At 47.3% G+C, this 66,268-nt stretch overlaps 1 protein-coding gene across 1 annotated transcript; it reads left to right on the top strand.

Annotated features, from left to right (window-relative positions):
* The first annotated feature begins 20,537 nt into the window (after nucleotides 1-20,537).
* On the top strand, nucleotides 20,538-42,625 carry LOC149338753 (glutamate-gated chloride channel-like). Its single transcript, XM_089547764.1, has 9 exons — nucleotides 20,538-20,706; nucleotides 22,088-22,189; nucleotides 22,783-22,883; nucleotides 23,989-24,053; nucleotides 25,337-25,560; nucleotides 29,389-29,471; nucleotides 31,899-32,033; nucleotides 39,127-39,500; nucleotides 40,523-42,625. The coding sequence occupies exons 2-9, from the start codon at nucleotides 22,104-22,106 to the stop codon at nucleotides 40,718-40,720; spliced, it is 1,266 nt and encodes a 421-aa protein (XP_089403890.1). The 5' UTR covers nucleotides 20,538-20,706; nucleotides 22,088-22,103; the 3' UTR covers nucleotides 40,721-42,625.
* Nucleotides 42,626-66,268: the final 23,643 nt, after the last annotated feature.

The following is a 66,268-nucleotide window of genomic DNA, read 5'->3' as shown; positions in this document are numbered from 1 at the left end:
CCGACGAGTGAGGCGTAGAACCGAATGGGCAATGGCATACTATGGACTCCCTGGCAGCGTTGCAAGATGCTGTCGCGTTCCACTCTTAGAGGCGAAGCTTAACATCTTAACCACACATCAGTGACCACACTTTAGGTAAAAAAAGTGCCCCCCTGAATTTTGACGGGTGTTCACCGAGATATCTGAGACTGTTACTGCGTAATTTCCTTTCCTCAAATACAATTTTCATTTTCTTCATTAAGGGCCTTCTTTGTCTTCTTTCACTCCCACTTCCTCCCTTCCTCTACGGTGCGGTTGAGGTGTACACCGAGATGACAGAGAGTTACTGCGGCATTTCCTTTCCTCAAAAAGCGTTGCGTTCAACGGGCAGGGCATCGCGCCGAACGGGTGGTGGCGTTCCGTGGACTCCCTGGCAGCGCTACAACTCGCTGTCGCGTTCCACTCCTAAAGACGAAGCTTAAGCGTCATTAATTAGCAGTTGATTAGTATTCTGGCATTAATCAGTAATTAACAATTACTTAGTAATTTGTGATCACTTAGTAATTAGTACTCAATTATATGTGACGCCACCAGTGCCACAGAAGCAGCGAAAGTGGTTCGGAAAACGCTTTCGCCTCTACGCACTTTATACTTCGTCTCACAAGATGTTTGCAGCACTACGGAAGGTAGAGCTCTCTCGTCCAATCAGGGCTGCAGAAACGCAGAAAATAGTCGCTCGAATATTTGAGGAGTGTATGATTATTAATCAAAACAATAAGCATTGCAACTAAAAACATGATTTGGACAGGTATATTTAAATGGTAGGGAGTGTTTTAATCACTGGTGAAATTACCAGACAAAGCCCGTACGGACACATCTCTGCGGAGGCCTGCTGCGAGGTAGTGATGCGTCGCCACTTTCCAACATGGCGTCGGTCGAGTCTGTTGTGTCTCCTGTGTGTTCTACACCGACAGTGCGCTGTTTCCCCAAGCAGGCGAAGCAGGTGGCTTTAAATATTCTTGAAGCGCTTCGCGTCGAGTGCGGAGGCAGTTGGAGTACAAATGCGCTCATCAAGAGGACGGCAAAACTCACGCAGGTGAGCGAGCGAACGCTTTACAAGTGGACAACGGAGACGTTGAACGCGGGCCGAGTGTTGTTGAACGCGGGCCGTTTAACGTGCGTTGCCTCTCGTGCAGCACATGGGCTTGTTTTGCATTTCGCCACCATCGACACTCGGCTGCCTCGGCACGCTGGAGTAAATAAATTTATATGCATATGACACGATTACTGAAATTTACTGCGACGCGACAACAGAGGAACTGATGAGAACAGGTTGCGACAAAAAAAAAAAAGTGGGGCTAGTCCCTTTGGAACGGGCGTCCGCCTGTCCAAAAACAAACCAAAAAAAGAATAAAAAGACATCAAGCGCCACCTGCTATAGGTAGAAAGAAGCCACCTGGACATCAGGTGGATCGAACCACAGGCGCGTAGGAACACACTAATGTAGTGCGCGCCATCCTGATTGGACGAGAGAGCTGTACCTTTCGTAGTGCTGCAAACAGCTTGTGAGACGGAGTATAGACAAAGTGCCCCCTGAATTTTTTCCTAGATAAGTTCGGCAACGCATGCCACGCTTTACTAGCTTGGAATTAGCACTCTTGTTTTATCTTGGGCTATACAATCAGGAAACGTGGGCATCGGTTAAGTGCAAATTTAGGTCTAAAAACTGAATGTGGTTGTCCCCTGTCAGTTCATGGGTAGATGCAAACCTTTCCCCTCAGGGGTGGAGCTGTTAAGAATGTTAGTGAGAGCACTGTCAATGTCAAAGTTTAAATAATTGTCTAAAATCACCACAAAGTTTTAATCAGCGCGCTCTGGAGCACAGGCGATCCCTACGGACCGGCATAGGCAGTAATCTACCCCTGCACTCCAAGACCTGCGACAGCAGAAATTTCTTGCTAAGTCAAAAACAAAAATCGAATTATAGGTTATCGACGCTTACTTCATCTCTAAAAGGGGTGAGAACTGCGTCATCTCGCCTTCCTCAACTCAAGGAACGAGATTGAATTCCTAAATGGCCACATCTGGGCTTCCCATCCGTCCATACCACTCTGTGACATAGTTGATACTATCTTCGCCCTAGGCACGATGTTTTTTTTACGTGTGTACTTTGATTGTCACGTTGATGGCCTTTATAAGCGCCTGGTTTCACAAAAGAAAGTCATTTGGCAGCTCTGCGCTCTGTGTGTGCGTCTTTGTGCCTCTTTTTGTCCCTTCGTCTTTGCGCAGCTCTTTTTTTATGGGGGGGGGGGGGGGGTGGAGGGCATTAATATTAACCGACTAGCCCAACATCCTGTCTTATCTCATTTCATGCCTTTTCGTCTCTATACAGCTAACGAGGAAGTGCATAAGTTATCGCTTTTCTGATATCTTTACAACTGCGCTATAACTCTTCTCTTCAATCTTCCATTTAGTGTCGCATGGGACAAAGGCCCGGGGACAGGTTGACAAGAAGACATTGTGTATGCCACACGCCGTATTTCTCAGTCACTCGTCTGCCGCTCGCACCGGATAGCAAGTCCAAGAAGCTTGTGAAAATATCAGCTGGAAGTAAGTGAATAAAACGTTAGCGAAACGAAGAGTCGTGTTATTATGCCCGAAATGAAAAGTGTCTGTATCAAAATATTTGTAAACTGTGAGGAAGCGCTTCGGTGCTATAGCGTGTGAGGTATGCATATCTCCGTAATTGGACTGCTTGTAGTGGGACTGTGCTTAACTCCGAAACTATTCAGTAATGCATAAATTGGGCTCGGCAGACCAGGCAGAGGTCATCCGCATGTGACCTCACCGGACTTCTCTTTAAACACCCTACCGAAAGCATTAGTGGGCTCTGCAGACCAGGCAGAGGCATGCAGCCTTACGCACCCTTCCTCGGTCTATACCAGGTCAGTACCTACTACTGTACATTTAAAAGTGATGGTCGTGGTTATGCCTTGCTCCCAAGAGTGCACTGGTATTGCATGCGATGTCAAAGTTGATGTTGTGTGGCGACTTCGAGCTATATCCTAGCCCTAGACAGATGCCGACACTGTAAGAACGCAAGAATTTTTAAAGCGACTGATTTGGGGGAAGCAAAAATTGGCACGAATTGGCAGCATTAAGGACGCAAAACGCGAAGATGGAAAAAAATTTTACGAATACACCCAACAGCTCGATCTTTTAAAAGACCTATCAGTGCGCGTTCAATACTTCGAAAGAACACACACCTTCTTGCGTGAAAAAATTGTCGATTTGGAGAACAAAAAAAAGGCGTCATAACTTGGTTGTCTTTGGAGTACAAGAAGACAGCGATGACGCAGAACCTGTCCTTAAAAAGAATGTTATTTATGATCTTTTTCAAGAGAAGTTTTGGTGTGAAATACAACTGAGTCGCCAGAATCCACCGCATCTGTCATATTTTTCTTAATGGAAAGCAAAACGTCACGAGGAATGTCAGCGAGCTTAAGGCAATGGAATTTCCTGTACAAAATAACTATTCGCCGGACTCTCTCAGAATAAAGAACATTTTATGGGATAGTACGAAATCCGATAGGGATCAAGACATGATGCGCACTCCGCTGCACGATAAACTAAAGATGGGTAGACAGGTTTTTACGGGGGGTGTGGCCTCAATTGCAGAATCAGGAAGCGTAATACGTAATAATAGAGTACTGAGTAACTCGACCACCGCTTATCAAAGAACTCGCTCTTGTAAACATCCCCTGTCATTTTTCCTCGTCGTGATCATCCCTGCAAAGTCAAACGCCCAGCATGCCACTCGGCCCATTACGCACAATCATTCATCCCCAAAACCATAGCTGACTGGAATAACCTACCATCAGATATTGCCACTGAAGTTAACACCGATCAATTTCATCAAATGCTGTGGACTCATATCAGAATTTGCGTCTCTGTGCGTTTTTGTGGTTAGCTGTTTTTTTTTCAGGACTAATTTAATACCTGTGCATCTTGTTCGATACCGTATTGTAGTTTTTTCTTTTTGTGTTATCCTTGACCCCCCGGTGTTTCAATTTTCACACTTTTCTTATCTTTATTCGAACTTTAATCCACTTCTAATATTGGTGTTTGCGTATTTTGTGATTTTCTTGCTATGTTTGCTGAAATTGTTTATTCTTACTATTTTGTTTCTCGCATATTCTTATTAGTGTGTTTCGTGTGCCCCCCCCCTATGTAATACCCTCTTGCAGAGGGCCTTTAGGGTATTTGAATACATAAATAAATAAATAAATGCTCTCAGTGGTGTAAATAAGAGCGGTCATCTTGAATCCATAATTATACGGTATCAGCACACATCATTAAGATCACAGACTTGTTTGCGCAGAAAAATTCACAATAAAGATGTTTTTCCTGCCCTTTATCGCGTGTCCGTTGAGGCTGATCTTCCAGAGGAGGCAGTGTCGCCGTACTGATAAAACGAGGCATTGACGCTCAGATTGAAAACCAAGAAAGCCCTGCAACTAAAGTTTCCTGTTGGGGATGGTTCTAATTGCAGTTTTCAGGGCCCCGGATTCTCCGCCGCGGTTTGTGCGAGAACATTCTGATTTCGGGAATAGTTTTGGTTGGTTGGTTGGCCTCAAGTAGAATGGCACATACCCACTACGGGGGAGTGGCCAAGACACAGGCGGTGAACTGTCGGAATGATTAGCAGTTTTAGAGGAAAAGGAGTATTAATAGAGTATAGGCCGACAGATTGCGTTGCCGTTGCGTTGGACGACGCAACGAAAGTGGTCCTGTTAGCTGGGAGATCGGAGATGGGACGACGGCTTTATGTGCAAATTTGAATGCAACATATAGAATGGTTCAGTTTTGTATTGACTGAAAGAGAGACAGAAATAATAATAATAATAATAATAATAATAATAATAATAATAAATGGACTGTTTGATAGTCAGAAAAATGAAAACAAATTGAAAATAAATAAATAAAATTAATATTAGCATATCATCGTCATCTTCATCAGTCTGACTACGCCCACTGCAGGGCATGGCCCCTCCCATGTCTCTCCAATTAACCCTGTCATTTGCCAGTTGCGGCCACTGTATCCCAGCAAACTTTTTAACCTCATCCACCCACCTAACTTTCTGCCGCCCCCTGCTACGCCTGCTGTCTCTTGGAATCCAATCCGTTATCCTTAAGGACCAACGGTTTTCTTGCCTTCCCATTACATGTCCTGCACAAACTAATTTCTTCCTCTTGATTTGGACTAGGATGTCATTAACCCACGTTTGTTCTCTCACCCCTACTCCACCCGCTTCCGATCTCTTAACGTTACATCGATTTTTATTTCCATAGCTCGCTGCGTTGTCCCTAACTTAAGCTGAACCCTCTTCGTTAGCCTCCACGTTTTTGGTCCATAGGTGAGTACCGGTAAGATGCAGCTGTTGTATACTTTTCTCTTCAGGGATATTGGTAAGCTACCATTCATGATCTGAGAGAACCTGCCATATGCGCTCCACCGCATTCTTTTTCTTCTAGTTATTTCCCTCTCATGATCCGGATCAGCGGTCACTACCCGCCCTAAGTAGACATATCCTCTTACTACTTTCAGCCCCTCGCTACCAATTGCGAACTGTTGTTCTCTTGCTAGACTGCTGAACATTACTTTGTTTTCTACATGTTAATTTTTAACCAACCATTCTGCTCTGCCTGTCTAACTCACTGATCATGCTTTGCAGTTCATGTCCTGAATGACTTAGCAATTCAATGCCTTCAGCGAATGGCAGATTACTTAAGTATTCTTCATTAACTCTTATCCCCAACTGTTCCCAATTCAGGCCTCGGAAATTGCCCCTCTAAAAAGGGGGTGAATAGCATTGGCAAGATTGTGTCTGCCAGCCTAAAACCCTTCTTTATTAGAATTTTATTGCTGACTTTATGGAGGATTACGGTAGCTGTGCAGTCGTTATTGATATCTTCTAATATTTTCACATAACACTCTTCTACACCTTGATTCCGCAATGCCTGCATCACAGCGGAAGTTTCCACTGAGACAAATGCTTTCTCGTAATCAATGAAGGCTATAGATAGGGGTCGGATATATTCCGCGCATTTTTCTATCACGTGATTGATAGTGAGATAATGTTAGCATTCTTCCAAGCTTCTGCTACGCTCGAGGTTTCAGTGCATTGCTCATACAAGGTGGCTAGTTTTTCTAGCCCAATTTTCTCTCTGTCCTTCAACAATTCTGCTGTTACCTGATCCTCACCAGCTGCTTTGCCCCTTTCTGTATCAGTCGAGGTGGCCAGCGAACAAATGCACTTTATTGCTGAACGTACAGTGCTTTTATAGCCGCAAGGGGTGTGGCAACCAAGGCGCATATCTAATCTAGGCGAGCACGATGAATCGCCGCACCAGGCATGGCACGTGCGTCATTCCCCATACATCTTCCCTCCTTGATTATTTAAAACAGCGCAAAAGACAGGGACACAGAAAGAAAAGACACACACAGACATCTTCCCTCCTGTGGAGCATAGATGCCAAGTACTTGGTTGAAATTGCGGTCGTACCGCAGGCGCTGCGGTGGTCTCCTATCTCTTGTAGATCGACGCAATGCAAGAGCCTGCGGAGCCGTTGAGCTCACAGTCGGTCGAGCCGTAGTCACGGGCGGCGGCGCCTGCGGAATGTTCTGGGAGCTCACAGGCGACTCTCCAGTTGCAGCAGGTGCCGTGGGTTGCAGTGCTTCACACGCTCGTTCGCTCTCCCGGTCTTCGCATTCGGGGGCTTCTTGCTGGAACAGCTCACCAGTTGGAAGCAGACGCTGCCGGTTGCGACGTAGCACTCTGTTGTCCTCGGTAACTACTCGATAAGACCTCGGTGCAACTGCTCCGGTAACTTGAGCTCGGCGATTCCATGTCTTTTCCTGTACTCTCACGACATCGCCGGTATTGAGAGGTGGTAACGTTCTTCCCCGAGTGTCTGCCTGGGCTCGCTTGAATACTGGTATGCTTGGCTGCTGCCTGAAGTCTGGGAGTAGAGTGCGAAGCTTCCTGCCCTGCAAGAGTTCACCAGGGGAGCGGCCATCTTCGAGTGGCGTAGATCTGTAGTTGAGCAACCCGAGCCAGAAGTCTTCTTTTGTTTCTTCCTTTTCCTTTAGAATTCTTTTCACAATCTGAACCCCCTTCTCAGCGAGTCCATTCGATCGCGGCTCGACGTGACGTGGAAGAAGTCGTACCTGGATGCAAAGAGAGCAAATTCATAAGATGAAAACTGCGGCCCATTGTCCGTGTGGACTTCCATTGGAATGCCGTGCCTTGAAAAGATGGCGCTCAACTTCTCAATTACGGCACGGGATGTTGTACGAGTCAGCTTCTCCACTTCCGGGAAGTTCTAATGGGCATCAAAAACCGACAGGTACGAGCTCCCTCCGTACTGAAAAATGTCGACGCCTACGCGGTACCATGCATGGGTCGGTGTAGGTCTCATCATAAAAGGCTCACTTTGCTGTTTGTACGTATATTTGCGGCAAACCGCACAACTCTGCAACAAGTTTTTGATATCAGAGTTCAGCCCCGGCCAGAACACTAGGCCCCTGGCTCTTGCTTGGCACTTGTTCAAGCCCATGTGTCCCTCATGAATACCTTCAAGAACTTCCTTTCGCATTGACTTCGGGACTACAACTTTGCTGCCTTTAAATACAATTCCTTTAATCAATGACAGCTCGGACGCGAATGGCTTCATTATCCCCACAATGTCACCTTGGCCATTAATGTAGCGCATCACTGACTGCAAGTCCTGATCATCCGCCGTTGCTTTGGCCAGACGGGCCAGTGTTCTAGCGCTTACCAAGGTTGACATGACTGCAACCGCGTGGACTTCCACATCTTCCGTGTCGTCGGAGTAGTCCTTAGTCGCTGTCCTTGGAGCCCTTGATAGCATGTCTGCGAGAAAGAATTTCTTTCCTGGTACATACTACAGTTCAAAATCATAAGCCATTAGCCTCAAGAAAAAACGTTGAAGCCGGGGTGGCCTATCACTGATTCCTTTCGCTGCAACACCAAGCAGTGGACGGTGGTCAGTCTCGATAACAGTTTTACGTCCGTATACGAAGTGATGAAATTTTTCACAGCCGAACGTTATCCCCAACGCTTCCTTTTCAATTTGCGAGTACCTATGTTCTGGGCTGGCCATTACACGCGAGGCATAAGCGACTGGCCGCCAGTTTTCACCGTGGCGCTGTAAAAGTGCAGCCCCCAAACCATTCTTTGATGCATCTGCCACGATTTTAGTTTCTCTGGCTGGGTTGAAAATAGCTAGGAGAGGCGCACTGGTAAGCATGTCGCAGATCATCCTGCACTCACTAGCGTGGTTTTCGGTCCACTCGAAGACAGAGTCCTTTTTGATGAGGCTGCGAAGAAGCGTAGTACGTTCTGCGAGATTAGGCAAGTACTTGGTGAAATAATTTGCTACTCCTAGCATTCTGTGGACCGCGGCTTTATCCGTTGGGCATGGAGTCTCCCTCAACGACTGTGTCAACGCTGGGTTAGGCTTTATTCCATCGTGGCTAATGACGTCACCCAAGAATTTAATTTCAGTCACTCCAACCTTGCACTTTTCAGCGTTGAAAGTTAAGCCTGCTTTTTCTGCCACTGGCAGCACTTTCCGCAGGCGCGCATCGTGTTCTTCCTTAGACGAGCCCGATATTAGAATGTCATCAATGTACACTCTCACACCTTCACAGCCGTCAAATATTTCGCTCAGGATATTCTGGAAAACTTCCGGGGCTGATGAGATTCCGAACGGGAGTCTCAAAAATCGGTAACGCCCGAACGGAGTACCGAACGTGCATATAGTTGTTGTGGAGTCATCCAAAGGTACCTGATCCAAAGGTACCTGATGAAAACCCGCCCTTGCATCAAGGAGCGTGAAGTACTTAGCGCCGGCGAGCTCAGCTTCTATGTCCTCGCGTCTAGGCATCTGATAATGCTCTCGCTGTATGCACTCGTTGATACTTCTAGGGTCCATGCAAACCCGTATTTTTCCGTCTTTTTTCCGCACGATAACCAAAGGGCTCACCCAGTCTGTCGGTTTCTGGACCCTCTCAATGATGCCACTTCGCTGCATGCGTTCCAGCTCCTCCCTGAGAGGTTCCCTCAGCGCCAAGGGCACCCGCCGAGCTGGCTGCACAACTGGCGTCGCATCCTTGCGTAGGACCATTTTATACTGGCGACTCACGCAGCCGGTTCCCTGAAAAAGCTGGCGGAATTCGGTTAGAACGTCCTCACTGCCGCCGGCTGCGGTGCTTTCTTCTTTTACAGCATCCACTGCACGTGACACCAGACCCAGCGACTCGCATGCTAGTAGTCCCAGTATAGCTTGGTTGCCCTTTTTGACGACATAGAAATTGACGTCCTTCGACCGGCCGTTCACGGTCACTGGTAGCCTTGCCATACCGAAATGTCGAATGACACCACCGCTGTATGATCGAAGCACCGAAGCGCTCGGTTTCAAATCTGCTGCCGTCTTGCATCGTCGGTAGATAGAGTAGGGCAGCAAGTTGGCCTGAGATCCCGTGTCCACTTTGAAGTTAACCATCTGGTCTGCTACTTTCACATGTACTACCCAGTCCGCTCTCGCGTCGATGCTCGAGACTGTTACATCGAGAATGTCGAAGCTGTCTTGCTCCTCGCCAACTTCTCGGATTTGCGGGCCCTTCTTGCAGCAAGCTGCGAAATGGTTAACACCTCGGCATATGAAACACGTTTTGCCGAACGCAGGGCATCTGCCGGGTATGGCGTGTAAACGATTGCATCTGGCGCATTTCCGAGATTGCTGCTTGTCTTGCATCACTTGCTTATCGGGCTGTGCCGACGGTTCTGTTTGCACCGCGTGCTCCGCTTTGCGAACCTGCCCAGACCGCTTCATGACTAGCGCCACGTGCTTATCGGGCTGCGCCCAGGCATCGTTTTGCAGCGATGCTGCTTCCTCCGCTTTGCAAATCTGCTCAGCCTTGGCAAGTGTCAAGTCTTTTTCTTTGAGGAGCTTTTCACGCAGTCGTGGGCTACTGGTGCCAAACACTATTTGGTCGCGGATTAAAGAATCAGCTATTCCCGAAAACTTGCAGCTTCTAGCTTGTTTTCTGAGGTCCCGCAAGAAATGCTCGAATGACTCCCCTTCGCCTTGCACTCTGGATCGGAATATGTACCGCTCATAGACTTCATTCTGTTGTTCTTGGCAGTACTCCTTGAATTTCTTAACAACGGTAGCATAATCTTGCTTGTTCTCGCCCTAGAGAAAAAGGAACTTGTTAAATACCTCCAATGCGTCGTCTCCGGCAGTGCTGAGCAGCAGTGCTGTTTTGGCGGCCGTGGTTCGGGGCTCTTTTGGAGATTCCGATGCTTCCAGAAAAAGCTCGAATTTCTGCTAGAACAATTCCCAGTTCTTGGCGATATTCCCAGACAACAGCAGTGGTTCAGGAAGCTTCAGCAGTTGCTCCATCGTGTTTCGGTCGCTGCAGTCTTATCCTCAAACGGCAGGTCCCCCGACGTGAGCTATCCCACTTCTGACACCATGTATCATTCGAGGTGGCCAGCGAACAAATGCACTTTATTGCTGAACGTACAGTGCTTTTATAGCCGCAAGGGGTGTGGCAACCAAGGCGCATATCTAATCTAGGCGAGCACGATGAATCGCCGCACCAGGCTTGGCACGTGCGTCATTCCCGATACACTTTCCATTGCTCCCAAGACTTTCTTTACTTCCTCTTTCCTTACTGGCGAGACGTCCCTTTGCTGTGCTCTGCTGTCTCTCTCATTAACGTTCTAATTGCATTGGCTACTGTATAAATTTGTGTAGAACTCTTCGGCTATTTGAACTATCTTGTCCATATTGCTAATCACATTGGCCTCTTTGTCTCTTAACGCATACATCTGGTTTTTTCACCTGCCCCTAATTTCCTCTTCACCGCTTTTAGGCTACCTCCGTCCTTTAGAGCACGCTCGCTTCTCTCCATATATAGCTTCCTTATGTCGACTACCTTACGCTCATTTATGAACTTTGATAGCTCTGCTAGTTCTGTCTCTAAAATTAGACGCCCTCATGCTTTCGCGCTCCTTAATTAAATCTTTCGTCTCCTGAGACAGCTTGCCGGAATCCTGTCCAACCATCTTACCGCCTACTTTTACGGCGCAATCCGTAACGATAGCTGTGAGATTATCGTTCTTTGTTTCAACATTACGGTCATCTTCCTCAGTTAAAGCCGAATATCTTTTCTGTAGCGAAATCCTGAATTCCTCTGCTTTTCCGCTTACCGCTAAACCGTTAATGGGCTTCCGCTTTAGTAGTTTCCTCCGTTCCCTCTTCAAATCTAAGCTAATACTGCAACTTACCATTCTGTGGTCGCTACAGCGGACCTTCCGGGGATCTCCACATCCTCTACAATTCCAGAGTGAGCGCATACTATGAAGTCAATTTCCTTTTTAGTCTCACCATCGAAGGTCCTCAACGTCCATTTCCTGTTTTCTCGTTTGCGGAAGAACGTATTAATGATGACAGTCACCTACCGCCTTGTCTCTAGCCTGCTTCCTGCCTACCTTAGCATTGAAGTCGCCCATCAGTATAGTGTACTGTGATTTTACTTTGGTCATTGCCTGATTCCACATCTTTCATAGAAGCTTTCAACGATCTGGTCATCATGGTTTGATAAAGGCGCGTAGGCCTGCACCACCTTCCGCTTGTACTTCTTATTAAGCTTAGTTCCAATAGCTGCCACCCTCTCGTTAATACTGTAAAACTCCTATATGTTGCCAGCTATATTCTGATTGATGATGAATCCCACATGTAGTTCTCGTCTGTCCGCTAATCTAAGATAGCATAGTACATGCCCGCCCTTTAATACTTTATACGCCGTCCCCCGAACTTCACTAAGCCCTATGGCATTCTCATTAACATCCGCTAATTCATCCAACAGCACTGCTAAGCTAGCTTCGCTGGAGAAGGTTCTTGCGTTACACGTCACCAGGTTCAGTTTCTAATGACGCCCTGTCCGGAGCCCGTGATTCTCAGCGCACTCCCTTGCGTCACAGGACTGACCGCCGCCATAGTCAGATGCTCCGCAGCTGCTGGGGACTAAGGGCCGATGGTTAATTGGTTTGTTCGTAGAAGGTTGCGACTAAGTACTACAGCAGGGTGCCCATATCCTTTTCTCATGAGGAAATACGTTGTCGGTTCTCGTCACCGAGATCAGGTCGCAGCCAAGACCTGGATAGGCGATTCCATCCACACGCGGTGATTTTTTTTAAGCCCGGTGGAGAATGGCGTGGCACTGGGATTCGAACCCCAGTTTTCTGGTGGCTCAGTGGCTATGGTGCTCGGCTGCTGGCCCGAAAGACGCGGGTTCGATCCCGGCCGCGGCGGTTGAATTTCTTTGGAGGAGAAATTCCAGAGGCCCGTGTACTGTGCGATGTCAGTGCACGTTAAAGAACCCCAGGTGGTCGAAATTTCCGGAGCCCTCCACTACGGCGTCTCTCATAGCCTTAGTCGCTTTGGGACGTTAAACCCCATAAACCAACCAACCAGTTTTCTTGCACGCGAGGCTGCGGATGCTCTACCTCTACGCTATCGCTGGCATGCACTCTTTACTGAGCTCCGAAAGGAAATTTCTAATGTACAATTGCAAACCTGTGCTCTTTTGGTGGGTGCAGCATGTTCTGCCGCACTGCTACCCCTGAAGCAGTCTTACACTCGAGCTATGTGCAACATTAAGAGCCCGCAATTAGCATTCTGTACCATTGCACACACACAAAAATGTCATCTGTTATGAAACAAAGACTGATATTGTTGAACTGCTCGTAAAAGTGAAAACTAAAGCGTCATCAGGCCCTGATATAATTACAAGCGCTTTCTTGCTTTGATATGCCGAAAAGCTTTTTGAGCTTCTGGTGTCCTTTTTTGCGCATCTCTTTCATCAGCTGTCATTCCTTCAGAGTGGAAAATTGCGCGTGTTGTTCCTGTTCTTAAGAAAGGGGACGCTTCACTGATATCGAATTATCGCCCCATATCTCTCACTTCTGCCTGCTGCAGATTGCTGGAACACATCATCGCCAAGTACATCACCTGTTTTCTTGACAATAAAATCCTTTCTAATGTCCAACACGGGTTTAGGAAGGGCTATTCTACGATAACGCAACTAACATCGGTTGTTCATAGTATCGCATCTGTACTTGATAAATCCTGCCAGGTAGATGTAATTTTTATGCATTTTAGTAAAGCATTTGACCTCGTCTCTCATTCTAAATTAATTGTCAAGCATAAACGAGTCGGTGTTCATAGCTTCATAGATAACTAGTTTCCAGCTTATCTAACCAAGAGCAATTTGTAGTATGCATGACCTTTATTGAAATAGCCTTCCTGCCTCTTCTGGTTTCCCCCAAGGTAGCGTCCTTGGTCCCTGTTATAAGATTGTTAAAGTAGTCACTCATCCCGTTCAAGTATTTGCAGATGACTGTGTTGTGTTTAATGTAATTACTAGTCGAGGAGACCAGGTCTTATTCAAATCAAACCTGAAGTATAGTTTGGATTGTTTTATTCAGTGCGACATGAAGCTTAACCAATAAAAAGAACAGTCCATTATACTCTTATGTTCTTCCATCATTCGCGCTTTCTGAAGTAAGTGAATATAAATATCTTGCCGTGACAATAACCAACAATCTAGGCTCGAATAAACATATAAGTAGCCTATGAGGATCAGGATTCGGTAAACTTTGTGTCCTCAAAGACTAACTGAAGAATTTTCCAGCCGACTTGATATGTTTAGCGTACTGATCAATAATCAGACCCAAGTTAGAATCAGCTTGCGTCGTTTGGGACCCATTTACTAAACTAGCATTCAAACACTTGAAATGATCCCGCGCAAGGCCTTTGGAATATTTTGTTCAAAATACCGTTCAGTCGACTCACAAACTACTACAGTGTGAAAACACCGGATTCAAACATTAGAATTAAGGCTAGCAATTCTCGGAATAAAATTCCTTTTCTTTATCAAACATAACACTTGTTCAGTGTGCCCAGATCCCTGCGTTGAGCCATTTTCCGCTCCACGGCTAACAAGACATGGCTACTCTGGTTCACTAGCTCCATTTACCGCCAGAACTAACATAATTAAATACTTGTTCTTCCCTGCCATTGTAACTGAATGGAATGTTTAGACTTCATTGAAAGCAGAAGATTTACGCCATCAAACTGACTGGATTTGTGTTCGAAAATTTTTTCAGTGTTCCTTCTATTTCTGTTGCATTGTATCCTCCTCCTTCTAGAGTCCAAAAAACCCTGCATTGTTCTGAGAATAAATGAAAAAACAAATCAATTTTTTGTTGATTCAACTAAATCAAATAAATCAAATGCCTGAGCTTTGAACAACAAACGCATTGCCGTCATGGTGTAATGCCCTCTCAAATTAACTTCATGTGGGGCTCGAGCAGCTCAATCAAGAGTTAGTTCTTGCATGCAGGTACCCTCTCCTCAGGCTGTTTGAAATATCAACGAAAGCAAAGAATGTCCTCCAAAGAGAAACTATGTCATCGTAACAACTTTTCCACCCACAAGCGCGGCCATAACAACATTCCGCGAGCTAAAATGCATTCGTTTCGCAAATCAGCGCCAAGTTAAATTGCCCTTTTTCGTGATGTAGCAGGCTGATATCCGAAGCCCATACTGTTCCTCTCGCACAACTACTGTTGGAGAAATCTGTGCACGCCTGAGCGGTGTTCATCAACGAGTCTCTCGAAACGAAATGAAAGCCATCTCTTGTCAAGGCGACCTTTACTCAGCCTTCAAAATGAAGAGCGCGCAGGCCGGCGGCGGCGGTGGCGGCCAGCGGCTCGGATAGCAGGGATGGAGGAATCAATGCGGATGTAGGTCGTAGGTTCTTCGCGGTGTTTCTGCACGCTGACCATTTGCGCCAGCAGCTACGTTTTTTGAACCATCACACTATTAGCATTCCTCCAGCGCCACTTGACTGTATCTTTGAGAAAGTCCTTGCTCCAGTGTATAGCGTTACAAAACATCTTTGGTATAACATCTTTCATCCACGAAGCCCGCCCAGCGAGTGTCTGCACGTTACAAGCCATGACACCTCGCCATGAACAGCACTCCGTGGTCAAGACAGGCGATAACACACAGATTAATAAAATAAACATAATCAACCTCAGATTGATGGCCGCGTTTTCGGACCGCTCAAGTGAATCGAGCTCACACAGCGCTAACACGTAGTTCCGTTTCATTCACGGGCTAAGCGGCATTTCTGGGGGCGCATCCACCTTGCATCCCAAAAACACCAGCACACTGATCGCGAGGATTTGCTTACCATCACGGTTTTCTCACCGATTGCCTTTTCTTCGTGTTAGGAACAAAATAGCGACATCATTACTCCGGAGAGAGAATAGTGGTTTCCGCTGCTTATAACACAACTTACAAAAGTGGATAGGAAGTTTTTCGCCGAGCAAATAATCTGTTCTTCTCACACAGCTCTGCTTACAGTGGTTTAGGAGACCAAATAAATAAAACCTTATCACATTGTCTTACCATAAGTGGGCGGTTAAGTTTGATGTCTTTGGAGACGTAATCCAAGAGAGAGAACGCTGTCGGCACCGACAATTCCGCGCACGCTTTTCCCGTGCAGCCTGATTGCTCTTCCGCCATTTCGGCGTAAATCGGGAAACAAAAACCACTTTCACGGGTGTAGTTTTGCCACTCGCACGCTAGCAGTGTGTAGCTTGTTCTGGTATCCAATACCACAGTGGGAAATTTGTTTATAACCTCGAATTCTCCATTCAAGTTTTAAAAACAGTATTGTTTTGGCGAAAACAAAAACGAAACCTGAATGCTCTTTTTATACGCGCCGTGTCTCCCACCGGATAGTACGTGGCGGATTTTTCGAATAATAATTAAGAAGCTGCATAGCATAAAGTTGTTTTTCCGTGTTTATGTTTATAATACCGGTATGGTCGACATCATTGTGCCATCGGCACCGAAGGAGCGGGTATATAGGGAAGAAGGAAAAAAACAATGGCTTTGCGAACACAAACGACCAAGATACAAAATGGTTAATGTTAATCGCTACTTCAACGGTCTCTTTTAGAGATGAGCACATCCTTGAATTATCACGCCTGTTTTGCCCCATTTATTTTCAGGAATTCTTAGGGGATGGTAGTGGTTACAGTTTTATTGGCACAAAAGGGAAGCGATTAGTTGAGGCCGGGGTCAATCCAGGGTGTCCTCCACTTGCAAACATTTTTCGACACTCTATAGACTTCTGTTTAATAGTCTGTAGAAAAATTCTAGACAACAACAGTCTATGGACAATACAAATGCTATAGACAGTCTGTAGATTTATGGCCATATACTTTTAGTATAATTTTTGCTATAAGCAGTCTGTAGACTACGAATCGGAAAAATGCTATCTGTAGGAAGGCAATAGAGTCTATAGACCACTTCTATCAGAGCCCAGCAGGGGCGACCTCTTGAGCCCGTGTGAAGAGGAAGTTTTAGGGAGAAATGGGCAATCGCTGATGAAGTGTGCTTGAGTTAAGTGCGTTGGACAGAGAGTAGATGTGTTCAATAGAGGACTGCCCACTTCACATAAGTACTGCGGGTAAAGCTCGTTGAACAGTAAAAACCGGAAGATAGAATGGAACTGTTTGGTTTATGGTCTAACGGGGCTAAACGTTAAACTAACGGCTAAACTAAGTTAATCACGCCCGCTAACATACGGTGGATTTCTTATTGCGCATGATACAAAATTGGCTTTTGTATGTACTCCACCACTGCCTGAGCAGTTGCTGAGATTTTAGAAGACATCAAGCCACTTATCGTCCTGCTTACATAGAAGCCAGTGAACGCTACCGTTCCAGGAATAGGAAACCTTTGTCTCAGGTGGATGTGCTACGGTTGCCCGATGCATCTTTAGCGCATTACTCCCAAGAAATCTGGAAGAGACATCACCAGTGATTATGCCAACTGGCCTTGTTATCAACTTGAACCGACATTATGTAGATTCGTCGAACAGACAAAAAGAATTGAAATTGTTATAGACTTTATAGACAAAACGTCTATGGACAAAATGAAATGAAGAGTGTCGTACACTTCAATCTTTAGATAGTCTATCGACTCTTTATGCTAAAAAAAATTAAGGCTGTTAGACTTAGGCTATAGATTGTCTGTCGACTGTCTATAGAGAAAGGAAATGAATCCAGTTATAGACTTCGGTTTATAGACAATGTATAGATGCAAAGAAATTTAGGTTGTCAGGGACTTTTGCCTATAGATTATCTATAGATTTCTGCGCACAACCACCTTTTGCGATCAGCCTCCATCGAAATGCGGCCGCCGCGGTCGGGTTCGAACCCTGGTACTACGGCTCAGTAGACGAGCAAGGTCAAAATTTACAGACCCGTTTACCATGAGAAAGCGCGTCTAGCACGTGGGCCAAGTTTTGTTTTGAATCATTCTGAAGTATTTTTCAGCGATACAGGCGGGTGTCTCTTTATTTACGAAGGGAGCTTTTCATTGCCACAAAAAAAGATTTAGTCGATTACACTCAATCGAATGTCCTTTTACCAACGGATGCTCCTCGTTCCACTGTCACCATGGGCCCACTCCGTTCCCCACATGATCGCTACGGCGTAAAGGGATAGCTTGAACAGCATTTACAGAGATGAGACTGCACCAGTGAAGCCGCAAGCGAGTAATATACAGAGTGCTTCACCTAGAACTTAAAACATTTTTTGAGCTAGAAGAGCGTTCTTTTCGGCATAACACTGTCAGCGGTGCAGTATATCAGACTACAGCTGAGGCGTGCTAACTGGCAGGATGGTTAAATAATATAGAATAGATAACTTTTAGCTATTACATTTAGGCTCCTTAATTATTGTGAGGTGCGCAGCCCACAAGAACAAATATTAATGTTAGTTTTTAGAATTTTTAAAACGCGGTTACCGTCAGCGCTGTGGACCAAGAAATTTTGGCTATTTCGACTAGTTAGGTGCAGTGCAGAGTATGCTCTGTCTGTAAGCTTCTCGAAAGCACAAGCATTAGGACGCGATGTAGCCAAAATTTTTGCGCCGCAGCGTCGGCGGTGGCCTCGTTTTCAACATTCTAAAAACGGTTAGGGACATTACGGTGAGCTACGCGCCTCTCAATAATTAAAGAGTCTAAATGTGATAATAACCTTCCTGGAGTAAGACAACTCCTAAAGCAATAAATTATCAACTTATCAATTTTTATCAATTGTAATTATAGATTACAGCAGCGCAGATGAAAAGAACATAATTATTTGGAGGTGCAGTTTGATACTAACAGTCGTGGCATTGAGCGTTCATGGCAATATTTTCGCGCAGACGCGAAATTATACCCTGTACAATTTGTTCCCACAAAGTAAATCAACAAGCGTCTCCAAAATTGTTGAATCAGTCGAGATATTATCCAGATGAATTTAAAAAATTTGATTTAAGAGGTTCCAAAAGAGCACGAAACTTCTACAGCACAGTTTGGTGATTTACACATAACTGTCTAAGGGAAGTAAAACACGCAAGAAGCAATTTCTTCAACAGAACACTAACAGAGTTTATTGCTAATGGCACCGAAAACTTTTGGCTTCACATAAGCCGAGCTGCAGATACAAGAAATTAATTTTAAGGATCAGATTATAAATAAGCCGGACTAAAACTCTAGAAATTTAGAAATTTAAATCTTTATTTTCGGAATGTATTTCCCTAACCGGATAAGCATGCCTTTCACAGTTTCTTAACGGTCCCAGCTAAGCCCCTAATAAGTACTCGGGAAGATGTGACTGCTATAATACTTATCTGAATACTACGAAGTCCACAGGACATCAAGGCATTGCAAGCGCATTTCGTAGGTGTTATGGCAGGCAGGTTTCGGCCTTCCTGACCGATATCAGCAACTTTTTGAAAGCTACAAGCTAGAAACCAGCTGATCTGCGCTGAATTTTATGAAATTTATTAAAAGGGTGACCGACTTTCTGTAAGCAATTATCATCCTGATTCAATCACGAATGTTTGTTACAAACTGTTAGAGCGTGCTGTTGCATGTTACATTCAAAATTGTTAGCTGAAAATGAGGCGTTGTATCAACAAGGCTTGAAAAAAGCAATGCCTTTGGTTCCACGGATAATATCGCAATACAAAAAGAATTATTAAAGGTCGTAGATCAGTACGCATATCAAGGCTTATTTTTGTTCGGCAGTGCAGATTTTGGACATAAAGGGCAATGCCCGATCATGTAAGCACTATTTTTGCGCCTTAAGTTAAAGGTACGCTGAGTTAGTTCTCGTGTATCACTCTTCATCAAAGAATATCTGCTTTTATTTTACTCCCTGCCTTGTATTTTAAACGGTATACTCGGTGCTGAAACTGCAATGATACTTGTCCTTTGTTGGAAGTCTGTTAACACGGTATTCGGGAATAGTTTGGACTTCGTATTATTGAATACGTTTCACGCAGTGCCAGTGTGCAGAAAATAAGTCAGAAAAAGGACTAACCGGTTTCCTGGCTTCATCTGCCGCTAAACGCTCTAGGGAAGAGGGTGCTTTATATTGAAGGCTGCATTCGCATCACGGAGCAAATTTAGTGCCACGTACGATGGAGTGCAAGGCCAAATGATTTTTTTCTTTTTCTGCGACCACAATTCCACGCTCACTTTCGTAACTAAGTAAAATAATTAAGATATATGGTAGACAGTATACCAAAATCGCAGCTGCACTAAAACGGAAACATCACATGGACGGTCCAGATATAACGAGAAACAGTCGACGGGTACAAACGCATGAAGCTGCTTTGTGTAGCGGTGGTTGTTTTGAGTGCGTCTTTTCGTTTCATTATGTATTAATCAGAGAAGAAACAAAGGTGATCATTGCACGTTGTTCAGACCTTGTTTTCGCATGACTGATACTCTCCTATAGACGCGAACGCGATTTCTTCATTCGCGAAAGCTCGGGCGGTCGCTGTGGGTGTGGATCTTGGAGTCGCAACCAGTTCCCGGGCGCATACACGCATACAGGGGGCAAAAAGTGTAACGGCGACACATCCTTCGACTCTATTTTGGGCCCCTGCCGCCCACATCATCTCGAAAAAGGAGGGAAGGGGGAGAGTAGGGTGGCGTTCATGGCGGAGTGGCAAGATGGCTGCGGCATGAGAGAGGGCGAGTAACAACCGGGGGCAAAAGCCTTGAACTAGGTTACACGCCGTCGCTTGCATTCTTCGGGCGAGGCCATACGCGGGCTCCTGCGACGCAAACAGCAGCCAGGGCGACCCGGCCCCGCTGCGACACGTGGAAAACATGGTTGCACAATCCTCGAGCCCCAAGCGCGGATCATCCCGTCAACTATGGCGTAGTAAGCAGCTCCCCTAAATCGCGCCAACCAACAGGATATTCGAATTATCAACGCTTCCGTTGGCCGCTCCTTGCAACGTACAAGTGCAAAAGCGCTTGAAAGCGCGTCAGAGCCGGGCAAGTAGCCGTGATATCTCGACGCGCTGGGGGCGACTGAACGAAAGCGGGTGAGGGGAGATGGAGGGCTCGAAAGAAGTAAATAGGCAGTGGCCGGGGTTCGCGAGAGACGAAGTAGGCGCGGCACCCGCTCCAAACCACATAGTGAGACGCTGTGGGCGACACCGCTATAGTGCACAGCGCTTCCGCCCCCTCGCGCCCCGTGTGGTGAGCCCATTTTGTGCATGATGTCCGCATGTCCTCTCTCAAAGAACGTGAACAAAAGATAGTCTTAAAGACACGACGTCTTCCTACACTTTGCTCACTTCTTTGATACAGCCGATATTATGGATACTTTACAAGACATGGTGCTGGGAATTCGCAGTTATGGGCGTCTAAAGTTGTAAGCAGTACTTGTGCATTAGTATCGCCAGTGGGTGCTTTATTTTAACATCAGCATATGCGCGTTAGTGAACAAGGTATGACTAATTCATGGACCAAGGACACGCTTTGGATAGGCATTCTGGTCGCTATAAACAAAACATAAATTGTATTGGTTATATGCAATGCACGCATGGCGTAGCTAAGTAGGTTACGAATACTCAGGCGAAATTTAAATTCTTGGTCGACTGTTTAGGGGAATCCCCCAAGGTGGAGCTGACTTGTAATAAGAGAGTAATTACTCATTGACATCTACCTGAGCGCAGTCATACAGCTACGGCTACATACTACTACATCTTGGGCGATTCCCCTAAACATGTGACCAACACAGTTCCCACTTCAAGTTATTGATCAATTCGCTGTCGCCCTACCTTAAGCTTGCCATCCCGGTTTGCTCAATTAGTAGAGCGACTGCTCCGGTGAAGCGGTGGTCCCGAGTTCGAACCCCCGGACCACGACGAATTTTTCTTTAACTACGAAGTTTCTGAGAAAGCGGTATAGCTTTCCTTTGGAGCCGTATGGCTGCGCTCAGGTGGATGTCAATGAGTAATTACTCCCTTATTACAATTTAAATTTTTGCATATATTTCTTTCGGTAAAATTTTTTTCTTCGTCTCGTAGGTTCAGGGAAATTCGAGCAGCACATTTTTAGTTCGGAGCGATCATACTAGAATTATTGTCGCAATATTATTGGGTCTTCTGAAGACAAGAGATCGGTTTTGCACTTTGAATTTTTTACGCCTCTCTTCTTCCTTACGGGCTCCGTTTTGCTAAATAGTTAGACGGGTCTTCGCTGTTTAGGCAGAAATAGCGTTATCGATATCTTCTCCGCGCACCTGCGCTGCATCAGTTGCGCAGGTAGTGGCCCCACTTCTCTAAACCTCAAAATACGGTATATCTTCAAAGGGCTTTCAAAGTGCCATGGCCGACCCTTGCTTCTGCAAAATCAAGTACCCTATTTTTATCCAGCTAACCTGCATTTATGCTCGGTGCAACGCCGGTCTGCGTTCTGTCGAGGCCGGATTCCCGAACAGCGCCCAGATCTCCTCACACGCGCATTCGCGTTTACCATCCAACTTAATGTTGTTAGTCGCATTCTCAAAGTAATGCAAAAAAGCTGAATGCCTGAATTGGTAAAGCGCGTCGGCTGGTTTCTACATTTATTCCAGGGTCCCCAAAGTGACTATGGCTTCCCCAAGGAACGCATCGTACCTGAAACCGGCGGTTGGTGTCGCCATATTCCTCCTGTTGCTTCACGCCGTCAACGCCCAGTAAGACCCCCATATTACTTTCATGTCCCTAAAGAATCTCCTGCCATTGAAATCCGCTGTTACATGTGCCGTTATTTTTTCTCTATCTGCGCGGGTGTTATTATCGAAGCGTTGTCTGATTTGATGTAGCCAGATGGCTTTCTGTGGCAAATGTCTCTAAATTTTCGAACGCATGTCAGAACATCTACCAGTAACCTAACAATCATTTTTTAGTGAGAAAGAAAATTGGATTAGGGTTTTCACGGGCTCATTAATGGTGTTTCAGAGGCCTATTATATACATGCGGCCAAAAACAAAACATTGTTCTGCGCACGACTACTTAGCGTAGATCGCTTGATAGGCCTTGTGCATCATCGTATTCATTAAGGGGCGGAAGTATACAACAATGACCCAAACTTTCTATAAAAGACGCCAGAACTGAAAATCAGTGAAAAGTGTTTTTTTCTTTCTTATTTCACCACATTCGCGCATCGCACCCTGCTGCTTTTGCTGTCCGATCTACTGCTGTTTATTTTTCACCATTTTGCTCTGATAGTGGCAGGTACATGTATTTAATGATACTGACCGCAAACCTGCTCTTTCGTGCTGTCCAGGAGCAACCTCCACTCCTACGTTGGACGAGTGTTGAATGACATACTCAAGGCGGAGAAATACGACAGGCAGGTGCGACCAGCGGGGACGAACGAGTCGACAGGTACGAGGTCACCAGAATATTTTTCTTCAAAGTAATGGTAAACGATTCTTTAAAAAAAATCGCTCCCAGGCGGACATCAGGAGCAGACAGCCTTCCTGGCTACTTCTGATTTAATGGTGCACTTCTTGACTGTTGAACGGCAGAACTTTCGTGGGTTTCAAAACTGACCACTTGTTCTTCATGGCATGCGTGAAAGCTCCCACTAAGTGTTTTCGCTGATACTGGTGCGTCAGCCGTACTACTCGTGAGATAAAACAGACGACCGACTTTTCGTTTACTATACTGATAAAACCTTCCTGACGTAACTTGCCTCTTAACTTCTCTTGTATTTCACGGTGGAAAAAAATCAACAACCGCATTCCCTTTTATATTGTACAAAGGCCTGAGGTGCAAATGAGAATGTCGGTAATGGTCCTTCCTACTTCTTGATTTATGCCGCTCATTATTTCTGGCAAATTCAAGAGCACTCCAGGTGAACAGCATTTCAAATAATGCTAAGAGTCTGAAATGCTAGGAAGTTAAAACTATGCGCCTTGTCGGTTCGCATCCTGCACTAGTTATCTATAGCAACTCTGACGCGATCACGTGTAAAAAGAACATGCTCGTACAATCCTGAACTTGATCCACTGATAAAATTTATGAAGTAACAATTTTCAACCACAATTTATTTCGGCCTGAACAAGCTTCAAATGTGCCCCCTAAACAGTAGGTAAAAAGAAGAAAATCGGAGAGCATATTTGACTATTTAACCTAAAAGCGCAGTTTGCACTTTCTGACTGTGATTGTACCCGCTGTTGTTAAAACAAGTACCGGCCTCAGCGAATAATGTCCTAGCGCCAAGCAGTTGCTCGTATACAAGAGCACAAAATTATTTTAGACTCGTGATGTAACTTCGAGAATTCATAACCTTTATGGCTTGCTGTTTCTGAAGGTTGCTTGACCTAGAGCTAGGTCCATGACCAAGGTTACATGGCCAGCATTCCCTAGCTGGATTAGTGTGCACTGAAGTGGATTTGTGTGCATTATATTTAGGGGCGGCTGCTGACTTTGCACTGACATGGCGCGCGGTTTTGCAAAGCTAAGCCTGCTGTCACTGTCATTCCAGGTCCACTGATAGTGACTACAAACCTGTACGTCCGATCAATAAACGACATCGATGACCACGAAATGGTAAGCGAGAAAAGGTAATAATTAATCGATGACAGCTGCTGACAGTAAAATGTGCAGGTTATTCCTGCAGACTATTAGTGGCCGCAGCTGGCAAAAGACAGGGTGAATTGGAGAGACATGGGAAAGGGCTTTGCCCTGCTGGGGGCGTTGTCAACATGATGGTGATGGTGATGATAATTAGAGTACTCAAAACCTGCTTGCAATATTTTCAGTACGAACGTTATTGCTTAACAAATATAAATGAAGATAATGTTCACGTGGTGTCGAAGGCATAAAGAGAGTTGGAAGGCGATCTCTATGCGCTCTGGAACGCGTAAAACGAATGCTTATTAGGCCTTGTGTCAAACCTCATTGTTAAACGCAAAGCGAAAGCTGCTGGCTAACAAAATGCTTGCCGAAATTTACGTGCTAGCCACAGAAACAGATTTGCCTCCGGTACAGCAAACATGAGCGCTTTAAGTCTATTTTCCTTGTTTTGTTTGAGAGGGAATCCTTTTGGATATTCCAAAAAGAATTCAGAAAAACTTTCATTCCATCCGCAATCATCTGGTACGGCGTGCGTAATGATTGGTCCTGCTCTTTTGCTTGCACAGCACATAATGAATGCAAACTGCGGTGCACAACGCATATATTTGTGCTCGTCCGGTGAGCGAATCATTTCTTTCCTTCATTCCCGTTTACTTACACTGAAAAACAACACAACCGTGGGATGAAGGAGTTCTTACCCTGAATGCTTAGTTGTAAAGCATTGTCAGCCCAAGGTAAGCTCTCTCTGTTCACAACGCGCACTGTGGACGTCTTCGTGTGTAGGTATATTGTGACATGCCAAGAAGAATCAAAAGGTCCCCGCTAAAAAGTGGTGGGCAGAGTTAGATGTAAAATCATCATTTCAGAGCATGGGTCCGAGCTTGCCTGTCACTCCAATTCAACAGTACTGTTGAAATCTTCAAACTTTTCTAGATACAGCTCCTGCTTCTGAATAGTTTGTCTACAACTCTCATGACGTCTCTGTTCCCCCTCATCCTAGTGTGTGTGTGTGTGTGTGTGTTTGTCGTCTTAAGAAATATTTATCACGACTCATGCAAATAGTTTCTGCTCTTAGCTAAGAGAAACCAATTTGTTGAGGGAACAACTTGGTTTTACAGGCGGCTTCACATAACTCGAGAAAACATAACAACCTGTCTCCGTCTTCTATGTTTTCGTCCTTAATTTCCTGCCTTCTTTCATGCCAGCGTCGTCTTCCCTAAAAGACTCTGCCGCTCTGCGCTGGCTTTTATGCGCAGGCCTATAGTGTGCAGCTGACATTTCGCCAGCAGTGGAAGGACGAGCGACTCAAGTACAACGACCTCAACGGTCAGTTGAGGTACCTCAATCTGGACACACCCTCCAGGTTGTGGCTGCCGGACCCATTCTTCTCGAACGAACTTACCGGCAGTTTCCACAACATCATGCAGCCCAACGTCCTGGTCAGGATATACCCCGACGGCACAGTACTTCACAGCACAAGGTATAGGACTGTCCTGCTAGAGACACTAGAGAAGCACATGCACAGCTGTGCTGGTACCGTGAGTGCGAATGAAGCTCGTAGTGTTGAATTTTGTGTTGAAGGCTTTGTAACGAACACCGTAATTATACTGGCTTCTGATTTTTCTTCTCGTCAGCTACAAATCTAACCTCCAGCGACATCTGGTGATGCCCTATTTCGCAAATCTGCCTCGGTGTTTTGAAACGTCAGAACAGGGGAGGAAAGCACTGGGGATGCGGCGCGTAAGCAGAGAGCAAGACACATGGAATCGCGAGCATTTACATTTTTTTTTCGCCGCACCCTAGTGCATCATTCCATGAGACGATGTCAGGCGCTATAAGTAACAAGCCCTTTGACTAATAAACCCATTGAGCCGCTGCTAGGTATTCCAGTCAGAATACCGGCTTCTGTGGACGCACAACCTTTCTGCGGCTACGAGATCGCGAACGGAAGCGCGGAGTCCGCAAAGAGCCAACTCGTCATGCGCTCAGGTAATGCGAAGGCAGGACCTGAATGTGCGAGTTATGAAGCGCGCTGCGCGACAAGAATGCGGCCAGTGTTATAAAATATCACTGGTCAAACTGATTTCAGTGAATCAGCTCTCACTGGAATTCGCAGCACTATGTCTATGAGGGTTTGCAGGAGTCAATATGAGCGCAAGGCGGCATGGATGCAGCCCAGGGGAAGCGTCGTGCTCGGAACGTTGCCCCTAAGCGATGATTACAGACCGGAAGCGCGCGGCGCTACCATGTCCAGCAGCTGCGAAGATCCTAGCATCAGTGCCATCGACATCGACGCAAAGCAGAGTTATCACGAACGTTCAGGACTGATGTGGCAACGAAGCTGTCGTTGAAATTCGGCTTGCACATGGAAATCGTCCCGTCAGTTTTTTGATGCTGTAGAATTACAGTTGTCGTCAAACTAAAACCCCACCGATGAGCAGTGTCACGAAATTCCTTGATAAGTGGAAAGAGGTAACGCGACCGTGTCGAGCGATCTTAGTCTGCCTTCTGTGGCAGGTGCAATTAAACTAATGATCGGTCGATATTGGTCCGGTGACCTTGTAGCATGATTACAACCTGCTCACCGGGTTGTGAGAAATCTAGTTTCTACACAGCAACCTAGACAGATATTCAAGTTAAACATTAGTACAAATGTGATCATGTAAATGTCGATACCTTCAGAACATAGCGGATACCTGCTACTCCAGCCAGCAGTCCGAACATGGCGCTTGAGGCACCAACAATCGCAATGAAACTGCCGCACTCTTAAGGTGGCTTAAGCACCCCATAGTTTCTCTTTAGAGTAAATCACTTATCGATCAGAAATTTTCAACATTCTTTTAACTATGTACATGCTCACGTGATATGGATACTGTCCTTTGAAGGCACGCTGAGGGCCACACGCTTTCTGCGTAAAAACCGATTCTGTAGCTCTTTCTGCTTATAGTAATGTTGGTCCGCCAGCAAAAGACGAATTTATTGCCCAGAAAAAAGGATTAACACTTTATCCGCTACTCGATTAACACACGCGACGTCCATACCGCAAATGACCCCACGAAGTCAAAGGCACTGGTGTCTAGCCTCAGGGATCCGAGACAACTTTTTACATACCCCAGTTTGCTTTCGAAAACGGGTAGGAATGGCGACACCACTATCTCATTTTTGGCCTTATCTGCCTTAATAATAGCAGGCTATATAATGTCTATGTCGTCTTTTTCATTAAAAGGCGGTAGACTATAAGAACAGGTCTACTTCAATCTTTACTTAGTGTCTTCGTATTCCACCGTTATTTCGTGGGCACGCAATGTGGCTGGAATGTAACGTTAGAAATGGAAGCTTTAAAAAGCAAAATCTAGGAGCAAAAATTTAAAGGCTATTGGGAGGACCAAATAGTATTAAACGCAAGGTTTTTGTTTGTGTTTATTGTTTTGTATTTATTATGGGGATACCCGGACCCATTACGCTTCATAACTGCATTCAGTATGTCAGCCGTGACGCCGAAAACATTTTTTGACGGCCTCTTATCCTCTCTTTAAAAATTTAGAATGTGCTTGAACGAATTTAAGAGCAAGTAGGACCAACTTTAAAGCAATCCTCGTTGCTTTAGGCATAACTGGAGCTGAGAGAAGGAATAATGTTGTGAAAAAAAAAATTTTTATATCTGGTTTTAAGCTCATACGAGATGAACGACCGCTCCAGCTCCTCCCCGAAAACTTGATGTGGTGTTGTATCCTTCAAATACTTAAATCCGTTCTACGCAAATTCACAGCCGCAAATACTTCCATCCAGTAAAATCGTTTGTATCGTAGCAGGCGCTAATACACTACCGAAAACTATTATCGCAATTCAAAGCGGATAGCGTCACATAGCACGACACATAGCACACATAGCGTCACATAGCACTTGGGAACATATTGAAGAATTCAGACAACAGCTGACCGTTTTTAGAGGAAACTTTGGCGCTGCACTCGTCTAGCCACCATGAAATCATTTCAAAGGTCTAAAGATCTTTTTGGTCCCATGGTTACTACGAACGCCTTTGCGGTACTTTGTGTTTCTTCGGGCTTTATTCAACGTGTCACAGGTGTATGTCATACCTAGAATCGGAACTGTTTCAAATTGTTATTGTCACAAGCAAGGACTTACATATGTGAACATAGAACTTTAGGACAGAACAAAATTTTTAAGGGTCCCTGAACAATATGAGTTACACAATATATAGAATGGCAACAATCAAGAGGATTTGACATTATTATTCAAGAACGCATTACTTACGCAGACAAAGCACTGTTGTTCGAAACAAGTTATGCATACATGCGATTCAAAAAATATTCAGATCATGTGAACATCAAAATACCCGATTTTTTTAATTATGCATAACATATTGAAGCTTTACAAAGAAAATAATGTGTTATGTTGTGTTGAGCGGTATAGTTTACTCAGTTTGCATTTAGTGGTCCGTGGCAACTAACTAACGGCGGTATTTCGTTTTTATTTTTTTAACCAACACTGCTGGAATGAAGGTTCGATCTGAGAATCTTTCTGTATCTATGGGATGGAGCGTTAGGCGAATGTGCTATTTCGAGACTAGTACATGTTTCTGAACGTATTGAATCGTCGCCCTGCGGTGTCAGATGGGCTAATAGTGTTGTGAAAATGTCGATTTTGGATATTATTAGTACATTTTGCAAAACACAACACTTTGCAAAATAAAGTCCAGTTCATGTTTTCCTTGTAGCCGCTACATAAGAATGTCTAGATGTATAGATACTTCAAAAAATCATGTTTTCGCCACACAAAAGTACTAAATTTTCGTTCTTCCCTTAGGCGCCAATTTTTGAAACATCGAATCAGTTTGCAAAAAAAAAGCTAGATGAGGAATGGAGACGCCGTCACCTCTGACGTGCACAGGATATCGCCTGCAATCCAAATGCTGTGGCTAAATGCACTCCGCTATATGCGAGATTGTCAAAAAAAAAAACGCCATTGCTCCCATTGAAGCGCCGTAGGCGGCCAGGCACGGCCTGTTTAGTGAAGAGATGTCCGATCTTCCTGATAACACCTTTCTGGCTGCTTGTAACTGCATATATTCTGCCAACTCTCATTTACGCTTTAGGCGGCTATAGACATTTTAATAATCAAAATGTCCTGGTATCGAATATCGAAAGACAATTTGGTTTTATCTGACCACATTTCTAGGACTTCTGTTGTCTCTAAATCGAGTATAACGCTCCACGTGAAAGTGGCAGCGAAATACACTTTGTGTGCTGCCCGCAACTTTGAGCGAAACGCCGATTTCTCCACGCAGGATATCAATACGCTTGTCCTGTCCCATGGACCTCAGGAACTTTCCATTCGACCGACAGACTTGCCCAATGACGATAGCAAGTTGTGAGTATGACTGTGCAAATTTCGCTCCCGTTGATCTCGGCGCAAACTGAAAGCCTTGTATACATCGTTCACGAGAGAAGGCTCATTTGCGCAGGCAGCTTTCCCTCATTCAGTTGATATCTCAGCGCAGTTTCTGTCTGAGAGACTGCATTTTACCATCGCGAACAGCCCATGGTTTCGTAATAGATGGCCTGCAGTCGGAATCACGCGTGGTGCGCCTGCTCACAAAACTACAGCGCTCTTAGCAATCGCTTCGTTAACCACCGGGTAAGAAAAGGTTTCTGGGTCTTGACCTGAAAGAGGAAAGATACCGCAAAATTATCGCAGGTACCGAGAAGAGATAGGAGATGAAAGACGCAGAATAAGGGGAAGCTTCGCTCATGAAGCAGAGAGTAGTGGCTCTTAAAGGGACACTGAGGAGAAATTGAAGTTGACTTGCATCGACAGAATACCAGCTCCTGATTACAAAAACGCCATTCATACTGACAACAAAGCTCCTGTAACATAGAAAAGAGCAAGAACCAAAATACAGGTATCGCCGCCACAGGCCAAACTCGCAAGTACAAGCTTCATGGCGTCATAGGACAAAACAGTGTTGCTAGAACCAATAGTTCTAGCAACACTAGGACACGAGAAGCTATGAATCACTGAGGCGCAGCAAATGCATGCGCAAATCTCCTTGACGTCGCCAGATGGCGCCACGTACCCGATAGCTACGCGCGCTCCTGCAGCGCCGGGACCAATCAGCGCTTGCTCTCAGCGGTATGGGGGCTCCCGGTATTCCGCTAACGGTAACAAGGTACACGGTATGCTAAAGGCGTCTATTTGCGAGAACTTCGTTGACGACTTCGAGAACGGGATCCATTGTAACGCTGGCAAAACGCCGGTGCAAATGTAAACGAAGTGACGGCCGCAATAGCCGATAGATGCCTTCAACGTGCGGCCGGCGGTAGCTTTCTTTTCGGCTGCTGCTGGGCCGCACTGCTGGCCGCCAGAAATCACGGAGTCTGCGTTACGTCATGTGAATGTCATGTTTCACGTCACTTAGTTCTGTGTCGTCATAGCAGAATCTCAAGTTTGAATCAGAGCGGCGGGAAAAACTATTTCAACTTCGAATCCAAATTTCTTAGAAATAAATGCATCTTTCGCTGCCGGCCAAGTGGCAACAAAGCCATGAAATGCCGAACTATCGGATTTTGCTACAAAAAAAATATTAATAGAGCTCTCCTCAGTGTCCCTTTAAAGCAATAGAGCCGATACGACAGCAGCACCCCTGCTTGTGGTTTCAGAAACCACTGTGTGAAGGCGATAGAGGACTTAGCCAAACAGCAATAATGTTCACTAGCGACGTCACAGTTATGTTCACTAGCGACATCAACTTAGCCGTTCGTAGAGAGAAAGAGTTAAGTGGAAGTAGCTTCAGGTGGTCTCAGGATTCTGAAGGCCGGCAGCTGAGACTGCTTGCTCCATGCCAGGCGCGATCCATCTCGAGTGCCACAGGACACCATTTCCACTTCGCCCGATATTTCCTACGGAGTTTCATTTCTCCTACCGTTCTGTTTTCGCAAAACTCAGTGCGAGCCACAATGAGTGTCTTAGAGTGCAGTTTTATGGAGTAGAAATTTGGGGAGTCAATGGCCACACTGTCATGGAAAAACATTTTATTGCATAAACCATCATGGGAAAAGCGGCCCTTGAAGGCAGTTCCCTATAGCTATCGCTGTGGAGCATCCTACATGTGACGCAGGGCTTTCTTTATATTTTTCAAGTGAGTATAATATGTATTCCTAAATCAAGGAGGTTGTCCTCTTAATAGTGCATATAAAAATTGCTGCTCGGTTGTGCAGACATCTCCGACTGTAACAGTGTGTGCTATGCTTACAGTGAGAAGTGATTATTTAGAAGGCATATTAGGCATCCCATTTCTTTTCATGAAAAACAATACACCTGACTGAAAACTGCAATGATTCCGAATATTCATATCCATAAAGGGTTATTCACTAGTAATTCATCAAGGATGTGGTATAACATAATTATTTATTCCTTGCGTGCAATACATTTTTCTCTGCCTGTAATATGCGGGCGCCTTTCTGATATTCTCAGCGAAAATTCTTTTTTTTTGCGATGCCGCAGACAAAGACGAATTAATGAAAACTAGAAATAGATAACTATTGACATCTCCTTTGTATCGAGGTGGGGGCAAATTCTGCCTTGCCCAGTAAATTAAAGCAGCTGTTTTTGTTTTATCTGTTTGATATTTCGAACTCTTCTCTTTAAAGCATTAGCTTCGTGACTGCAGGGTCATATAGTGAGGACTTTCGGAATTAAGGGATAGTTCCCGAGTTTTCTGCTTCAGACAGAATGATGACAGGGAATCTAAACGCGACAAAAACTAAACACTGCGTTGTTTCATATGTGCGTTTCTAGATGGCTTCACTACCGATGACTTAGCTTTCGTATGGAAAGAAGGCGATCCTGTGCAAGTGGCAAGGAATCTGCATCTGCCCAAGTTCACTCTGACGAAGTTCACAACAGACTACTGCCCCGCAAGGACAAACACAGGTCAGTATCTTTTCGTCTCATAATTCAGTTCACCTTACATGAGCAGCGTTATCAATTCGCGCTGCACTTTTAAATACTACATCAGGATTTCGCGTGATTTACCCACAGTGTCTACAAACTGCTAGGATTTCTGCCGCCCACCATTGTTTCCAAACAACCAGGCCACTCCTGTCACTTTGTTTGTTTTCAGGCTACGTTGTGTCATTCAGAGGAAGGTAACCACAGTGGAGCTTCACATCATACCTGTTATCTTTGCAGTCAAATGAGCCTAATAACCGCAGTGTCGCCGCGCCGCCACAGGCCGCTCCCAAAGCAAACATGGTGGCCTGGTTACGGCTGAAAAAGGTTGCACGTTTGTTGTGTGAACGTGTGCCCTTGCAAATCTAAAACCTGGTCGTGGTCACGCTTTCTTGAGCATTGAAATCTGAACGTCCACGAAAAGTTACTTCAATGGACGGACGCCTTCAGAACACAACTTACCCTCGCGGGGCGAAAGCACTGTATACAGGAGCACGAAACGCTGGATCTGCGTGTGTAGCAAGCCAACTTGCAACCAAACTAGGCCCTACTATGAACTTCACAGGGTATCAGTGTGTGAGAAGTAAACATTCTGCTTCCGTCGTCATGCGTATTCTGGACGGCACCAGTGATATTACGGGTTTGAGGTCAGGTGAAGAGAAGCGCGCCTAGGCAAGATTTTTCATAAGTAATAATTGCTTGCGCAGGTAGTATCGAGTTTGTTGCAAATAGGGTCTCGTCCCAGATTTCTCACGAAGTCTCAACAGGAAAGTTTGGCCCTGTCCCTGAGGTAATGACTAGCTGGACCCCACTTGCGACCGCTAGAGCAAGTCTGCCGCCCTCTGGATTTGTTTGGCATTCACTAAGAGGAGCCTTGTTCCGGTCTTCAACTCACGTATTTATTAATAGTGTCACTCCTTGCTATTCTCATCAGTTACAGGATTACACTCTGCATCGGCATCCTTCTTTCGGCGTTGTTCAGCCTGCGTTGAGAAAGTATGCGATGAGGCAGCGTTGCCTGCCTGCGTTGAGGCAGTTAACACTCCTCTCTCGTTTTCATTTGCCCTCCCCCCTTCTCGGGGCATACTCCTTGGCAAAAGACATTTATTTATTTATTTTAGTATCGGGATACACAGTACATTACACAAGAGAACGGCATTCACAGCAATATAGAAGACAAGAAAAAAGATAACGGGGCCAAGTACTGATCCCTCAGGAACCGCAGAACAAAGTGGCACAGTAGAAGAATCAGTCAATAATACTGAGAAATTCAACACGAAAAGAACAAAATCCACGGATCAATTTAACAACTGCAGGGTCAATGTTCAGCACACCTAGTTTATTTTATAGCAAGGAATTACAGTCTAGCCCGGTTATAACGAAGTCGGCGGGAATCGGAAATCACTTCGCTATATCCGCTATTTCGTTATATGTGGACTACGTAGGATCTCAGTAGCGTTCGCCGTGCTCCCAACCTGGAACAGTGCGACACTGCGCTCAGTTGTCCGTTCACCAGCTAGATCAAGTCGAATAACTCTGTCTTTATCAACAGCATACAACGATCCGCGATAACGATAAAAATGAGCCACGCTTCCAACATGCACAAAGCTGCCGCGCTTTCTCCCTGCCTTGCGCACCGCGGCACCGACATAAAACAAAGCGCGCGCTGCCACATCTCCTGCAGACTGCAGTCCAGCCGTGGCGCCGACTGCCTGGGAGAAATATAGAACCGCGATTGGCCAAGACGGTCGCTCTCTGCGACGTCATCGAAAAAAAAAAAATCGTCTCTGTTCTTTTTTTACATTTTTCCCCTGCGCGGCGTGCTCTACCGCTCTACGCCGTGACGCCGTTCAAGGACGGCGCAACACGAGACCGGCGTGCCATGCGATGCAGTGAAGCAACCTTTCGCTCCGCAGGAGAGCAGACGACGCCACGAAAGGACGCCGTCAGCCGAATTTTGCTCTTATTTTCGCGGAAAAAATCGCCTCAAGAACGCAAAAATGTGTTGATTGGCAGATTATTTTTCGGTTGGTATTAAATCTCTTCGTTATATCCGCTGACGCGCTCAAATTTACTTCGTTAAAACCGGACCCAAAATGTATTGAAAATGCAAAAATGGGAATGGGAAATTGAAATCCCTTCGTTATAACCGCTATTTCGCTATAAGTGGCTTCGTTATAAACGGGCTAGACTGTATTAACATTATAGAATTCTTTACCAAAGGCAAGAATTATACAGTCAGATCGAAAAGCGGAGCCTAGATATAAGTACAAGTCGTAAGCGAAGGAAAGTAGTTGAATGTCAGGAGAGAAAAACTTTCGCAAGCCATACTTTGTTAAATTGTTATCCTCCAAAAAATGACAAAACGTGTAAATATATGTACCATTATTTTACATGCTTAGTCTTGCACGCTTAGTATTCAGGAAAAAAGGGGGGGGATATTGGGGTGCTAGCCGCCCCGGAAAAAATTTCGGAAAGGGGCAACCCCCCTCGGCCTCGCAGTCAACTTCTATGTTCGGTGGTATCCATATTTCATATGTGCCTTCCTATACTCTCGCCATATTCTCCTCCTTCGACGGCAACCCTCCTCCTTATCCTTCCAGAATAACCACTTTTTGGGTGGTTCCCATGGCAACCATCCTCCACTTGTGCCTTAAGCTTTCGCCATAGCCTCCACCATCCAAGGAAACCAACTTCCGGTTGCACACTGCTCTGCTCTGGCCACACCCTCCTCATTGCACGGCAACTAACTTCCGAACGGCTTCCGTGGTAACCACCCTTCGGTTGCGCCTTCCTCCACTGTCGGCACAACCCCCTCCTTCCACGTTGTCAACCCTCCGAAAGTTTACCATGGCAGCACACCAACCGGTTGCTACGACTACAGAAGCGACGACGCGAGACTCAGCTGCCACGATGGTAAAATATGTCGGATAAGGGGAAGTTTCATAGAACAAGGAAAAGACTTCACTATGAAGATACCGTTACAAAGCTTTCCTATGAGCAGTTTCGATTCGCGCGTTGCAATTTCGATTTCTCTCTTGTTGCATACCTCTGCACTGGCTTCAAAATTTAGGTTACCTTATAGAGATTGTGTATCATCGTTTACTGGTAACATTTTTAAGCATCATGAAGTGACCAGCGCGAACAAAGGCGCACCGCAGAAAGAAGCAATAGACGAACGCAGTCCCACTGTGTCTGCCTTAGTTCGCGCTGTTCTTCTTCATGATACTTCATAACCAGCCAGCCCGCTAAAACAGAACATTTTTTTTAATTCCTTCGTGTACGCAGCAGTCCTAATCACGCCCAAAGTAGCGCGTGCTTCAGGAGCATGGAGGAAGGAAATTCATTCCTTAATTTTCAGGAGTGTTCCGCATTGGTTGTCCAGAATGAAAGATAAACAGCCTTTTCCGGCTCGCGTTTTTGGAGAAGTGAGCTGGATTTGGACTGGTAATAGGCCTGCAGGGAAAAGGGGAAAAGAATCGACCAACGATAGATGACTACGGCCGCCCACAAGTAGGGCGCGCGCAGTGCGCTGTACCTCCCCTCCGGCACAACCGATGCCGAGTTACACGGTAGCTTCCGTGGCGAGTAGGTGGCGCCACCCGTTAACTCATGAAAAGACTCGAAAAGGATTTCCTCGGGGAAAAAGGATGATAGAAAACGCGACGTGAGATCGACGAACGTCGGCCAAGTATAAGTCTAGAGGCGTTTGTTTTTTGTATTTTTCGATAATTGCGAGAGAAGTGCTTGCCTTTTCGAGGCTTGAGCACCGTGTCGTGGTTCGAAGTGCGAGCAGCATAAAAATTCGCCCACTTACTGACTGCAGGACAGCGAAGAATAGGACGTGTAATTCTATCCCGTGAGGACCTCCAGCCCCTTTCCTTGATGGCCCACCAGAGATCCGATGTACGCTGGGAGTTTTGGGCGTTGTCCATTTTTGAGAAGTGTAAAGAGAGGATTGGTACAGGAAAGCGAGATAGTAGTTCGGCCTAGCAGAAGGGACTTTCTCAATGTACTCAAATGAAGCAACTTGGGAACCAGCAGGCAGGTGACAATCATTACTGCCCCAATATAAAAAGATGTTATCATATTTGTACCTTTCTATCTTCTCCGCTTCTTCCTATGTAATTATCTTCCTCAGACGATAGCCGTTTCTCGCTGATTCCGGTTAAAGCTGGCAGAAGCCGTTCTCAAAAATTTTTAAGCAATACAGATCATAATGGGAGACTATGCGCGATATTTGCAAACGAATATGAAATAGTTTGCGCGAAGACATCTTTTGTTTAATTTTCAGACAAGGATGCGACGCCCGGTACGCAGTCAGACTGCAAAATGAAAGAAAGGAACTGAAGGCGAGGCGTCAGTCAGTCACTTCGTTAGTTTGTGGTCTACAGAAAGGCTGCAGACAGCATTTGAAACACGCGCACAAGATGAGATGCTCGCACACGTTTTACACGTTACACGTCATCTTTCAGTGCAGTCATTCGTATCCATCTGCTCTGTGTTTCCCTATTTCAAGCGCGCTTAATTTCCCGTCTGTATGCAAATAGAAAAAAGAACATGGGGTAAATTTTCATCTCAGTGACCGCCAACCGTGGTTCTAATTTCAGTGCTCTAAGATCTCCTTCAGATTTGTGACCTAATCGTCCAATTCCTGGCCGCTCGTTCACAGTTACACGGCATTCGCGTCGGATTAAGTAACGACCGTAATGAAAATGACTGCATAAACACTGCTCGCGCGGTCCCTCGCGACCATATACAAGCCTTCTTTTGCCTTTTTCTTCTCTAAACCAACAGGCCACGTTTCATGGGATGCTAACTATTTTCGAAAGCAATTAATAAAGCAAACATATGTATGTGACATTTTGCAACTATTGTTTCTTTCGAGTCACACGATGACGTCAAATGCTGCGCACTTTTACGCCGTGTAAAGGTAATGATAGAAACTGAAACATACAGGGTGTCCCAGCTAAAAGTAACCAAGCTTTTAAAAAAGACGAAGTGTCCTAGCCCCGTGAGACCAACTGAGGGTTGTTGCCAGTCGCGTGTCCTAGTCTGCGGTATTTTTTTTATTGTGCAAACGTAATTAATTAGCAGAGGCTGATTAGCTAACTTTTTAATTATTGCCTTTAGGAAGAAAGTGTCAATGCAGGAATTGTAGATTCCATAGAAAAATAACCGGTTGCGGTGTTTCCAACCAAGTACCACTCATACAGCTTCTTTTATTTGCCTTAAAAGAAAGCCCGCGAAATACAAAAAGAACCACGTGATAAGGAAGCAGTTTCAGCGCTCCCAAACGACCGGTCAAGCAACGACATCTGCTTATGTTTGCAACGCTGCCCCGAACAGGGTTCGGCGTTTTGAGGTGGTGGCGAGATATGCGTCATGAAAAGTAAGCGGGCGCTGCTTTTCAAGGAAGTGAAGCGCTGCTCGCATGGAGCGCTTTTTCACGCGAAACCTCGCCATACCGCCGAAGTTGCACCGTCACGCGCTCAAGGAGTGGTCGCCCTAGCGTCCATGCGAGAGTTGCTGGCGTATATCTCGCAACCATCGCAAAACGCCGAACTCCGTTCGGGACAGCGTCGCAAAGATAAGCGAATGTCGTTGTTTGATCGGTCGTCTGGGAGCGCTGAAACTGCTTCCCTATCACGTGGTTCTTTTTGTATTTCGCGGGCTTTCTTTTAAGGCAAATAAAAGAAGCTGTATCAGTGGTACTTGGTTGGAAACACCGCAACCGGTTATTTCTCTATGGGATCTACAATTCCTGCATTGACACTTTCTTCTTAAAGGCACTAATTAAAAAGTTAGCTAATCAGTCTCTGCTAATTAATTACGTTTGCACAATAAAAAATATACCGCAGACTAGGACACGTGACTGGCAACAACCCTCAGTTGGTCTCACAGGGCTAGGACACTTCGTCTTTTTTAAAAGCTTGGTTACTTTTAGCTGGGACACCCTGTTTATTTTGACATGGTTGCGACTACAGGTATGCACTCAGTTGCAGACGCTGTGAAATGCGGCTGAGGAACTAAAACTCTTTGCAGAGAGAAGTTCGGCCTTTAAGCCAAACAACTCGGCAGTGAGGATGCCCATATGTTAGTCGCTCTCCCCCATGCTCAGTTTTCTATAGCTATCGAGCATTCCAGTCTTCATTTAACCTAATGCAGGCTGATGATGCACGAGGCATAATCATCGGTGGGCGCCTGTGGTCCTACGGTCGTTCAGTGCTCCAATTAGCGCGCACTCCCTGCTGACTGCGCATTTTATTTTTTGTTTTTTGTTTTTTTATGGGGGGGGGAGCAACTTCCAGGTTAGGCGATTTGCCCGAAACGAAAGGAACGCATGTGTGTTTTTCCTTTTTTTGTGGGGGGTGGGGGGGAAGCTATTTTTAGATGTTTTGCGACGAACCATTAAAGAAGTTTCCCGCTTCATTCGTACGGCATCAGATATTTGTCCATTAAAAATGAGGATGAATTCCCGTTTGACCAAATAGTGCTCTGGGGACTCCGTATTATTTGGAGCTCCAAAATGGCGGGTTACTAGTGCAATCCTCACAAGCGACCAGCTCGCTTGCATTTTCGGGAAAATGTGCATAGATTTTTGGAAGTGCTGAAATAACAATCATGTGTACCCGATTGGTTACCCAATCTAGAAAATTTGATCCTGTTGAGAGAATTTTAAACCTGACAAGGCCTGCCAGGAAGAAGAAGGTGAATATCCCTGTAGTTTTTGTAACGCTTTAACAGCAATGCTGTTTAAGCCGGAGGAAGTTCCGTTGGTCGTGCGCAGCGCCATGATCGTCGTGCGCAGCGGTGGCTGTGTTCGCTGCAATGAGGTCATCCACAGAAGCCTGACGCCCCCTGTAGGAGCGGACGACAACTATTGTATTAGTTGTCGTCTGTTCCGACAAGCGGCGTAAACTTAGTCGTACCGAACTGAAACAGCATCGCTGTGTCATCAGTCTTACACGAAAGTGTAATCTGCTCTGGAATTTTTTTCTAAGCATGGCGCTAAAGAAACTTGAAGGACTGCGCACTTTTTGTGCAATTCATTCCAAGCGTAATTTTTTCGCAGGCGAATATTCCTGCCTGAAGTTGGACCTCGTATTCGAGCGCGAGAGGAGCGTGTACATGTTGAACGTGTACATCCCGTGCGTCATGCTTGTTCTGCTGTCCTGGGTCACCCTGTGGGTGAGCAACAAGAACACGGTGGTGCGCATCTTCGTGCCCCTCATCGTGCTGCTGGTGGCGGCCACCTTTGTGAGCAAGCAGAACGGGGAGCTGCTCCCGCATACGTCCTACACCAAGGCGGTGGACACGTGGACCGGCGTCTGCCTCGCCTTCCTCTTCGTCATGGTCCTCTACGTGGCCACCGTCGACTACACCGCCCGTGCTTTGAAGAGCGGCGGCCTTCAAGCGTCTCCTGCTTCGGCGAAGGACGAGACAAAGGCAAGTCATCTGTTAGTGCATTGCCATTAGACCCTCCCTAGCGATAAAGCCGTCCTGTCTGCGGACCAAGCCTACACCTGCCAGTTCCACGTGCCACGGTTGGCAGGTGCAGTGCACTAGCACTAGGTGGATCAATTGCGAAAAGCCGGTATGTGCCTTGGTGATGCCTCCACCTGAATGCTGGTAGGTTGAACGGTTCGAACTGTTGTGTTGACGAGCGAGTGATTTGTTCCTCCTTCAACCCACCCTAAACCCATCTCGTGTGGCAAAAGCACACTTCTGGCCCTTTTTTCTTCTACTCAAGGTGGGGTTAAAGACTCGTTTCCCAAGCATTTTACCCTCAAGAAGCCGAGCACCAGGCTGGGGAAAGCTTGCGCCTATTGTATTGCCGGCGCATACCCGGCAGTACAGGGGATCGAACCCCGCACCTCCAGCATACGAGTCGTACGCTCAAACGACTAGGCCACCGCTACCGTGGTTGGCTGGTGGAGCGCACTATCCCTACGTGGGTCATTATCGAAAAAGCTGTTATGCGTCCAGGTTAAGCCTATGCCTCCCCTGACCTTCCGCGCACCCCTTCACGGTAGTCTCCAAAAATTTTCGGGCCACCGATTATGTTATCTTTCCCCGCAAACATCGCACGACACGAGCGCTCGTGTATTCGTGTTCTTTTCCTCCTGCGTGTTTTTTCTGCGCTGCTTCGTCCCGATGAATTACCAACACGCTTGCTCTTCCGTCTTAGCTAAAACGACGCTTTTCTATTAGCGTAAGCACCTGGACAACCGCCAGTGTTGCGGCTCAGAGTGAGCCATCCATTTCGGAAATTCGCGTAGCCTGACGCAGTGCTGCAAATATAATCACAATTGCGCATCAAAATATTCGCACTAACGAAATCTAATCAAAAGCCGTGTATTCCTGTAACGTTCCATATGCTCCAGGGATGATGCAGGGACGGCAGGCGTAAGGCACAAGTTGAAAGTGCTGGACTAAACATCTATATCCTTTATTTATTCTTCCTTCAGCTGGAAGAAGACACCGGCAAAGCCCCACCAGGATCATCCCAGCCGACATCGTTTAGACAAGTCGTGAGGGCGTGGATCCAGCGTCCGAAATCTTTGCCGGAGAAGATGGACGTCGTTGCCCGAATCGCGTTTCCCCTCTGCTTCTGCCTTTTCCTCATCATTTACTTCAGCGTACACTCCGGCTCCAGCACAGATTAGCCTGCGAAAGTTCCCTCTCTCCTGATGTTTCACGCTGGTGTTGCTATCTGGAGCATTTTCTCGTGACTGCCATCGCTTCTCGCTCTCGCTTGTGCCCTCTGCTGCCTCGTTAAAAAGAAAGGCGCGGGGAGATTGAGGATGCAAAAACAAAATGGCTCTTTATATTGCCTGATGCCATCTCAAGGCCGCCTATAGAGCACTCTTTTGCATGAGCTGTGTATGTCCTCAGCCAATGCGCACGCACATCTTTCTTCGGAAGCGGCGACAAGAGGATAAAAAAAGGGAGGGAACTTAAGACTACTTACACCCTCTGAATGCGGACGCATTTGTGTTTCAGTTTGGGCTACTAATTAACTATATTTTTTAGTGTGCGCCAATAGTACCTAGTAGTAATGTCTGAAGGGTCTTTAGGATGACGCCCTCTAGGCGAAGGCCTTAAGGTCAGATGAATATCCGGTGATGGCATTTGCGTCAAGAGCGTTTACCCTAAAGTTATACATACTCCAAATGCCTTTGACTTAAAGGCCCTCACCCTATACTTCACAGACCTGAAAGCCATTGGGTGTCTTTATAGAATGGGTGCCCGGTTGACTCTGTTATGCTTGCTATAGCGGCTGTGCTGATGACGTCTTTGGAGTTTTCGGATCCTTTTGTCAGGACAAAATGGCTGTGGCTCAGCTTGGTTAAGCCTGGTAATTGCGAAAGCAATATCCGTAGCTACGCCATGGTTCAGCTGGTAGTGTAGCTGGTGGTGGTGCTTGTGGTTAGACTTGCGGTGATGCATCGGTTATACAATCCAATCCAATGTATTCCTATGCAATCCAATCCAATCGAATGCAATCCAATGCAATGCAATCCAATCTATTCCAATCCAATCCACCCACACCGCTAGGCGCGCCGCACGCGGCGGGCGCAGGAGTTGGGCAGCAGCCACCACGCGCGGCATCGCCTCGCGACGGCACAAGTTGGAGCCCTGCTCTTGCAGCTGAGACGTCACACCACTAGGCGCGCCGCGCGCGGCGGTAGAGATGGGCAAAACGGCTCACTTCAGTGAGCGGCTCAGAACGGCTCCGCTCACTGAAGTGAGCCGGCTCATTTGAGCGGCTCACCGGCTCACTTAAATCTGCAACAGTGAGCCGGATGTTTTGAGTGAGCCGTGCTTCTTTTGGAGAGAGGAAGCCGGCTCTCTCTCTCGTTCACACTGAGCCGTGCCCGCGGACGTCCCGAACCGTTCCATCGGAGCCGGGTCTTCTGGTGGTAGTGGTTTATTTTTTAAAATAAAAATAAAAAGTGAAGCAAAAAAGAGTTGCCGGCCGCGGTAATTGCTATCTAATATCTTAAGCACCCGAGCTGGAGCCGGCGGAAATGGAAGAGAAAGGGAGAGGATAGTGAGGAGAGGGGAGCGACAGCGAGAAAGGACAGGGGCATAGAGTCGTTAATATAACGACAGGGGAGAGCTTTGTACACTATTTGCGATTCCGCGCCATGGTGCGAGAAGGCAACTGCTCTCCTGCCCTTCCTGGCAAGAGTGGCATCCAACGCCTCACCTTCGGCTGTCTTTTGAACCGCTCTTTTTAGAGAACGAGTGAGCCGTGGCGCCGTACGTGGTTCAGTTAGTGAGCGGCGGTTCTTCTGGAGAGCCGGCTCTCTCTCGTTCAGTTCAGTTAGTGAGTGGCGGTTCTTCTGGAAAGCCGGCTCTCTCTCGTTCAGTGAGCCGTAGCCAAAAGAGGTTTTCGCCTTAAAAACGCGGGTGCCAGCGGCAGGGCACACGCGGAAACAGCTGAAGGCGAGGAGTTGGTTGCGAAGGAAGGGAATGCAGTTGATTTCTCGCACTGCTCAATAGATGGCGCGCAAATCGCACCCTGGAGCAGACCCGGCTCTGACGGAACGGTTAGGCACGGTCAGCATGGCTCACTGAACGAGAGAGAACCGGCTTTCCAGAAGAACCGCCGCTCACTTTACTGAGCCACGGCTCACTCGCTCTCTAAAAAAGGGCGGCTCAAAAGATCCGGCTCGCTCCTGAGCGACGCGGGCGCAGGAGTTAGTTAGCAGCTACCAAGCGCGGCCTCGCCTCGCGACGGCACAAGTTGGAGCCCTGCTCTTGCAGCTGTGACGTCACACCGCTAGGCGCGCCACGCGCGGCGGGCGCAGGAGTTAGGCAGCAGCTACCAAGCGCGGCCTCGCCTCGCGACGACGGCACAAGTTGGGCCCCTGGTTTTTGCGTCAGATGGTATGACGTCATAGCAGAGGTTAAGCTAAAGGTCAATGGTAGCTACCGCGGCCTCGCCACGCGAGGAGCTGAAAGTGAAAGTAGTATTACTTTCGCAATAACAACGCTAGGTTTCGTTACCGATGAGCCGTATAATACTTTCGCATCAATAATCTGAAGGCAAGGGCAGGAATGCTTCGGCTGCGAAGCACTCATGGCACGCAACCTCACATAGTAGTAGTCTCCTGCTCAGGTGACTGTCACTTGGTCTAATGTCTGTTGCAATAGCGAGTGCCTTCGTACTGCGTCAAAGTATGCGTAAGATCACCGGACCACGGTGGAAGAATATAGTCTGTTTCTTCCACCGTGCACCGGACTCTAATCACGCGAAGTCTTGAAACATTTGTGACCTTAAGTTAGACACGTTCTCGTCGCAAGTGGCGTCATTATTAAGCAGTAAATAGTTCTCATATCAACTCTTGTCATGAGAGGTTGAGGATTTCAAGCGGTATGAGACACCATGAGCATGCTAAAGCCACAGGTGGGCACCAATATACTCTTCCCTCTAGTCCTTAATGTGTCAGGCGTCTCTACATTAAGAGCGGGGAACAAGTCTCGGTTTACTTTTGACTCGGGTGGTAAGCGCCTGCACATCTTGCAGCTTGCTGTAAGGAAGATTAATTGCTCTTTTTAGCAATATGTCTTGAAAAGTAGCCCAGCAGCTACTTCGCTTTCAGTTCCTCCTTTCGCGTACTTTGTTTTTTTCATCCTGTCGTGTCTTCTGTGCCTTACGATCTCTGAATTTGCAGAAATGTAGCACTCGTCTCGTGAGATGGTGCTGGCGATTCCTCAAGTGTGGTCTGCTTGTGGCGCGCGTTTGTTCATGTGCTCCAAATTATTTCATTCCTCGGTATTGCTGCGATTTATTGAACGCCGCCACATACTTCTTTTTTTGCAGTTTGATGAAAGAAAAGTTTTTGATTTCGTTTGTTCACTTTGCTAGTGTGTCAAAACTGCTTGGTTGCCTACGTTTAAGCAAATGAAAGGAGGAACGCTCCGTTGGAAACTATTCATAGCCGTATCTTTTATACGGTACCAGTTGCACAATTCCTTGCGAGTAGAAAAAACGAAAAAGTAAAAAGCCATTGGCAGAATGAGCACTAAATATGAGCTCAATAAGTGTCTCTTCACCAGTTGGCTTACACATGTGCTATCTGATATCGGCGGTTGTGTTGCTAGTTTCAAGGACTAAGCTGTACTTTGCTGGAGGGTAACCAATATGTCACATGGCAGTGATTTGTTGTTCGAGCCGAACTTTTCCAACGGATGCCACTATAGTCTCATTTGTACTGATGTTGTTAAGAGTGTTATATTTTGTTTCTGTGGTTGACGTAAAACAATAAAGAGAAACAAAGAAATGTGATCCTGTTATCAATATTCATGTATCTCGGAGCCACTTTTTGACATTATGCACGCATATGAATGATGCAGCCAATGCCGCTTGATGTTTTCTTTCTGAAGGGAAGAAAATTAGGTGCGTTCGCGCGGATCCACGACGCTAGAAAAGTCAATGTGTATTTGTCACTATAGGAAGAACCAATTCGCGCATTGCTTTCAGAACTGCGCGATCCGAAAGACACATGTTTTAATGGTAGACGGAGAAAGAACCATGAAAACTAAACTTTTCTAACCAACTGCCCACCCGCGCTAGCTGCGGACTTAGCGAGCACACAAGAATTCAGTCTTGCCGACGTTTTTTCTTAGAGGCTGCCACACATGCAGAATAACATCCATTTATTTTCGACACGCATAACTATCCAGAATACACACATTCGGAGGTCAGGTCTAGCGAGGATTTTGCACAGCCATCATTTTGCCTACCAATACTGAAAATGCACCTTTAAGGTGTGGTGGGTGATCCAGTAGATCGCGTTTTAAGTATTTTCTTTTTGTTTGACGAGCTACCCATATTAACGCCTCTTTCCGACTGTTTGCGGTTCAAAACGTAACTCTACACCACTTTATTTCTTTGATTGATTGAAGCAATCATTCATATCAAGTTCTCCTCAGACGCTAGGAGCCTCTGGGTAAAAGTAGTTTAGGACTCAATAATTCGATCTTCATAATACTGCACTTGGAACTGCATTTGAAACATTTGCTGTGATGTTATCTTTCTTTGTTATGACAAACTGAGAGGAATCCTCCTCAAGAAAACTGATGAAGCGGGAGCCAACGGAGGACCTGCCGGTGGGATTGGACTTCACGAGGAAGTGTGCATCTTCTAACTACGCTCCAAGTTTTAAGGCGAAAGCCTTTAATGCCTCATACTGTCGTTAGCAGCCGTGTCGGCCGCCGTGTCGGTCACCGGGTCGGCCGCCGTGTCGACAGCCGTGTCGGCAGCCGTGTCGGCAGCCGTGTCGGCAGCCGTGTCGGCAGCCGTGTCGGCGGCCGTGTCGGCAGATGTGTCCGCGTTTTGACGGGTGTCCACCGAGATATGTGAGATAGTTACTCCTGTCCTCAAATACGATTTTCAGTTTCTTCATTACGGCCCCTCTTTCTCTTTCTTCTTTCACTCCCACTTCCTCCCTTCCTGTACGGTGCGGTTAAGCTGTCCACAGAGATTGCAGAGAATTTCTGCGCCATTTCCTTTCCTCAAAAAGCGTTGCGTTCAAAGGGCAAGGCATCGCGCCGAACGGGTGGTGGCGTTCCGTGGACTCCCTGGCAGCGCTACAACACGCTGTCGCGTTCCACTCCTGAAGGCGAAGCTTAAGCGCCATTAATTAGCAGTGAATTAGTGCCGAGTGATTAAAATAGTAATTAGTCATTAATTAGTCATTTGTCATTACTTCGTCATCAGTTATGTGTGACGTCATCCAGTGGTGACGTCACCAGTGCCACACAGGGGTTAAAGTGGTGCGGAAGACGCTTTTGCCTCTACGTACTTGAGCAGTCAAAGTGACCCTGAATTTGTGAGGAGAATAATACTCAGCTTTTGTGTAATTTCATCTTGCAATTGCGCGTCTAAACGAACGGTGGTAATAGCTATAACCCTTCCGTGCAACATGCCAACTCGAGGCGATTGTAAATACACAGAACACATTTTTAAACCGACAACATTCTTTTAACACACATTAAAAGGTCCATTTGCAGACATATGATCTGCCAGTTTAATGGTTATGGAGAGTCCGCTAAGGTAAGTGATATTCAAATAATGCAATAGGTTTCAACTCCACGGAGTTACCTCAAGCCGAAGCAGCTCTGTGGAAACCATTGGATCGACCAACTGATCCAAGATACCTACTTAAAGAGTTTCGGGTTTGCGCTTGACAAGCCCTATTAATACTTAATTTTCACCACCCACTTGAACAGCAAATTTATTGTAAAGTCTCAAATTAAGTAAGCATACATATCTTGCCTAACCATGGCAGAACTTTAAATATATTTGCACTTAAACTTATGAAGACTGTATCGCTGGCTGAATCAACCCCGGAAACCTATTTTCGTGAAGAAAGATGTCTTTTCTGAAAGTGAAAGTCACAGCTTTTCTGTTTATACCTGGCAAAAGGACGAAAGCCTTTAGAACTGTATTAAACATACTTAGAGTTTGCAGAAAGACATTTATTATGCGTGATCAGGTTGAGTTTCCTCAAGCTTATCACTCAAAATGAATTAATATACGACACCGTAAAGGAAAAATTAATATAATCTCGAATGGTTTGGTTTGGTTTGGTTTATTGGGGTTTAACGTCCCAAAGCAACTCAGGCTATCAGGGGCGCCGTAGTGAAGGGCTCTGGAAATTTCGACTACCTGGGGCTCTTGAACGTGCACTGACATCGCACAGTACACGGGCCTCTAGAATTTCGCCTTCATCGAAATTCAGCCGCCTCGGCCGGGATCGAACCCGCGTCTATCGGGTCAGCAGCCGAGCGCCGTAACCACTGAGCCACCGCGGCGGGGCTATAATCTCAAATGATCCCAGTTGGCAGGGGAGTACCTGTAGCGAGAAACTTTGTGTTGGCCTAAGTCTGGCATCACCATACCAGTCACAAAAGTGCGAATCTAAATCCAAGCTTCTGATGGGTTTCTGAAGATTAAGAAACTAATGCGCAGCCGCAGTGGCTGCCCTGCGTTGCTGGTCGCGTTCTGCAATTGGCATTCCAACCAGCACGCCTCTAAGAGCCTGATAAATCGGATTTCCCGATTTCGGCCACACTCAATGGGCATTTATAGCATAGTGCGATCCGCGCGCCACTGACCTTGCGAAGATCGTCTTCAGGGCGGCAGATGGCGTCACGTACCCGTCAGCAGCGCGCACGCCTGCTGCGTCGGGACCAATCACAGCGTGCGCAGTGGTGCTCCGCGGTAGCGATTCACGGTAGTTGTTCAGGATCGAGCTATGCATAACTCCCTAAGAGTTCTGTGAGGATTTCGTCTTTGCCGCGGTCAGAGCTCTGGTTCACACTGTTGCCTCTGTGACCTTTGCTATTAAAGCAGTTTGTTCCTATCGGGCTTACTGTACAGACTACCAACCAGAGACAGAGTTCGACCTAGGTCCTACATCTAGCTCTTCAAGCATCCAAGATATGAGGGAAAGCCGCACTTTTTCTCTCTTTGTTCAACGGCTAGAGCGGGTTACTGCTCAATCCGCTTGATTTTGGCTGTCGAACTCGTTTTATTCTAGAGAACGTACCCTCGCCGTGAGTGGCACAAATGTTTAGTGCATTGGCAGCTTCAGCAACACCCTTCTAAACGAGTTGCGAACAATGTACTCGCCACGTTCATCGTTGATGTCAGGTCCGTAAACGACACAAGTCACAAATGTTTTCTTTTCTAAAAAAAGGTAGTTATAAAATCGTCTTGTAATGCAAAAATAATTTGCAGCGAAGTGGCTGCGCTGAGCTGGACCAAACAGCGGTTGAAAGAGACCGCAGACAGCCAGGTCGGGCACTCCGTCGCTCTGAGTGATGGCAATGCAACTAAGAGAACGCGCACCTTTCAAATATATTCGTGGAAAATGTGAACTCGGGAAAATGAAAGAACGCGAAGCATAACAAAAGTAGTGGAACCGTTGTACTCCTACCAGCAGACGATTGCTTAAATGTGCAGAGGTTTTGGCTTCACTGCAATTCGTGAATACTTTCCAACCATGTGATTGCGTTTGTTCCGTAGAGGCGTAAGCGACGCATGGTAAACAAAGTTGACACCCTTGATCCTGTTAGGAGGACGTATATTAGTATGGGCACATAAAAAGAAAGAAAAATGACAGAGAGAAAAAGCGTGACACTTCTACCGACAAGCTTCTGCTGACAACCTTCTGTCGACAACAGTGAGGCATTAAAGGCTTTCGCCTTTAAAAAAAAAAACGTTTAATGCGAAAAATGGTTGGATGGTCCCACAGGAAGCTTTGCACTCTCGCTATTGTTAGCAGACGACAGCGCCACCTTCCCGTGGGCCGAGGAAAACTTGGCAAACATATTTAGGAGACCATTGAGAGATGGCGCCTGCAGCTCTACCGCTTCTAGCAGCCGGTTGCAAGCGCGAGTTTCGAGTCTCAACTTTAGCTCGTGGCATTCTCTTCATTACGGCAATTTTTTTCGTTATTAAGTGATCTAATATTATTATGATCCCGGACTACGCTAGTAGATCACTTCTAGTCACATAACTTTCCTAGCACTTGTAGTGGTTATCTCTTTTCCACTTTGCTTTAATTAAAGCTTCAGGCTGATTCACAGCCCACCGAGAAGTTGAAAATAAAGCAAATTGTGACAAATCGATGTCCGCATTGCATGACACGCACTAGGCGGATGAAGCTTTGTGAACAACGCAGCCCAACCTGCTGCCTATGTGGCTCATCAGTGGCTATGGTGCCTGGCTGCTGGCCCGAAAAAACGAGGGTATCATCCCAGCCGCGGTGGTCGCATTTCGACGAGGGCGTAATTCTAGAGGCCCGTCTACTGTGCGATGTCAACGCTCGTTACAGAACTCCAGGTGGCAGAAAATCGCGGAGCCCTTCACAACGGCGTCCCTCATAGCCTGAGTCGCTTTGGGACGTTGGACCCCCATTAACAATAAAAACACAGCACCATTTTGTAGCCAATATAGGTAGATTTTTTTAGCACGATAGCCAATATAGGTAAATTTTTAGCCCGATTAGGAAGTTACTTTGCGTATTGGGAACAAAGCGGGGAGTCAGTAAGAAAAAAATTCTGCATTTCATAAGTTGAATTATACAGTGTGGTTGAAAGGAATAATCGTTTCCCATGAAAAGGAGAAAGAGGCGTGGCGGCATGCATTCCAAAACTAACGAACATTTCGACCAATGAAGTCACATGAAATAAAAACAAAGGTGAGCCCAACCATTAACATATCAATGTTTATTCCAGCATTCTTTGGCAAACACTGAAGCCAGCAGAAAGAAAAGCAGCAGTCTTAGTAGCTTATTGACCTAACCCCGTTATACTCAGTGGCACGGGCAGGGACACTTTATTTTTCGTTCTTTTACAGTCCCACAATATTTTATGTCTTATTGACCTGGGAAGAGCTAAACCGATGGCGTAGCGAGGAGAGGTGAGCGCAGCAAAGAGGCAAGCGGTATGACGTCATACCAAACAGTGGCGGCGGCTCCGCGGCGATTCGCGCGGTGTGACGTCATGCCAGATGGCGCGGCCAGCGCGCGGCGTCTGCCAGCTGCGGCGTCTGCTGGGCAACGGCTCAAGGTCGGTCTCTGTGCCTCCTCGGGGCACCGCCACAGCGAAATCGCAAGTTCCTGGCTAATGTAGCCCTCGCTACAAAATAGATACACAGCGTGCCATCGGCATGTCGCGAATACGTGACGTTGCACGCTTAGGTATTAAAGCAGAGCAATCCTTGGAAGAGCTTCGACAGCCGTACAATTTTCGACGCCAGCAGCGTCGCACGAACCAGAAAAAACAGCTCACGAAACTGATATCAACGCGATAACGTCTAGGGTCCCGTTCAGCGGAAACCCAGGCATCGTCGTTGTCGGCGGCGACGTAAGCGAAAAATTCTCAGAGAAGCAGGCATTCCTCCTGCCACTTAGGTCACGTGACCATGTGATATCATCATAACCTACCCGCTGGATTGTCAGTAAACTGCCCACAGTGACAGCTGGCAGTTAAATTAATTATTCGTCGCCTCAGGTTTCTTTGGAAGGGCAACCTGAGTTTCACAGGCTCCACCGGTTTCTGCATTGGAACATCGACTTGCTTGGGCAGTGTCCCATTGCGTAACTAGTGCACCACTACGGCAACGATGGTATGAGCGCTCCCAGTGACTTATCAATCTAAAGTATATAAGGACCAATTCCGCATATATGGTCATTTATCTATTAACACTATGGCGTCGTACCCTTAACTGCGAGCTTATGTGTCCCTGCCACTTTTTTAAACTCAGGGTACACCTTCTTCCAACAAGTTACACACGCAAATTTGATGCGGCCTAATGCGGTTCTAGGTGAATCGTGCCAGGTAGTTTTGCGCTAGCATCTAAAATGTTTACCTCATAGAAGATTAAAAGCAGGACAATCTTTATGCTTTTCCTCACTGCGCCGGAGAAATGCGGAGAAAGTCCGAAATTTTAGCTCTCCAAACAACGCTTCGTGTGCTGTATACCTTAGGTAGCGTCGGTTTTCTTTGTCCAAAACCGTTTCTTCATTGTACACGTACAGCCAACGTATATGGCGTCATAAGTGCGGCCCCTGCCCGGGGCTGTGCACTGCTGAGAAGTTCTAAGCTTTATTCAGCGATTACGACACCATATCAAATCACCACACAAAAATAATTCGCATGCCCTACTTTCAAGTTTCACACATTCGACCCCTTTAAGCTCGTCGTAGTCTAAGACCGCTTCAGTTACCCTTTAAAGGGACTATGAAATAAATTTATCGAGATTACGTAAAGATAGGCAATCCATCACTCGTCACCCCAGCGCAAGAATTTTTGAGCTAGCATCAATAACAACGAAGTTATAGACCAGATTTTTTTACCCTCGCACGCAGGCTGCGGACGCGCGCCTACTCTCGACGCCAGTCGCCATCTGTCGGCGCACGCGGCCCGAGGGACTGCGGGTCGCGCCGGCGCCGCGCATAGAACGCATGTTTACGTGTTCGCTTCTGCCGTTTTGTGCTCCATCAGCTAACGTATGAGGGTGTGTGCTGTGCGTCACTACTCACATTTGCCCTCTTCCAGACAGTGCTGCGGTTATCTTGTGCGCAGTTACTCGTTAACGTGACATCCGAGAGTAGTCGACCAGGTAGTGTACGGACTGGAAACCGGCACTTCGAAGCAGATTTCTGCGCTGTCGTGTCGTTTGTTGTCGCCTTTTACGTGCGATATCATCTATGATAATATTATGCATTAGAATGTAGATCTATTGACTTGACTCAGTGGAGTAGTAACTGGATAGGCGAGCTGCAGACTGAAGGTTGTCCCGACGGAGCGCGTGTTTTCGATCACCAGTACGTGTTCAGCATCCTTGCGCTGAGCTTGCTCTTGTTCCCATTCAGAACATTTCATGCACAGGATTGTAAGCACGACCGCTACCGATTTCAGCTGCTTTTTCCGCACGCATATGTCAGAGGTATCTGGGGGGTAAAGGTTTATCTATAGTATCTTTTTGCTGTTGGTATCTACCTTAGCTTGGTTTGGTTTATTAAGGTTTTACGTTCCAAAGCGACTCAGGCTATGAGGGACGCCGTAGTGAAGGGCTCCGGAAATTTCGACCACCTGGGGTTCTTTAACGTGCACTGACATCGCACAGTACACGGGCCTCTAGAATTTCGCCTCCTTCGAAATTCGGCCGCCGCGGCCGGGATCGAACCCGCGTCTTTTGGGCCAGAGCAGAGAGCCGTAACCACTGAGCCACCGCAGCGGTGCGGTATATACATTATTCATAGGAAAATATGCGCGATTTCATTACATTTTCCACACTTAGGCAAACGCCCTACGCGACGCTCTCACACGCGGCGAGAGCTCCTGAATAACATAACGCGACTTCGGACCTCAGAATTAGTGAAAGCTGGATTAGCTGCTCATATCTATTCAAGCTTTTATAAATTAAGCGAAAGTACGTTTTTATGCACCAGGTTGCATAAACCATGACAAAATTTGTTTTCTGTTGGCGCTGGGACTCAGTTGAGCTCACAGCGGTAATTTGTTGATAAACTGGCGCGGCGACAAGAAAGCCGTTTGTGGAAGGGGGGGGGGGGGGGGGGGCTTTATGGCCGGCAGGAAGGAATAAGAGTGCATGGGAATTGGAACTGCATACTAGCCGCACACCTAATTCTTGATATTGAATAAAAAGTTTCTTTGCGGTGGAGCACCAAGACGGAATTCGATATAAGCACGAGCGCGTTCTAAGCGCTGGCACAATTAACCTGAATGTCAAACTAAATGTCATTAAAACGCGTCAATGTTATCGCTTTGATAACGTAAATACTTCCTGCAACACAGCCACGCAGCGGAAGTATGCTCGACAATGTTTTTTTAGCGCCCGAAGCGCGGCTATATGCAGGCGCGGCCGCGGAACTGCCGCAGCCCCGCAGTCCCCAAAGAAACGCCCGCACCGCGGCGCGCCAGTCGGTGCAAAATGGCCGCGCCCAGGAGAGGCTCAAAAATCTGGTCTATAGACGATTAAAAATCACGCTCCTCCTCTCCCCCCTCAACTCGTACGCGCGGGGCACCATAAAAAAAAAATAAAGAAAACAGCTCCGGGACTGGGCACCGCCCATGAATACGTCATTCGCTGACGTTCGGTTTACGACTTCCGGTTGTCCCACTCCCGAGGAGCAGCGTGCGTCGGCACCGTCTCTCCGGTCTCTGCGCTTTCTTGGCTCCCGAACTCGCGACAGAAAGAGGCGGCAGAGGTAAATTGAAAACATATGCGCGAAGGCAATGCCCTGGCTCGCGCTTGCCCGAGGGGGGCGCACGGCGGCTCGAGCAGACGATTTTCACCGCTACCGGAAGTGTGCCCGTGACGTCGAAGCTGCCGCGGCTCGAGCGAATGACAGCGTGTGGTGGCCTGCCGACGTCATGGGACTAGTGACGTCTGTTTTCCCGATTTTTGTTCCAAAATGGCTCCCTACGAAGACACCAAACGGCCCACGAATTTTAAAAAACACGATTTTTAAAAATTCATAATAAATTGCCGGCTCAGTTCCGAAGACTCATACTTGTTGTGAATGCTTCTGAGCATCACTTGTAACATTTACAAGCGGCTTTTAATTCTTTGCATGGTCCCTTTAATGAAGACATCTCAAGGCTGTCAGAACAGCAGCGGGTTCTGGTCGCCTTCTGGTTACGGTGCAATTTACCACCGGAAGGCTGCAGTTCTAAACAAAGGGCCCGCAAGCATTTTTTTCGCGCTGAGGCACGCCGGGATTGCTCTGCGTTAATACCTCAGCACTTAACGTAATGTATTCGCGACATGCTGATGGCATGCTCCGTACTCAATTTTACATGGAGCTTACACACAGTGTGTTTCACAATTTTTAAAATATTCTTTAAAGTTTCAAGAGCGCTTGTTTCAGTATAGCATTGTCAGTGATGTGGTACATCAGAACACAGCGAAGACGTGCTAACTAGCAGGCTGGTTAAATAATGTTTAATAGTTAACTGTTTAACTATTTCTATTAGGCTCTTTCAATTTTAGAGGCATGTAGCCCACCGGAAGTAATATCCGTATCAGTTTTTATAATTTCGAAAACGCCGTTACCTTCGGCGCATTGGCCTAACAAATTTTGGGTATTTCGACGAGTTACATGCACTGGAGAGGTTGCTTTGCCTGCAAGCTTTCCGAAAGTCGATGTTTCTTGGCGTGATGTAGCCAAAATTTGTTGGGCCATAGCGCAGGGGGTAACCGCGTTTTAGAAATTCTAAAAACCTATATGGATACTACTTACAGTGAGCTACATGCCTCTCAGTAATTAAGGAGCCTCACAACAATGGCTAAAAAGTTGATTATTCAATATTAGTTATGCAGTCTGCCAGTCAATTCGTCTTAGGTTTTTTTCTGATGCGCTACACAGCGTTCACATTGCTATGGCGAAAAAAAGCGCTCTTCTGACTCAAAAGGCCTATTTTTAAAAATAGTGTAAAGTCTTAGGTGAAACACCTTGTATCACGTTTGACGTCAATACGTTTCCAGTAGGCACTCTTTCTGATCAAAATGTTCGTGGTCATTCTAAGAAAACTATGGAAAACTAAATTGAGCCGATTATACAACTTGTTATCTGCCTTCACCGGCTCTTCATCTTGTATTTTTGTTTGAACAGTTGTGGGCATGAGTGCAAAAAAACATTTGCTGGAAAAATTGTTTGCTCTCGTTGACCGCTTGAGTAAAGGCTTCTTTTTATAGAACTATTCGTTCGTTTCTGTTTTAGAGCAAATTCGCGACATAGGGTGTATGGCAGCTTAGCATCTGCTATACGAAATGCGAGACGCTGTAGTGGAGGGCTCCGGAGACTTGGCGTAGCGAAAACGTATACCGGATTGCCGGATGCTGGGCGCGCAGTAGGTACACCTTGCCGGCCTCTGCTACTGGGCGTGAGCAGGGGGCACTCGGTAAACCGGTATAGTAGAGTTTCTTTATAAACACATAGAGTGACGCATCGATCTAGCGAATTGCCTCAGAAGTATCCAAGTTATGCGGCAAAGCCGTATGGCCAGGCAGCTTTCCGAGCCGTTTACTCGGTATAATCGCACAAAATCAACTTCGCCCACGGTAAAATATGGGGTAATGGGTACGTCAAATTAAACGCTCGATGCTTTCCTCGTCCGAAGTGCGCCTTATAACATCTCCTCTACGCTAGTACATCCTATGCATGTACGCTGTTACATCTCCGCCATTCCAAATCTATCTAATTTCCACGACCTGGGGTTCTTTAATGTGCACTGGTACCGCACAATACAGAGACCTTTTTGACTCCTTTTCGGCTCCGTGGTCAAGATCGAATGCCTGTTTTAAGATTCAGCAGCCATGAACTGTAACCACGGAGCCACTGCGGCGGCCTGACGTTTAATGTGTCACACAGGCTGCCAAGAGTCCTGAAGGGTAAAAGGCATGTGTTTTTGACTCAGAATTTTGTGACAGGGGCCGTACGAAGCACGAAGATGAAGAAGGGGAGAAAAAAGCAAACGACATTCCGCTGACTAATAATGCCCTCCAGATTTTACTTGGAAACGAAAATAAGCTTTTAAAGGCAAGGTACGCTGCCCTTTTAACCCCTTTCTTCTTCTTTCAACTTCCCGCAGCACCGTCTTCCTTCTTCTCATCCACTCATCCAATGGGTGAAGCCGGTGCATGAAGAGACACCTTCGTTGACTTTTTCTACTATGAGCTGCAGCACGACTGACCCTAATAATAATGGCAGAGGCTCTATGTCCGTTTAACGTATTTGTCCGTAGTAACGACGGGAAGGACTGTGCCTGAAGAAAGCGACAGTCAGAGTTTCCAAAAAAGAAAGAACATCTCCGCGACAGTTTGAAGAACGCACACAAGACACCTATGACTGGACAAGCACTGACTCCAACTGTGCTTAGTGAAGGGTTCAGCTCTTTCTTTAAAAATAGAATTTTTTTTTCTTTGAAAACCATTGTGAACCAAATTGCCGAGCGAGCATGCAGTATTAATGCGGTCTGAGTTTATTCGTCTCAAAATTAACAAAAACAGCCCAATGTCAAGTTATCTAGAGAAAACAAATGTACTGCTGTATACAGATAGATTTCTCTGTCTACAAGTGCAATCCGCACATCTGTCTGAGAGACACTCATTACGGGTAAAAGCCGACACAACTAAACCCAGCACAACTCGGACTAGTTTTCTATACTGGTTCAAAGGCCCATTGTCGCGAATTGCCGACGTAGCCTTTTCTCGAATTTCCGCGCCGCTAATAAAAAGTTCTCATATTAGCGTTTGAATGCGCGAACGGTACTGGGCAGAATGTATTGGTTATTTTTCTGCTTTTTTCGTTCACAAATTGGGCAGTCAAGAGTTAAAGGCTTTTAAATTCCTAAAAAAATGCATCATTTTGAAATTTTTGCCTTTCGTTTCTTATTTATTACCGTTAAAAGTAGATTTAACGAAGTGGAGAGCCGCCGGGAATTACTTCATTCAATCGGGAAGTTCGTGCAGTCGAGAAAGCTATTTTGCAGCCCTTCAAAGGCCGAGACTTTAACGTACTGTCACCCAATGAAATGTCCCCGAAAGCGACCCGTGAAAGCACTCTTGTCCGTGAAAGCAGCGCCATCTGTATGAGAGTTTCTAAGCCAAGGTGGGAGGCACCGCCTACTGCAGGCTCCATTGCTCCGTGCAGAGTGCAGCCTCTTTGAAACAAAGCTAGGCCCGTGACTTTGGCGCCTAGGTGTTACCGCCGACACGTTGCCGACCAAATGCAAGACACTGTGGGCACGGTAAATAAGAAATAACCTATTTTTTTACTCATTTCTTCCAGGAAAAACTTCTTCAGACCAGGTTTGGTTGTCACCATTCTTTCGTTATTTCTTGTTGATGGCAGCATTGAGTGCTATAAATACTGGCCGGGGATCAAAACTTATTCTTACCACCAAGAACTTCGTAAAGTCGGGTTTCGTTAGGTCGAGGTTTAATGCATTCAAGTTAGCACACAACATCTTATTACCGACGTAGTTCTTGTTTTCACCGCAGACGGCGAGTTGTAGCTTTTTATGACACTTCGAATATCAGAATTTAATTTCGCTGATAAAGATTTTTTGTGTTATTAAATTTAAGTACTTCTTGGCTTTTAAATACAGTAAATTTCTCGCATCGAAGACCAGTAGTTTCAACTTTAACAAAAAATGTTATATAATGAACGTGACGCCTTCTTTCTATAGCTGGAACTTGCCGATCTGTTGCGACAGTTAATACCAACTATTTTATAACGAGAGGACCCTTGTTCTGTGCAAGCATTCCATTTTAAGCCATCTAAAATGTTGTACCTGCTTTTAGGGTACTCGTTTCTTTCTAAAACTTCATATTAGGCTAGTTGGTACATTTTGAACCTAAGAAAAAGAGCAGCGCCAAAGCATGCAACCACAGACGAAGACTGTGGTTGCTTGTGTCTCCAGCTCCCGCGCTTGTGTCTTCTCCTTTCTTCTTCTGTGGTTGCATGCTTTGACGCTGCTCCTTTTCTTAGGTTCGTTTCTTTCTCCCATAAGCAAATCAAGCGAATAAATCAGCATATTTCTAACAGTATGAAAAATGCTCCTATTCCTTTCCTTTTGGTTTATTTATAAGTATGCTCACAAAGACGATTCAGGAACTCCTTGCCAACGAAATATTAGCTGTATTGAATTGCTTCAAAACTACTGGGAAAAGAAGGCTGACCGGTGTCATAAAAGTAAACAATAAATATTTCTCTGCTTATAGCAGTCGGAACAGCCATTCATATTGTAGCGTGCAACGCCAAAAATAACACCCGCGCAGAGACGAAAAACCTGCGGCGGTCCCCTAGTGGTTCGAGCGCGCGCGAGAGAGCCAACTAACTTCTTCCTCTTCTAGCGCATGCGCTACTTCTGTCTCTTCTTCGAATGCATGTATCACTGCCCCCCTCTCCTGCAGCATCGACACGATGCGGCTGGGAGTGAAAAGTCAGCGAAAGGGTAGAACACAGCTGCAGTGGACCGCAGTTCAGTCAGGTAGCCGGTCGTGGTAAGGCTTCATGCGAACAACGTGTACGACTTCAGTTCGGTGCGACCGGCGCGATGAACAAGCTGTCGGGGCGGGAGCAACTGCATAAGTCACATCACTGATGCGGCGCACTACTTCGTAAGGGCCGAAGTAACGGCGCAGCAGCTTTTCAGAGAGCCCGCGGCGACGAACAGGTATCCAAATCCACACAAGGTCGCCGGGAGCATAACTGACGAAACGGCGTCCACAGTTGTACTTAGTGGCGTCAGCCTCCTGTTGACGGTGGATGCGCAGGCGGGCCAGTTGACGCGCTTCCTCAGCACGCTGAACGAAGGTATCTACGTCGATGTCAGCGTCAGAGTCGCAGTAAGGGTTGACGGGCAACATAGCATCCAACGGAGTGGTCACCTGGCGACCGAAGACAAGCTGAAAGGGGGTCAGTCGGGCTGTTTCCTGCAGGGCGGTGTTGTATGCAAACGTTACGTACGGCAGAATGGCGTCCCAAGTTCGATGCTCGACGTCAACGTACATTGATAGCATGTCGGCTAGTGTGCGGTTGAGTCGCTCTACCAACCCGTTTGTCTGCGGGTGATACGCCGTAGCACGTCGGTGGCTCGTGTGCGTCAGAGTCATCACGGACTGGGTTAAGCGGGCCGTGAAAGCAGTTCCCCGGTCAGTAACAACAACGGCGGGTGCTCCATGACGCAAGACAATGTTGTGGACGAAGAACTGCGCCACTTCAGCAGCAGTGCCTTTGGCAAGAGACGTGGTCTCAGCGTACCGTGTGAGGTAGTCAGTCGCAACGACTATCCAACGCTTTCCAGACGAAGACTTCGGAAATGGGCCAAGGAGGTCCATGCCCACTTGATGGAAAGGGGTCTTCGGTGGATCGACGGGGTGAAGAAATCCGGCCGGTTTCAATGGAGGAGTCTTCCGACGTTGGCATTCACGGCATGTTTTGACGTAGGCCCGCACCGATGGGAGTAACCTGGGCCAATAATACTTTTGTCTAATCCGCGCGAGTGTACGGCTGACTCCAAGGTGGCCGGCGGATGGTGCATCATGACAGGCACTCAAGATCTCAGACCGCAGCTGTGATGGTACGACGAGTAGGAACACTTCTTCGCTGTTGGCAAAGTTGCGCTTGTAGAGAACACCAGACCGTAAAGTGAAGGTGTGAAGCCCTCGAAGAAAAACACGCGGAATGGGAGCTTCACTGCCTTCGAGGTAATCGATGAGCGGCGCCAACTCCGTGTCCGCCCTCTGAAGCTGCGCCATTTGGGTGGTACTAACAGAGCCCAGGAAAGGAAAATCATCGGTGGTTTCTTCGGTAGTGATTGGGATAGGCGCGCGCGACAGACAATCCGCATCCTGATGCTTGCGGCCAGACTTGTAAACTACTGTTAAGTCGTATTCTTGCAAGCGTAAGCTCCATCTAGCCAAGCGTCCTGAGGGGTCTTTGAGGCTCGCCAGCCAGCATAAGGAGTGGTGGTCGCTTACCACACGGAAGGGTCGTCCGTAGAGGTACGGTCGGAACTTGCAGATGGCCCATATCACTGCAAGACATTCTTTCTACGTCGTAGAATAATTGGTCTCGGAGCGCGTAAGTGTCCGACTAGCATAACTGATGACCCGTTCTGCACCGTCTTGCCACTGGATCAGTACTGCACCAAGGCCAACATTGCTGGCGTCAGTGTGGATGTCCGTGGCAGCATGCTCGTCGAAATGGCCGAGTATCGGAGTGCTTTGCAGACGGCTGCGAAGCTCGACAAATGCAGCCTCTTCGTCGGTCCCCCACAGGAAGGGCGTGTCGTCACGGGTCAGTGCGTTCAGCGGTTCCGCGATTTTCGAGAAATCTTGAATAAAGCGCCTATAATAGGAGCACAGGCCTAAAAACCGGCGAACGGCCTTCTTGTCGGTTGGGCGTGGAAAACCTGAGACGGCAGCAGTCTTGTCAGGGTCCGGGCGAACACCTTGTGCGCTGACAACGTGACCAAGAAAGCGAAGTTCCTCAAAGCCAAAATGGCATTTCTCGGCTTTGATGGTGAGTTGCGCGGATTTGAGCGCTTGTAGCACAATGCGCAACCGCTCCAAGCGTTGGTCAAAGGTGGGTGAAAATATAACGACATCGTCCAGGTACACCAGGCAGGACTGCCATTTCAAGCCGGAGAGGACAGTGTCCATCATGCGTTGGAAAGTTGCCGGGGCTGAGCACAGACCAAATGGGAGCACTTTAAACTCATAGAGGCCGTCAGGCGTCACGAAAGCCGTCTTCTCCCGGTCTCTCTCGTCCACTTCGATTTGCCAGTACCCGCTTTTAAGATCCAATGACGAGAAGTATCTGGCGTTCCGCAATCGGTCGAGCACGTCATCTATCCTGGGCAGCGGGTAAACGTCCTTTTTGGTCACGCTGTTAAGTTTCCTGTAGTCCACGCAGAAACGCAGAGTATTGTCCTTCTTTTTGACAAGAACCACAGGCGATGCCCACGGACTGGTGGACGGCTGAATGACATCGTCTGCAAGCATCTCGGCAACCTGATTCTGAATGGCTTCTCTCTCCACCGGGGAAACACGATATGGGCGCTGGCAGACGGGTCGCGTAGTCTCGTCAGTGATGATACGATGCTTGGCGAGTGGAGTTCGGCCGACCTTCGAGCACGTAGCGAAACAGTCCGCAAATTCTGCCAAGAGGGCCGACAGAAGATCCCTCTGAACCGACGGCAAGGCAGGATTTATTCTGACTGACTGAAGAACGTGATGTGGGCCAGCATACTCCGGAGAGGGTCCTCCCACGGTGCACAAACCTGGAAGCTCAGCAACGTCGTGGAGGAAGGCAATAGTCATGCCTTTGGCCAGGTGCTGATATTCGTTGGCAAAGTTAGTCAGGAGGACGTGGGTGCGGCCGTCACGTAGTTGGACGAGACCTCTTGCAACGGCAAGTCCCCGCTTAAGCAGCAGTGGACTATGGCTGTCCGCTAGGCCCTCGTAGTCATGAAAGAGGTCGTTCCGCACGAGCACCAGAACACTGCACCGCGGCGGCACCGTGACGTCGTTCTCGACAATGCGCAGAGCGTTGCTGCAGGGATCGCGGGAGTCAAAGCGCGCCACGGCCTGTTTGGTCGAGAACGTGACACGTGCCTCCTGAAAGTCAATCACAGCGCCGTTCGACTGCAGGAAGTCGATCCCCAGAATCAAGTCTCTGGAACACTCGGGGAGTACGACAAATTCACCAACGTACGTAAAACCACTAATCCCAACTCTAGCCGTGCACTTGCCCATAGGGGAAATTAGGTGGCCACCAGCGGTGCGAATGGGGGTCCCCGTCCACGGTGTCAGAACCTTCTTAAGTTCTCCAGCGAAGGCACGGCTCATAACAGAGTAATCAGCACCGGTATCGAGCAGCGCGGTAATGTCAGTGCCATCAATTGTCACACGCAAATCGGATGCAGCGTATCTGATACTGTCGCTGCCTCTCTCTGTCCGGGTATCGTCGGCTCGAGGGTTCCGCGATGGAGGATCTTGACACGTCCCGACGTCAGCGGCCTTGCCTCCAGAGGTCGCTGGTGTTAGTTTTCCCGACGCGGACTCGGCGAGCGACGGCCAGCAGAGCTACTCTGGCGGCCAGGGCTGGAAGAGCGATAACGGAGAGGCGAAGGGGAACGGGACTCGCGCCTTCCAGAGTAGGCAGGGTTCTGGCGTGCCCAGAGATGCTGTGCAATCTCATGCGGTCGTTCGCCGTTCTGAGGGCAGGGTGCGTCGGGATGGAAACCGCGAAGGCCCACTTGGCGGTACGGACAGGCGCGGTAGAGGTGACCAGGCTCCCCACAGTGGTAGCAGAGAGGCCTGCGGTCCGGTGTACGCCACAAATCCGACTTGCGAGGGCGTGGCCCAGCTGTAGCAGATGCGGTTGCAGAATACGTGGCGATGTTACTCACGGAGGTCGACGGGGTCACACCGTAGCCAGGCACGCTTGCGTGACATGTGCCGATGTTGCTCACGCCAGGCGTTGGGGTAATGGGACCGTAGCCTGTCGTGCGACGTACAACAGATGCGTACGTGGGTCGGTCATCGAACCGGGATGGCGCTTCGGGGACAGGAGGTGCCTGCGCAGCCTGTCGCACCTCGTCCCTGACAACTTCGGACAGCGCTGCCAGCGGCGCAGGTGCAACCTGAGGCAGATGGATCCGTTGCAGTTCCTCCCGGACAACGGAGCGAATTAGTTCACGCAAGGTGTCTGCACTGCCGCCGAGACACGACGAAAAGCCTTCGGGCACCATGCAGTTGATGTCCCGGTTGTACTGGCGGGCCCGTTGTTGCAGCGTCGTCTCCATCGTGGTCGCCTCGGTTAGAAATTCCGCCACCGTGCGGGGTGGGCTGCGCACGAGGCCCGCGAACAGCTCCTGCTTAACCCCACGCATGAGATGGCGCAGCTTCTTCTCCTCTGTCATGTTGGGGTCGGCGCGCTTGAAAAGACGGGTCATGTCTTCGGTGTACATGCGCACGCTTTCGTTCGTGCGCTGATTTCGGGAGTGCAGCGCAGCTTCGGCCTTCTCCCGGCGGTCAGCGTTGGGGAACGTAGCCAGGAGACTCCGGCAAAACGTCTCCCAGGTGGGAAGTGTAGCCTCGTGGTTTTCAAACCACGTCCGAGCAGACTCTTCCAGGGCAAAGTAGACGTTATTCAGCTTGCGCTCGTCGCACCAGCCGTTGTAGCGTGCGACCCGCTCGAACGTCTCCAGCCAGTCCTCAGCGTCTTTGAACACGTCACCGTGAAAAGATGGCGGTGTTCGCGGTGGGTGGCAAAGGATCGGCGCCAGGGGCCTGGTGTCAGCGGCCATGGCAGTTGGACTCGACGGTAGAGGCTGGATCGGCGGCTGGGTCCTGGTGTCAGTGGCCATGTCAGTTAGACTCGGCGGTCGAGGCTGCGTCGTCCTTGTTGGCGGGGGAAGGGGCCCAAATTCAGGCGACTCTCCGCGGAGACGGCGGCTGGGTCGCTGGTGAACCGGTGTGAGGTCCGTAGTGACGCTGTACGGAGTTTGCAGGTCGGGAAGCGTACCCAGCACTGCTCCACCAAACTGTAGCGTGCAACGCCAAAAAGAACACCAGCGCAGAGACGAAAAACCTGCGGCGGTCCCCTAGTGGTTCGAGCGCGCGCGAGAGAGCCAACTAACTTCTTCCTCTTCTAGCGCATGCGCTACTTCTGCCTCTTCTTCGAATGCATGTATCAATATTTTCGAATTTATTGAACCCAGGTACAACCCCTTGCGGCAAACCATTTTAAGTTAGCCGAAAATTCAGAGTGACAGTGATTTATGTCTGGGCATTCATAATTCTAAAAATGCATTAATCAGTACACAGAAAAACCGGCCAACGACAACATAGCAACTTACTTTGTTTTATTTTTGCAAAAAAAAATTATATGCTATGTCCGCATATTTGTGCGAAGAATAATTTAAAGGAATGCCACAGAAGAAAACATGACATGCCACACCACAAGTTCAATGGGAGTATGGCGGCTGCTGAAAAATTATAGCGGACAATCGGTATGCTCAGTCTGCAGAATCCCACCGCGCTGATTGGTAAATATAGTATGGTAAGGGAGAATTATTTTTCATTTCTAGGCATCAAGGCAGGCATGGGCAGTTGAGCGCTTGGTGCAGAAGGCAGTAAAGATGAGCAAAAACAGAAAAAAAGCGGGTTGGGCTGGGACATGACCGCCTTTTGTTAAAAGTAAATCCCGTAACTGTAATATCACAACATCATTTGACCAGTTTATTCTCTAGATTGCATTCTTAGATAGTTGTGCTGATTTTTTTTGTGTATACTGATTACAGCCCCATCAGGAAAAAATACCTGCAGACCATTCCCAGCAAAATAGATGGGTATATTTTCCGCTGCTATGCACTCTGCCGCTACATTCCCTCGATCCTTTCTAATCAGGTCCACATATTATCGCACACCTTCGGCTCTTTTTGTGTGCTAGTTTGCGCTTGCATCAGGTGAAGCACTTCCTGATGCTCACTGTACTTTGCGTGCTTATGCAAGTTCTCCTATGTTGCCAGTGTTTTTACAGCGCTTACGAGGCTTTGTAGCGGGTTGCGCTCCGTTCAGCCTTGCGGTTTCATTGCCGGGCAGCCTTAAGTTCGGTGCGACCGACATTTCACGGCGACACGTGGGTGACCGGACGCGTTCCATTAGGGCGCTGCGCTCCAAGGCTGCACAAGTGTTCAAGCGAGCCACTAAGGTCGGGAGAGTAGAATTTGTGTCCCTCCTGGACACACGAAAACAAACACCGCACAAGTTCATTACATTAAATCTTGCTCCTATGTCACATAAAAGTCAAATTCACATTTCTTTTTAGACCCGGAATGCTCCAAATATCAACTGCTGTTTATCTTGGAACGAAGAGCTCTCTTTACACCAGTAATTTCTACCGCCACAAGGAAGTTCTCGCAGCCCCTGCAGGCTGAGAACTTGAAGTGTGTTTTTGCGAATCGTATGAAACGTTGCTGGTACTGATGGAAGGGCTGGCCCAAAAGAGAAAGGCAAAAAAAAAAAAATCTCGTTTTGGTATTTTCTTTTCCCAGGCACGGAAACCTAGAAAAAACCGGGCATTATCTAGTGGCCGTCAGAGGAGGCAAGGGACAATTATTCTGGCGGCCATGAAAAGTTTTATGGGCGGCTACATAAACACAGGCGCGGTAAATTTTGCTTCTTTCGGTGTTATATATTTGAGTTATGAACTAATTCATGGTTGAGCCTTGACATAATGTTACGTGACAGTTAAGGCCGGAAGCCTGAATGAATGCGGCAGCAAGCAGTGGCCGGCTGTGTTCCCGTATTGTGCATTTTGCTGTCCGTTCGACCCGACTCGGATCCAGGACTGTGTCAGAAGATGACGCAGTTATGTTCTGCATGATAGCACGGTTATACATGAGCCCAATTGAAACTAAAATAATAAACAGGTGTCATTCCCTCGCCGCCACTTTCCTGTGAAAAGTTCTTCGCTTCTTTAAAACCCTTTCTGGGACAGAGGGACCCATAATTCCCACCTTTTACATGGTCATGCTTTGCTTTTGGAGCTAAAAACCGCTGAATTAATTTCACTTAACAAGACAGCTAACGCCATGCGAATCCTCAAGAGGATCACTAGCAGAAGAAACGGAATGAGGGAGGAGAGTCTCACACGACTCATACACTCTTTCGTCATTAGCCATATTGCGTACGTTGCGGCATTCCACAACTGGTACAAGGGAGAAGAAGCCAAGATCAATGTCCTCATTCGCAGGGTGTACAAGATAGCACTGGGTCTACCCGAGTCTACCAGCACGCATCGCTTGCTCCAGCTCGGACTTCACAACACGCTTAGCGAAATCGCCGAGGCGCAGCGCACTTCACAACTGGAAAGATTAACGGGAACGACAGCAAGCCGCCAGATCATGGAAAGTCTCGGCATCCGTTACCACGTACAACAAGGCCAGAAAGTCGCCATTCCAAACGCGATCAGAGAAACGCTAAGAGTCGACCCGATTCCACGAAACGTCCACCCGGAACACAACCGGGGAAGAAGAGTGGCCAGGGCCAGAGCTCTCCTGCACAGCCATGGAGACGATACGGGGACAAGGTTTGTTGACGCCGCGGAATACGCAGAACGCTCGCGATTCGCGGTTGCGGTCGTCGATTCGTGCGGCAAAACGCGCATAACGTCAAGTGTAGCGTGCGAACGCGCAGAAGAGGCGGAGGAAGCGGCGGTGGCACTCGCCCTCACGGATCCGACGTGCACCGTGGTTCTCTGCGACTCGCGTCAGACGGTTAGAAACTTCGCCAAAGGATGGATCTCACAGAGAGCGGCCCAAGTCCTGAGGAACCGGCAAGTCCAGCAGGAGGTAGAATTCCAAACCAGAATTCAATGGTTCCCGGCGCACATGGGAGAAGTATCGAGGACGTATCGCAACCGCAACGAGACGACACACGCCAAGGCGCGCGAGCTCGCGAACCGCGCCGGCGACCGTCGTCCGTGGAATAGCACCAAAGACTGCTTGATCAGCTACAACGAAATTACCAAGGCCCTCTGCCTGGCCCGCCGAACCTTCCCTCCGCCCAGCGACAAGCTGGACAGGGCGCACGCGGTGACCCTCAGACAACTGCAGACGCTCACGTACCCCAACCCGGAACTATACCACATGCTTTACCCCGGTACATACCCGACAAATATATGCAAGGTCTGCAACGCCAATGTAGCCACTTTAACTCACATGCTCTGGGACTGCAACAAAAACCTTCACGGTGCTAATTCCGGAACCCTCCCGCCGCGGTTGGCCGCTGCCTTGCGCAGCCCCAGCCTCGGGGACCAACTCTGGGCCGTCCAGCAGGCCCGCGAGGCGACGGCGAGGCAGCGCCTCGACGTCCCCACGTGGGAGACCTAAGGCCCCGTCGGCGAAAGCTCTGCAGGACTATGAATAAAGTTGTTACCAACCAACCTCGTGGATCTCCAAAGAAGCTGTTTTCATAGCTATGTTGATTGTAGCGGCGTGCTTACAGCACAGACACGAATCGCTCCACTTGCGCACGCTGCGTGCTGTTTTCAGCAGATTTTGCGCTCTGTCCAGCCGGTTCATTATGGACAATGAGTTTCAAAAGTTTTCTTTTTTGTGCCTTTTCTTTGGTCGTGTGTGTA

The sequence above is a fragment of the Amblyomma mixtum genome, chromosome 6 (genome assembly GCF_055824585.1).
Source record: "Amblyomma mixtum isolate Tamu chromosome 6, ASM5582458v1, whole genome shotgun sequence".
NCBI classification, from domain to species: domain Eukaryota; kingdom Metazoa; phylum Arthropoda; class Arachnida; order Ixodida; family Ixodidae; genus Amblyomma; species Amblyomma mixtum.
The sequence above is the reverse complement of the archived record's forward strand: the minus strand, read 5'-3'. Positions and strand labels throughout refer to the sequence as shown.

What these genes read in the sequence shown, in the direction of transcription:
- LOC149338753 (XM_089547764.1), top strand. Translation starts at nt 22,104, where the DNA reads ATGGCTTCCCCAAGGAACGCATCGTACCTGAAACCGGCGGTTGGTGTC. An exon ending in CCCAATGACGATAGCAAGTT is followed by an intron (nt 29,472 to 31,898) that starts GTGAGTATGACT and finishes GTGCGTTTCTAG; the next exon opens with ATGGCTTCACTACCGATGAC. An exon ending in CGGCGAAGGACGAGACAAAG is followed by an intron (nt 39,501 to 40,522) that starts GCAAGTCATCTG and finishes TTCTTCCTTCAG; the next exon opens with CTGGAAGAAGACACCGGCAA.